General features: G+C 43.3%; 1 protein-coding gene across 1 annotated transcript; it reads left to right on the forward strand.

Annotated features, from left to right (window-relative positions):
* Nucleotides 1-5,427: 5,427 nt before the first annotated feature.
* Nucleotides 5,428-38,423, forward strand: c25h12orf75 (chromosome 25 C12orf75 homolog; the record flags this gene model as incomplete). Its single annotated transcript, XM_079501813.1, has 6 exons — nucleotides 5,428-5,470; nucleotides 30,813-30,837; nucleotides 32,944-32,979; nucleotides 36,435-36,514; nucleotides 37,733-37,767; nucleotides 38,404-38,423. The coding sequence occupies 5 exons, from the start codon at nucleotides 5,428-5,430 to the stop codon at nucleotides 37,735-37,737; spliced, it is 189 nt and encodes a 62-aa protein (XP_079357939.1). The 3' UTR covers nucleotides 37,738-37,767; nucleotides 38,404-38,423.
* Between the last annotated feature and the right edge of the window lie 33,666 nt (nucleotides 38,424-72,089).

Below are 72,089 nucleotides of genomic sequence, written 5' to 3' on the forward strand. Positions count from 1 at the left end.
TCTCATGCGAACACACGATGAGAAGAACTCGAATCCCCGTTGCCGTGACCAATCTAAGTAGTGAATCCAAAATACCGGATCCACGGGGGGGACTGTTGTCACGGAAACTGTCGACAGCGTGACGTCAGGCCATGACGTCACGTCAACCTATAAAATATGGCGTTAGTACATCATTAAAGGACCACTTCACCACTTTTCAACATCTCTTCATATAATTGGTCCTCACTAATGTTCATGATAAAACACCACCATTTTTTCCTACTCAGTCTGAGGGCTTTGGGCAGTTCGGACACCCGTCCACCAGTGACATCATCATTAGGCATTTTTTTTAAACAAGATTTGTTTTAAAATATATTTAGATTTTTATCATCGTGAGAACGATGGCTTCAACTTTTGCATTGCAACTTTTCAGGAAAATAAAGCCTGCCGTTTCTATTAGCTTGGATTCACCATTGAATGATGTCACTGGTGGACGGGTTTCTGAACTGCCCACAGCCTTCCTATGAGACACAGACTGAGTAGGAAAAAAGGGTGGCATTTTATCATGAACATTAGTTAGGACCAATTATAGGAAGAGAAGTTGAAAAGTGGTGAAGTGGTCCTTTAAGAATATAAGAAAGCATAAGAAAGGAGGTATCTAGAGACAGGCTTTAGACTCAGACGTGATCAGCTCCGCTCCCTCTCCAGCTCCTAAGAAGAAATACAGATCCTTAGGCTATAAGGCTTCCCCGAATACGAGCCCTTATAGACTCCTCTGACGGTTTGATATGGTTTGACCTTGACCAACAGTCGTAATTGAAAAAAGCTGCTTTTCACTACGGAACTAATGTGTGTGTAGGTACTGTCGAAGGTGAAGCCATGGTTTTTGACGGAGGGGCAAATGTTTGAACTGAGGGTGAATGGAATGGTGTTATTTTTGTATGGTGCAGTGTCAAGGCCAAAGAATATGACTTCTGTTTTATTTGATTTGTCCTTTTCAATGTCACATACCTGACATCTCAATATACAACCCATAATGTACTATAATATACTCCATCAGAGATTCAAAAGTGCTAGCATTGTAAATATCAAGTTAAAGTGGTCGCACGGCATATACATCACAGCCCTTGACGTTTTCAATACCCAGATATATTTGTTGTGTTTCGTTTTATAGGCTATGTATTTGTGGAAAATTATCTAAACAGCATCTTGCAAGACTAAGTATTAATACTCATCTGGAGAATTCACTAGGTAGTTGAAAATGTCAGGATATGCCACTAATTATACAACAAGTTGACAACGGAAAAACACACCGTCGGAGCTCCGATGTAGGTAGAACATATTAGTAAGCCTGTGACATGTTCAAAATATAGACATGAATGAACAAAGTCACTAGGGATCGGGATGTATTATTGAGAATTCCACTCTTCAGTCTTGTTTGTTAGCCTCGTAAAGGCAGTGATGTCCCTTAAAGGCGACAGGTTCTCGGTCTGCCGTCTGCCCTCTGCTCTGTTAACATTATGGGTAACTCATTCAAGTGGTAAGTGAAATGTGAAATACATCCTTTATTGAGAAAACAACAATATATGTTGACAAAGACACTTCATACATTTGGAAACATATTTTTATTCAAATCAATATAGTCTTCAGTTCATTTTGTTACATTTTAAAAGTAGGCTAACTACAGTTGAATTTCAATGGACTTACTGTATGGGCTGGTCTGCAGTACACCGTTGTAACGGACCAGAAGTGGGGCCGCGGTCTCATTTGGGGCCGTGAAATTTGTAGTCTCCGTGTGTCTCTATAGACAAATTCAGAAACGGGTCTCATGGTCGCAGCATACGTATTTCCTGTAGGCTTGTGTTTTATGAACACAAGGCTGCCGTACTTTATACCTCATACTTTAAATGCTTAGTATGAGGTATAAAGTACAGCAGCCTTGTGTTCATAAAACAGAAAGATTGGGTATTGGGTAAGACTGACGTTATGTATCTTTCAGGACCTTTCACTGCTTCGTCTCAACCATTATTCAATGGCTCTGGTCTCAGCTACCGCGGTGGATATTTTGACATTCCATTTTTTTTTTTTTTGGAATGTTGCCACTACTGTTGGAGCAGCCATAAACTACACAGGTTAATCTCGATGTTCTGGGCATCTTTGTAATGTTAGTGTTAGTAAAAAGCAGGTAAAAGAGTAACGTTTGAGGCAGACTAACATCAGTCACTCTACCATTCACTGTAGTAGAAGAGATGCCCCTGGTGAGGGTTTAAACCCCGCAGCTACAGTACGTCGAGTCCGCCTACAGGAAATACGTAAGCTGCGACCATGAGACCCGTTTTTGAATTAGTCTATAGAGAAGCGATTGAGAACGGGGCGTGGCCTGAACCTACGTTGAACACAACTATATTTATTGTAGAAGTAGTGTCATAGTGTTAAGTCAACAAGGGTTATCAACATCTAGTCAGACAGTCCTACACAACAGGTCAAAGTGTTACTCAGAATGCTCACTGATAAGAATGAAAAGAACAGAGGTTCTTTTCAGTGGTGGAAAAAGTACTCTAATTTTTTTACTTAAGTAGGCCTACAAGTATCAATACTGAAATATAGATATACTCTGTCACAAGTAAAAGTCCGGAATTCAATATTTACTATAGTAAAAGTACAAAAGTATTGACTGTCCTGATGAAGGTCTAATCGACCCAATAAAGAGCAACATTTTGGCGTGTCTGACTGTGTGCGGGACCCTCTTTGTTTTTCAAAGATAACCCTTTTACGTTTTCAAATGTATAATAATCTTTTGAAAAAAGCAAATCTACAAGCTCACAAGTACAATACAGTATGCCTCTGAAATGTAATGGAGTAAAATACTGAAAATTGGAAATATCTCAAAATCTTACTAAGTACAATTGAGTAAATGTACTTATAGTAACTTTACACCACTGGCTATTTTTAAATAAAAGCACACTGAAAATCGGCTTATTTTTAAATAAAGCATAAATGTAATGAGAACAATTGAGTTATTCAGCCCCTGGAATGTAATCTAATAAAGACTGCCACTGTAGTTCAGACAGATAACTTGAGTGGTCAGGTGGTGATGTGTTACCTAACATCTAAATCCCTCCATTTCACTGATGTCCTCAATTAGAGCCCTTTGATTTTGATCACGCACTGACTGCTCTCGTGTTTATCGTAACACTTAGGGAATAATAACAGCCATTAAAGTGAAATAAACCACATTCACAAGGTCATTAGAATAATCAACTTTACTGGAATGAATGCAGTAATGCACACAGGACGGCGATGTGTGTGAGCACTACGTGCCGTGGGATGACTGAGTGTGTGCGTGCGTGCGTGCGTGCGTGCGTGCGTGCGTGCGTGCGTGCGTGCGTGCGTGCGAGCCAAGCCTCCTGGCTTGGCTCTGTCAGGGGGTAGAGGCTAGGGTGACTTACAAAGTGCAATATCAGAGTAAAATGCATGAACCAAAGTCAACAAAAACAACATGGTATATTAAATGGTCAAATAAATAACAATTGCTAGAGAGAGAGAAGGATGAGGTTGGCAGAGCACCATGTGTCAGGCCTTAAGTTATAACATCATTCCACCTGTCCTGTACTGATAATTTGTATGTTTATCTCCTCTCATTTTGAAATTAATACAAATAGGCTAAATAAATCACAACTTAAACTTTCACTACTTCACGAGGCGAGCGACAGTCATGTTTCAGGGCTGTGTATGTGTGTGTGTGTGTGTGTGTGTGTGTGTGTGTGTGTGTGTGTGTAGGCCTCAAATCAGCAACTCTGAAATGCCTAATTAATTATGTACTCATTAGGCTTACGACAAAGTGTAGGCTTGGGCGTGTGTCGCCTGGCTTCAAACCAAGACATCCACCGCTCATCCGAAGGGGATGGCTAAGAGAGATATTAGGCTTTTGGACTGGTCTGATATAATCCATCTTCCCACTGCCTCCAGCATGGGAACCCAAACACTGAGGAGTAGCACGAAGGCTCTACGTCCTCCCTGTAATTTTAAACATTTCTGACAGACACTTTATGAGTTCATTCCAAACTATTTGCATCTTAGGACACTATACCTTTCTCAATTAAACATTTTGCATTTAGTACAGACATCTGGGAGACTAGCAGAGATGATGGAATTTGATACGATTTTAAATTATCTGCTGCCCAGCCCTGTCTTCAATTTCAAGCTGGCACCACGATACACCAAAATGAAACACATCCTACAATGGTGGTAACCATAACCAGAGAGCTCGCCCCAAAAAACACTCATACCCCCAGTGATTCATGTATGTTTTACTGAGGTTTAGGTTAGGAATACGTTTAGGGTTAGGCATAGTTTAGCTGAGGTTAAGTTTCAGAATAATGCTACTGAGGTTTTGTTTGGGAATGACTGGTGGCGACCGCTCGTGCGTGTTTTGGGGGAGCGTTCTTGTATTCCTACAATCAATGTTGTTGCCATGCTGCTACCCTTCAAAGTGGGAAAACAAGCGTTTGTTTCACTTTATCAGAGTGTTTAGTGTAACACAGCTCCAAACGCAACTCACATGACTATGTATTGGAAAGGGGGCTCGAGATTTATTGGAAGGTCTGAAAGCTGACCTAAGCCTGACCCTGCAAGGTCTAATGAAAAGACTGTTTGTTCAACATTCGGTGGCTTCTCCCTGTAAGGGCTGTCAAGAGAGAGAGAGCTTCCGAACCCGAGCTCACATGAGCCCGGCTGTGTCTCCCTCCCCATGTGCATGCACATCGTAACAGGGGATGATTAGCATGTAAAGCCCATTCCGTGATCTCCTTTCCCCACGGCATGTCACACACGCACACGCACGCACGCACACGCACACATTGATGAATAATGCATTATGAAAAAAATTATATGCCTAAATTCATATAATTTTTTCCTGTCTACCCCCCTCCACCCGTGTAAAAACAAAGTGGAGGCGCCCCATTGGCTATGTTCCACCCCACCCTCCTCCTTTCCCCCGGTTTCCCAGGCAACCATGTCAGGGTGGAGGAAAAGAGCAAATCATGTGAGGGCAGAGCATCTCTTTCGCTCTCCCTCTCTCTCTCTCTCGCAGTGTGTATACCTCTCTCTCTCTCTCTCCATGCTTTCACTTCACTCTCAACTGCAGAGGGGACAGACAGACAGCTGAGGAGGACGCAGACAAGGGAGATCTCAGTGTAAAAGAAAAAAAAACACATTCCTCTCTGACCTTCCTTCGTTTCTTCTTTCCCACCCTCCTCCCTCCTTTCCATTTCTCTCTCTCTTTTACTGTGTTATCAGCTCCCCCCTGTAGTCTCTCTCCCTCTGTCCCTCTTTACGTGATTAATGTTTAGGCATTCCTTCTCCTTCCTGCTGTCTTCTTGTTCTTCCCGCTAAGCGTGGGCGTTGTGCCTGGACCGACGGTGGCTTGGCTGACTGTGTCCATGCAACATGGGTTGTGGGAATTCCTCAGCCGCCAGCACCTCCGGAGGGGGTGAGTGCTGCCCAACATCTGTGTGTGTGTGTGTGTGTGTGTGTGTGTGTGTGTGTGTTTGTGTGTGTGTGTGTGTGTGTGTGTGTGTTTGAATTTGAATGTGAATGTAAATGATGTGCTGGAGCAGAGCCTTCAGTTTGTACGTGTTTGTACTGTACATGTGAAGTGTGCATGCGTGTGCATGCGTGTGCATGCGTGTGCGTGTGTGTGTGCACGTGCACGTGTGTGTCAGTTATGTTATGTATATTTGATCTGTCTCATGTACAGTATAGTATGTGATCGGGTGTGTGTGGCTCGAGGAAGATCAGTGCATTTTCTGCACTCAGCAGTTCCCTGGCCTGTGGCTTGTTCTCCATACTGTACGTGTTTGTACCGTGCATGTGAAGTGTGCGTGCGTGCGTGCGTGCGTGCGTGCGTGCGTGCGTGCGTGCGTGCGTGCGTGCGTGCGTGCGTGCATGCGTACTAATGCACGAGTACTGTAATAAAGACTTGAGTCTTGATTACGAAGCCGAGATACTGTGGGCTGAGGTATCTTGAAAGTTGGATGGAGGTAGTAGGGTTATTAGTTATATCGATTATAAATTACCTTTACTATCTTCTGATCTGATTTCTGCCCTCTCCAACTCAGGCTTTATAGTCGTGGCGATGTCACTCCCCTGTTGTCGTGGCAACACTCCCCCCAGTGAACGCTTGAGTTCACTAACTGTGCTACTCACGGCAACGACTTTTGCGGCGTGGTTTATCCTCCCCAGTCTTCTTGATCTCTTCTCTCGCGACAGCGGCCTCGGCAGGCAATGCTGGGAGTTTATTTAGTCGTGCTACGGATTGCGTGTAGGTGCGGTTGTCTATCTGCACCATGGCTGTTTGGCCATCTTTCCCTGGCAGGACAATTTAGGCATTTAGCAGACGCTCTTAATCCAGAGCGACTTACATTAAGCAAGAACAAAAAGCATGGCAATACATCACACACATAAAAAGTAGTTATCATGAAACATGCGTAAGCTAAGAACGTAACAGTGGGATATCTATTTAATGAAACTATATAAACTATACATACTATACTATATTATTACTATTCATATATACTATAAAGTGCTATGACTACATAAAATGCAATTCTAGTGCCGTCTACGTAACATGCTATAAGTCTGTATAAAATGCTATCTAAGTACGTAAAGTGCTATCTAAGGGGCTAGGGGAAGTGTTACGGGCCGGGGGGTTTTCAGACTACGGCGGAAGATTGGGAGTGAGGCTGCAGTTCTCATTGTAATGGGAAGTGCATTCCATAGCTTTGGAGCCAGAAGGGAGAAGAGTTTGGGACGTGTGGAGCATTGTCCCTGCGTTTTTAGTGAAGGTACTTCCAGCTTCCCTGTGTTGGCTGATCTGAGTGCGCTGGAGGGTTTGTAGGGTTCGATCATACTTGCAAGATATGGGGGCCATACCTTTGGTTGCTTTGAATGCCAGCATCAGAGTTTTGTATTCTGTGCGAGCAGCGACCGGGAGCCAATGGAGGGGGGGGGGAGAAGGGGGGAGACGTGTGAGAATTTTGGCTGGTTGAAGACCAAGCGAGCTACGGCATTTTGGATCAGTTGGAGAGGCTTAAGTGCACATGCCGGTAGGCCAGTAAGGAGGGAGTTACAATAGTCAAGTTTTGACAAGACTGTTATCTAGATTAGGAGCTGGGCTGACTCCTGGGTGAGGAACGGTCTAATTCGTCATATGTTATAGAGTGTAAACCGACAGGATCGAGTGACAGCTGTGATGTGTGTTTTGAACGAGAGCTGACTGTCCAGGACTACACCAAGGTTCCTGGCCGTTTGGCACAGACGTTACCAGGGCGTTGTCTACGTAAATAGTTAGCTCCCGCATAGGGCAGGACTTAGCTGGGAAGAAGAGAAGCTCAGTCTTGTCTGGGTTCAGCTTGAGGTGGTTGGAAGACATCCACTGTGAGATGTCAGCCAGGCATGCAGCGATGCGCTCTTCCACCTGGGTGGCAGAGGGGGGGAAGGATAGAAACAGTTGTGTGTCAGTGATATAGCAGTGATAGGATATATTGTGAACAGAGATGATAGTGCCAAGGTATTTAGTGTACAGTGAGAAAAGGAGGGTACCAAGTACAGATCCCTGTGGGACCCCAGTTTGGAAGGTACGGGGGTGATAGCAAACCTTTCCAAGAAACCTGGTAGGTCCGCTCAGTGAGGTAGGAGGAGAACCACTTCAGCACCATCCCACCGATGCCTAGATCAGCTAGAGTGTCTAGGAGCAGCCGGTGGTTCACTGTGTCAAATGCCGCCGATAGGTCTAGAAGAATCAGGACTGCAGAGTGGGAAGCAGCCTGGGCAGCATGTAGTGCTTCTGTGACTGCGAGGAGTGGGCCTTTTTGAATCCTGGGATCCAGCAGGTTGTTCTGTGAGAGATGGAGACAGAGCTGGTTAGAGACAACACGTTCAAGAGTTTTGGAAAGAAAGGAAAGTAGTGATACCGTAGTCTGTAGTTCTTGACATCTGAGGGGTCAAGAGTTGGTTTATTGAGGAGTGGCGTTACCCTGGCTGACTTGAAGGCAGATGGGACCCAGCCTGAGGTTACTGAGGTGTTTATGATGGAGGTGATGAAGAGGAGGAGATCAGGTGCGATGGTCTGGAAGATTGGAGACGGGACGGGAAGATACTTCTCTGCAGTAGGTAGGTTGAAGTCACCCAGTAGAATCAGGGTGGTGCCATCCTCCGGAAACAAGCTGATCAGAGAATCTAGTTCTTCCAGGAAGTTTTCAAGGGTCCCTGGGGGGCGATAGAGCACAATGAGGGTGAGGGGGACTGGTTGTGATATTGAGAGAGAAAGGTGAGAGAGATTTAAGACACCGAAATTCCATTTGGGGGACATGAGTAGCCCTGTACCACCCCCCATACCTGTTGAGCGAGGGGTGTGTGTGAACTTGTGTGAAACAGAGAGGGCGACGGGGGTAGCAGTGTTATCTGGGGTAATCCAGGTTTCAGTTGCAGGAAATGCAGAGACTTGAGGGTGTCGTGGGCTGAGATGAATTCAGGTATTTCCTTTTTGGTAGCTGTGTGGCAGTTCCAAAGGCCTCCCTCCACCACAATGTGGTGACTGGGTGAGCGAGCTAGATGAGATTTGAGGGGTTTCTGTGACGGGGGAAGTGGTGTCTAGGGCGACATGAAGAGGACAGGATAGGGATGGTGGGAAAACACATAGTAGACAGATATAGAAATAATAATAAGGTAATAATAAGAAGATTGATACAAAACCCTGGGAGGCAGCCTCCAACGTTGGATGTGTCTGGATGTCCGGGTCTTTGGGATGGGCACCAGGCTAAAGTGGTCAGCCGGTGTGAGCTACGGATCAAGGTTCATTCACACGTGTGCTCACAGTCTAGTGTGGGCAGTAGGGCAGGGTAGAAGAAAAAGAACCAAGAGCAGAGATGGTTGTAGAGTAGAGCAAAGAGGGAGGGGGGAAGGGGGTAGCTTTAAAGGATAGTTTATAGAGGTTTAAAGAGTATAAGTACAAAAAGGAACAGAGTGTCTCTCTCTACCTGTGTGTATCCAGAGTTGAAAAATCAAACAGCTGTGGAGCTGTTTTCTCTTTGGCTCTGCGACCGCGAGTGAGTGAGTCAGTGATCTGAGGGCAGTTATATACTGATTGAGGTTTTAATTAAAGCCTCTATCTAGCCAGTAGGTGGAGTCTAATAGGCCACTCAAGATGTGGTCTCTTTGGTCCGCCTGATGGCTGATTAAAAGATCAGATCAAAATAATCACTCCCACAAGCGGTCTGGAAGTACCCACAAAGTTTGAAAGACAGACAGAGAATATAAGAAAGAGGACAGAATATTAGCAGAAGGGTAAGAAATGCAGACAGAGGGGTTAAGTAGAACAGAAACAAGCTATAACAAATAGGAGGGAAGAAACACAGAAAGACAGAGTGGTAAAAAGGAGTGAGCAGTTCGGCTTCAGGATGGATGACTTGTAGCATGGAGGCATCAGGCTGGCCCATGAGAAGGTGATGTTTGAAGAGAGGTAGCATCGAGGCATCAGGCTGGCCCATGAGAAGGTGATGTTTGAAGAGAGGTAGCCCATGAGAAGGTGATGTTTGAAGAGAGGTAGCCCATGAGAAGGTGATGTTTGAAGAGAGGTAGCCCATGAGAAGGTGATGTTTGAAGAGAGGTAGCCCAGAGATCTGGAGAAGGTGATGTTTGAAGAGAGGTAGCCCAGAGACCTGGAGAAGGTGATGTTTGAAGAGAGGTAGCCCAGAGACCATGAGAAGGTGATGTTTGAAGAGAGGTAGCCCAGAGACCATGAGAAGGTGATGTTTGAAGAGAGGTAGCCCAGAGACCATGAGAAGGTGATGTTTGAAGAGAGGTAGCCCAGAGACCTGGCCCATGAGAAGGTGATGTTTGAAGAGAGGTAGCCCAGAGACCTGGCCCATGAGAAGGTGATGTTTGAAGAGAGGTAGCCCAGAGACCTGGAATTCATCTCCATCAGCGCCGTGGCCAGTACTTCCTCGGGACGGTTTGCGTCCCTAGAGCCGCTCGGATGTGGAGATGCTGGCTGGCAGGTTGCACACAAAAAAATTGATTTGTAAGGGTGCCATCTTCGCCCTGAGTTCTGGCCTCAGATGCTTCTTTCAGCCCTCTGCTCCTTGCTTTTAAGGCTTCTAAGGTGTAGGTGCGGTTGTCTATCTGCAGTACGGTGGTCTCCTGGGGGGGGGTTCTGATTGATTGCTTAAATACTTTAACAGTTTGCAAATAGTACAATTATTTAATGCTAAAAGGATGACACAAAAAAGCCCTGAGGGCTTGTTTCCATATGGTTCTCTGTATTCAATAACATTCATTAACAAATATAAAGACATACTGTACAAGAAATCATCAAATCATATAAAAGCATATTCACAAAAACACATTGGGGGTCAGGTAGACTCCATAGTAGCTATAGACGAATCCACGGAGGGGTGCCCTGCGCACAGCCATTACTGAGGTGTAATCAGCACTCATTATCTACACCTGGCTAGGTGTAGCTAATGATGCAGTGCTGATTAGCTACACTAATGGCTGCACCCAGGGCACCCCTGCGCGGATTCGTCTATAGGAGACAACATGGTGGACCACAGGTTGACTCTGTGGCTATAGCTTTACTCTATAGTAGCTTTGTATTTGTGTTTGTTTTTACATGAACCCTATTCTGCGGGGAACATTTGCCGAAAATTGCAGATCTACAGGCTCACAACGCGCCTGTGACCCGTTGTGACCTGTAGATCGGCTGTTTTCGCCGAACATGTTTGTGTACAGGGTAAAAACAGCAGACCAAGTACAGAGCCAAAGGTCTAGTTTAGCAGTTCTACAAGAGAGCTCTGCTATGACCTACAAGTTTAGCAGCTTGCATGATTGGCTATTTTCGGAGGTTTGGTGTACAGGGAAAAAAGCAGACCAAGTACTGAGCTAAAGGTTCAAGTTTACAAAGTATTGAGAGTTTTAAGTTAAATGTCTGAAAATACACATTAACATGAATCCATGTCCCTGCTTCATCTCTCTCAGCTAAGGGTCCTTAGACCTGCTCTAGTAGCTAGGAGACAACATGGTGGACCGCAGGAATGACTGATTTTCTCAAAACCATGTACAAACGGGGAACATTTATTGGCCTGCTTTGTCCGTTGTGCCGTATCCGCACAGCTATGGTGGCAGTGTGCAACTAAGTATAAATCAGGCTTTAAGTGGACCTGTTGCGGTTTCCATGGTTTCCATGGGCCCCCCTCCATAGCCTTCAATGTATTGCGGAAACAGCGAAAATAACCGATCCTTTCGCCATTTTCAAAATGTTCTTCAATAATCTTCCGATCTTTGAATATAATCAAATATACTGTAAAAATCACACCCGTGTGAACTGAGTGGTGCAAATCCTCTCTCTCTCTCTCTCTCGCAGGCAACTCGCAGGCAACATGCAGCACTATCTCTCTCTCTGTTTCTGGCACAACAGCGCCACTTTTGGTACTCATTGGTACTGGTCACACACAAACGGACATTGCTGTTCGTTGGAGTGGTTGCACCACTCAAAAAGGATGGATCTTCCATAAGGAAGGGACTATACAGAGAACAGTCTAGAGAGGGACAACTTACTACTGCATCATGTGATTCATGCCGTGAGCTATATTTTACACACACACACACACACACACACACACACACGTGTATGTATAGTGTATGTGTATATACATATATGTGTATGCACACACACACACACACACACACACACACACACACACACACACACACACACACACACACACACACACACACACACACACACACACACACACACACTGGGTTCAAACAGTCAAATAGGACTTTCATTGATGTTGGTCTGTCTTGGTCTTTGCTGGCTGTAGTGTTAGTAGTATAAGTGGCTGTAGTTCTATAGTATTATACTGTAAGTGGGCTGGGAACTGCCCATAGATCCGAAGTCCCGTTAGTCCGAACATGCACTGCTCCCATGTGGTGGTTTCATCCATAAAGCCTAGAACAGGGGGTCTTCAACAGGCGGTCCGGGACTCATAGGGGTCCTCAGAGTTACTACAGAGTCCATCAAATCTTTGTGATAGGAACTTTATTTGCATTAACCACTTAAACCCTAGCAACCCTATTCTGAAGAGATCTAGCAGATCGACAAGCCCGCAATGTGCATTTAGATCTGCTATTTTCGGCAAAAAGAGTGGTTAAATGTCTGGAAATACACATCAACATGAATACACCATACTGTACACTGATGACAGTGCTGTCCATCAAGTGTATGAATATTTCTATGAAATCTATGAAAAAGACTATCCAATATGTGCACAGGGGGTCCCCGCTTCATCTCTCGCTCAGTCAAGATCACCTTGCTTTTCCTTCTGCCGTTTCTTCTGTATACTACAGTACTTTTTGTATCTGTCTTATCCTTACTTGTATGTTGTAACCCTAACTCTTAAGAGTATATATGAATAGAGACGGCACCCGAGTTCTCCTCCCATCCACTTGCATTAAGTTGCTCTAAAGCGCATGAGGCGATTTCACTCCTCCTTCCGGGTAGGCACAGAGTGCATTCTGGGATGGATTTGCCCCAAACACATGAACGCGCTGCCATTGACTATCATTGCACGCGTTCACGTGCGTTCACGTGTCATCGTGAACGTGCACAATGATAGTCAACGGACCAGCGCGTTCATGTGTTTGGGCCCACACTGAAATACCAAATTCGGCCACTATGTCCATTTCTCCTCGGGGTTTCCTCCGGGTGCAGTCTCTATTCATGTATACTCTAAGCCTTAACTGCTGTGCAGTCTCTGGGCGACTGATTTTCCCCCGTGGGATAATAAAGGTATCTATCTATCTAACTCTGAGTGTATTGAGGTCCATTCCATTCCATTTGGAATACTCTGAGTTATAGACCTGGTCCATTTTTGGAACCCCATCAAGGAACCCTGAGGGTCCCTGGACCCCACTTTGAGAAACACTGATGCAGCGCTTCTATCCAAAGCGCTTTACAATGTAATCAACAACAGCTGTTCACACAGGTGGAAAAAGTATTCTTATTTTTACTTATATTAATACTGCAATGTAATACTGTAAAAGTCTGGTACGGCAGCAGCCATGACCTATATAGGTTATTGCTACTGTGCTAGAGCAAAATGAAGAACGTCTCCGTCACTATATTGTACATTAAAGCAACAGTGTGTAGGCCTACTATAGCCTGACCTCTATAGAACTTGTGGATTTCGTAGCTTGTAGAAATTGGTTTTGTGGCAGCAGCAATGCCATGACCTGTAAGTTATTGCTACTAGCAAAATTAAGATATGATAGTACTTTGTCAGTTTGCACTGGAATTTGTTTTGCGACCCAGCAGCCTTGTATGCAACACATACAGTACACACATTTGACATAACACAGGACAAAACAAGAAAATACAGTTACATATATAGAAACATAAGGGCACAGATCAATGTCCACAGCTCAGTCTAGTCCAGCTGGCCAAAATCCTGATCAAGCCTCAGAGTCGACTGATGGACAAAAGACCTCTTCAGTCTGACCTTATTGTATGCTGGAACACGATATCTCCTTCCTGAAGGCAGCACCCTATACTCTCCATGCAAAACATGGCTAGTATTAGGTGATATTCCTTGCTAACCTTAGGATGCTGTTATCATACGTCACGTGGATGTAGCCTCTGAAGTGGTTGTCCAACAATCTTTGAACAAATGTTTAGTTGTTGCAGCAGTTGTGACTTTAAGGCTACAGACAAACATCCATACCAGGTGGTACTTCAGTACTGAAGAACACTCATAATAACAGAAGTGAAAAACAAAAGAAGAATCCGTCTACTAGCACCAAAGGATCTTAAACAGCGAAGGAAAGAGATTCTTTGCTTTGTTTTCTTACACACTGATTCAATCTGATCTTTCCACGACAGATCAGTGTGTAAGAAAACAAAGCAAGATGAAATTGTTGTCTCCATCACTATACATTAAAGCAGACAGTGTTTAACACAGCGAACGCTAACCACGTATCCGTACGTTATTAATTAATCAAACGTCCGGTGCTAACCACGTATCCATACGTTTGAATCACTTTTTTATAGCATACTTTCATTCATCTTTTTACCCACCCGGACAATGAAGAACCATCCCCCTATCATTGCTGCTTAGTCCCGCTCACGTGATCAGAAAAAAAAACAAAAAAAACAAAAAACCCCTCCCCTCCTGAAAACAGGAGGGCGGGCCGCTTTACGTGTAGAAGCCAGTGTAAAATGGACGCGCCCATGCCGATCTAGTCGGTGTGTGAAAATAATCAAATTTCACCTAACCTCGCCTCACCAGGCTTTCCCCCACCTCGGACATTTCACCCAACACTATAATACTCGATTCCCCCCTCCCCTCCTGTTTCTCCAGGAGGAGGATCTTGCGAGATGGGGGCTCTGTCTCTCGGAAAAAAACATGATGAACGGAACGCTGCCTAAACACATATGCACCGGATCGGCATTGCATAACGTCTGCAACACACATGGACAGATGCATGTTTCCTTCTTCATACTGTAGCAACCAAACGATCCCGAGCCTACAATACTACGAACTAACCACAGTATCGAGGGGCCGCCACGACAACAGACAGTGTTCCGTTGGTGGATCACGTATCGCCATGCAGAGCCGTCATAATCGGAGATCGCTCGGACGTGTGATTGTAACGCTTTTTTATTCATTATATAAGACCGCAATGAACGCGTCGGGGACGTAATCGACCCGGGTGTAATGTATAACGAACTTTTCCGCGTCCTAAACCGTGGTGTTGTGATCTGTGGAAGTCATTTTTTCCTTGTCGTCGACATCACAGCCGGGCTTAGCACCTCTCTGGACACTCCCGGTGAAGCTTTTTTTTTTCTCCATCGCCCCCAAGCTGCATGCCCAGGCATGTTCCCCTATACTAGCTTGAAAAACAAAATCAGCTGATGATGACAACGTGTCTCACCGTTATACTATAGTTCTGAACCGAACGGTGGAATGGGACTTTTTATAGCCGTACGGATCAAGACTTTTTCTGCCCAATGTGCCCATGACCCCCCCCCCCCCCATGTTACTGCGATCAAGACAATGAAAGCAGTGAGATAGATTAGGTGAGGCGAGGCAATCATCATCATCATCATCCTCATCTAAAGAAAGCAGAGTTATGAAGGTTTATAGTCAGACATTGACAGGCAGATATAACAATAAACACAATAAATATGCTATACATCCTATACACCGAATGAAAGCCCTGAATGTGTACTTGTACGAGGAAAAGAGTAAACATTGATCTCATGTACAGTTTGTCATAAATTGGTTACTGGATGCACATTGCGCCCACCAGATATAACTGCAGAGAAGACATGGACCCGAACTCAAGATTCACAAAATAAGGCCTATTGCGACATATAAATACTATATACCGTATGAAACAGAAGACTCTCTGCTTTCATAAGAAAACAACTTCTACTGTAGTAATAATAAAAATCACACCCATGTGAAGTGAGTGGTGCAACTCTGTCCCATATTCTGTTCTCTGCTTATTCAATACAGCTCGCTATATACGGACTGAGTCCAGTGGTGCCTTTGAATACTTTGATCATATTTGGAATTGAGCAACATCACTTCAGTTTAATCACTTAGACCCGCTAGACTTAGTAAGACGGACACTGTATAGTTATTTTCCCTCTACACCAACTGTCTTCACCAAAAAAAGCAGATCTAGACGCATTGTGACACAAATTGTGAGCTTGTAGGTCGGCTATGTTTTGGCGAATGTATTCAAGTATAAAGTAATTTTCAGTCTGTCCTAAAATGCAAAATGATATTCTCCTCTGTGACATACCGTCTTAGGGGGAACGATTTGCAAGTGCCAGCCAGGTACTCGCTCGTTTAACATAATCACAGACAGCCAGTGGGACACGTACGCGACCCTGTGTTTCCTCCACTGTCCACTGGTTTCATCGTCCTGCAAATCACATCCAGCCCATTTTGCATCCATAGCGTTGAGCATGGCTGGGCAGCATTAAAGTCGTCTCCCTACTGGTCAAAACCTGGTACTGCAGGCAGGCTGGGCCCAGGTTAAATTTGTGACGTAGGAAGTGGCGCAGAGGTACCACAAGAACAGTGCGAGGGGTACTATGATAGGAGCCAACCAATCATATCAACGCTCGAGGGGTACTACCCGGAAGACTTTGTCGTTCTTCCGGGTCCTTCAAAACGCCACTGAGCAACTTCCATTGAAGTGAATAGCGGGGGGTGGGGCTGTCGCTCCTCAATCCGTTCTCTAGATATATTATAGCTCTATGGCTTAACCGCTCCAATGACCGGCCGCATGTGTATACATGTACAAAATGTCTGTACCAGCTTCCGGTGCGCCGGTAAAAGTGGTCCGTGCGCTACAAATGATGGGCACCCTGGATGAAATGGATTAAATAGTTCCGGGCTTCTAAGGTGTTAACACAGGTGTGGTTTTCTTTCTAAGAGAGGGATGGGAGCTGTGCTCATTTCTGGGTGACAGACCCCTATACACAAAAGAAAAGAAAGTAAGGTCCGCACACTGGACTGAGTTCCAAAAGCTTAAGGTTTTATTCTCTCACCACAGGGGACATGACGTTTCAAGCCTCACGGCTCTTCATCAGTCCAGTGTGCGGACCTTACTTTCTTTTCTATTATTTACCTCAGCCCAGCACCTGGCGTTTAGTTAGTGCATGTGCGTGCTCTATTGTTTCTATTTGAGACCCCCATACACACTCACATTTTCCAATGGTTTTCAGAGAAATCAGCATGTTCTCATGACCGTCTGTCAGTCAATGAGTCACGACTCTCGTATATCATCAGTGGTGTCACCTGAGGCTTGACAAGAAAGGACACCCGCTGCCCTTTACGTCACACACATTTTCCTATACGTACGTCACTGTGAATGCATGATCCATAAACAGCATTACAGTATGTCCCAGCTGCCTAGCACTTAGTGTCTGCACATCTTACTATAAATGCACCAATAGGCCTATCTCACAGCCCGCTTTCCACGCCCACTTCCGGTAAATAGTGGTGTCTTTAACATGAGCATTTACACGTTTTTTTCTCTGGAGAATCTAAGTACATTTTCTAATGTAAAAATGTGACAGACCAATATTATTATGAAGCAAACAAGATGGTAAATCAGGTCGAACAGATAGAACAAACCTTACCTTGAGAAAACAAAAGTTGTAGACTTCTTAAATTACCTCTGTTAACGTGTAGCGTCTATGGAGTGACGTCACGCTATCACCACTAACCCCGAAAGGGGGCGTATTTAGGGGGGCGGGGAAATTCTGTGAGATAGGCTTATTGAGTCTGTGTGTGTGTGTACGTCTGTCATCCACGTAGCTCGAGAACCAGTCGCCCCACTGACTTCAAATTAAACACACGTTCCACACCACCACAGGGAGTGCAGTGCCCGGCCTTGAGTTGGCCCGATACACGGTTGTCCAGAAACGCCAGAAAAGGCTCTGGTCAGGCTCTGCCAGTGGACCTAATGAGCCTACTGTAAGTCCTCTCACCTACAGAATTCCCAGCCTCTGCCTCAGCCAATTGATTGTCATGGCAACCCCACAGCTGCCATTTGATTACTTAACCAGTCCACTTTTCACAGTAATTTTGCACTCTTCAGACACAGGCAGGCAGATACTGAGATCTCCATATATGGGCACAAAATGGACACGGACAGACGGTCACAATGGGTATTGCATACTAGGTTCCCAACTTGTATCGTTCCCAAGTCGGACGGTGGCCGACAGGCACAGTTCCTAGTTCTATAACAGGCCAATGTGAAAAGGGTGGGATATTCCTCAGCCCACAGTGTGCAGACGTATTTTTCTATTTTATCATTGATGTGATCTACTCTAGGTGTGCGAATCTACGGTTGCATATTGTTACCTTGCCTTGAACTTTAAGCTCATTCTTGGCTAGGCTACAAGCTCACAGCTATTATTTTCAACCAATTTAGTACTTTTGGTACTTGTATATTTTGGTACTATATGTAGCATTTACTTGGTGATAAAGAATATGTTTGGACCAGTACTGCTGTCAGAAGTAGGCGTATGGTGGAAGGAGTTTGCATTGAAAACATAAAGAACCCGAGACTGAAAATGATGCTTAAGATATTATTATTGAAGAAACAAAAGTAAAATAAACAATCAATCGGATATAAAACAAAGTAAATTCAACCCAAAAGTAGACTCAGTCAATTGTTCATAGTTTGTCCAAAGTCAAAGTAATTTCCAAGTCAGAGGGGTAATGTGAGGCAGTGTATGGAGTAGTTATGGTTCAAGGTTGTCTTTATTTGTCTCCCTTGGGAGAAAGCTGCATACAAATAACAGACACGTTCATACAAAAAGGAAAAACACCATGAAACACCCAACATACACAAAACAGGGATATTGCACACATTCCCTTGATAAAGTGCAACTAGTCAATAAAGTGCTTTTGGCAATCCCTGAATCTCTGAGTCAGTAAAGTGCATTCGGCAATCTCTGAGCATTTTGATTTACAGGGGAACAAAATAGTGTTTAAATCTATTATACACATACCGTGGAGTTCTATACCTCCTACCGGATGGCATTAGCTCGTACTCTCGGTACAACACATGCAAGGGGTCAGATACAATATTCCGAGCTTGTCTCAACACTGCTTGTTCAAAGATGCCCTGGGGAGTGGGGGGGACATGCCCATGATCTTCCCAGCCATGTTTGCTAGCCTACTTATTTGAGATTTGTACTTCAGTTAGATTGCCAAACCAGCTGGACACACCATATTTTAGGATTGACTCTATACTAGCTCTGTAAAAGGTCAACATGATATTTACACTGACTCCAAATAGCCTAAGTCTTCTGAGAAAGTGTAGACACTGGTGTATCTTAGAACACAGTATTGTAACATGCGTGTGCCAGCTCAACAGGTTGTCGTTCATGGACTTAGCTCGCCATTGTGTTCATCATCATTCATGGGGTTTCATGGTATAAAAGGGAAACCTGGCCTGAACACAAAAAGGCCAAATTAAATATCTTGTAAAAATAATCAAAACAGCTGATCTACAAACAAATTAAACAATCATTTACAAATGTCAAATCAAATAATCCTTTAAGTTTCAAACTGCCATCAAATGAAAATAACCAAAATCAAACAAAACAGTTCACAACTCACCAATTCAGTTCAAGTTCTACAGCTCATCCAGCTCATCAGTGTAGTATTTGGAGGTCTAAAACCAATCATCAGTATCAGTGTTAATATAATGCTTTGTAATTAAGAGTAAAAATTGTAAAATGTTTTAAGAAGACGGGATACAGACCTGCCACAGCCAGTGATGTGCTGGATGTGCACCTCACTGACTGAGACGAAAGTGCTGTGCTTTATACTAGGGTGTGGTGATGATTGCTGATTCCAAACTGGTGAGTGAGTGAGGCTGCGTACACACCTAAAGAACAAATGTTCGGTCCGTGTGCGATGCCTGATTGCTATTTGATTGCTGCTCCAATTCATTTTCAATGGGAGTCACGTCGTTTGATCGGACAAACCTGTCCGATGTGGGGGCGGAGGGCACAACAAACACACCGGACACCTTGTAGTCAAAACAGCCAACGAACAGGGTGGGACTTCAGATCGGACAGAAGGGTGTTTTTTAACCGCCAACTAATAGGAGAGAACTTCCGTTCTTGACAGCACTGGGTGGGGTTTAGGCTGTAGTCTTCTGAGTTACGTGACACAGACTATTATATCGCTTGTTTGTATGTCTTCTTTTGGCTACGGCCGTGCGTAACTTGGAGAGTCCAAGTTGCGCACGGCTGTCTCCAGTGATGAGTCCAGTCTGGTACTAAGTTCTATTCTATATACAGAAATACAGGACGATAGCCAAAATATCCGTCGGTTCACATGCGCAAATATAACAGATGTACAAGTTATCGACACGAATGGTACTTAAAGTATGGTACACGGTGTAAGCTTGTAGATCTGTTTATTTTAAGCATGCGCCACCGCCACCACGCAAAGTTATGACGCGCGCACATGTGGGGGGAGAGACCCGATATATTTTATAGCTCTATGGGAGAGACGCAGACAGAGAAATATTTAAAATCATCCTGTCTCGCTCTAGCGCACGGCCGCACGCATAAAGAGCCAATGGAGCAAATGTTAAATAAGCTACACAGGTGGTCCTAAATGATTCATTGATTACATCACTATAGCAAAAGACGTGATATAGGTCAACTGCAGCGGAGCTGTTCTGACTTGAAGCTTAACTGACCAGTGCGGCTTCAAGTTTAAACCATAAGATGACATGGAAATGCCCGTCGATTTGATGCGCAGAAATAACATAGGCCTATATTGAATCAGGTTAAGGTGTACACATAGAAGAAAAGTCATTTTTATCGGGATTCGGGGATACTTTGTTGTAGGCTATGCACCAGCAGCAAGCACATTATTGTTCAAACACCTGCTCCTCTGTTCATCTGTTGTCTTATTTGGCTAATAAAATAATTATTAAGAATGAATGCAATTTCAAGTTGTTGCTGCAATCATGATTCATGTTGCTGTTCTCTTCTCTCTGTGTGACTGAAGGTTGCGCCCAAAAATTGTAGACAGTGATTTCCCGCACCCCCTCATGTTATTTTTCCCTCCGTCGTAAAATGACCTCTTTTCTTTTTTTCACTATTTGGTTCGCTTAACATGTCCACGTGTCATTTGTTTACATATTTGGTACGCTTTACAAAGTCCAGTGTGAACACCAAACGGACCAAAATCAAAATGCAAATATTTGGTCCTTGGTCCTTGATCCGGACCTTCTAAGTGAACTTTGAGTGTGAAAAACGGCCTCGACAAACTACCGCTAGCTGCTGCTGCAGTCAAGAAAACTACACTGAACATATGTGCATCTATTTCCGCGTATAGTAGCACCGCCCAAATCGCGCAAAGCATTGCGGGACATGGAGGCATCAAATCATAAAAATGTAATCAGTGGTCGGTCGGACAGATCAATGTGTCCGACAGGTGTGTACGAAGCCTGAGTGATCGGTTTGATGAGCTGCGAACTGATGTAGATGGTACCGTGACCATACAAATGCATGCAAACTGATGCAGATGGTACCGTGACCATACAAATACAGACATACAATTATAAACCTGGGTTACATATATATATTTTGATGCCAATACTTTTGGACTTTAACTCAAGTAACATTAAATTGAACACAGGTATTTTACTTGTAACAGGATAATTTATATATTGTGGTATTGTTAATTTTACTTAAGTCAAATATCTCTATATTCCACCACCTCTACTAAAGTGTATCTTTGTATGTCACAAAAATGTACCATGCTTTTGTCTCTGTTCATTCAACTTGCTGTGTCCTTGCATTTTATAGACTAATGGACATTCCATATCGATACTGTTGTGCCCCCACATGTGCACCCTTGGATATGAATGTAAGCTTTTGTGAGGCTTTTCTAAGGCTTTCTGAATATCAGGCCCCAGTGTGCTAAGGCTTCCTGAATAGGCCCCGTGTCATGTCAGCAGACGCACAACTATTTCTTGTGCAAAGTTCATTCTTGTGTGTAATCATTCTTTCACCGTATCATCTTCCAGAGACAATCACATATTATTAAATCTAGTTCTTCTCTATGCATACACTTTACTACGCTATAGCACTACTGGGCATAGTATGTAGGACAGGGTTCATTGCCATGCCAGCTTGTGGTGGACATTTTTGTCAAAATTCTATTTTTGAGAAACAGAGTATACTACTAGTGCTGCGGTCCAGTGTCTTGTAATGGTTGTAAATGGGTTGAAATGGACCTATAATGGTCACACACAGCCCACAACACAGCTATTTTTTCCTGTGTGACAGCACAGAAAAAGAAAAGAAGTGATACACAGTGTAAAGGTAGAAAAACAGCATGTCCTTTGCTGTCACCGTGGGTACAAAGTGTCACTGTGTTGTTCTGTTCTATTCCTTTTGTTTGTGCATTCAAACGGTGAAGAGCGCTGCGTAGTTTCATAAAATGGGCTATTTTATGAAACTACGCTTGCCAACTATACCTGTGTGTGTGTGTGTGTGTGTGTGTGTGTGTGTGTGTGTGTGTGTGTGTGTGTGTGTGTGTGCTACTACTAGCCCAAGATTTAGACACTTGTAGCGTATTTTTCACTCTCTACGAGAGTCTAATCACTCTCTACGAGAGTCTAAGCGACCATATGGCTTATTTCTGGTCGCGAGCAAAAATCCCTGCCTCAAAGTAACTCTTAACTTGTACAAATGCAAAATCTGAGCCGCTTTCCCTGCTGCGTCCCATTTGTCCGGTTTGTGTGCGCCCAGCAATTACACCCCGTACGCCTGTAGTTTTCAATAAAAAAGGTGGCATCCATCTTGGATTTCCATCCATTGTAAATGCGCAACAGCGCCAGAGGTGGACAGAGTACTCGACCTCGACCCCAGTACTTGAGTAAGAGTACAAGTAAAAGTAGCTCAGTCAAAATGTTACTTAAGTAAGAGTAAAAATACTTTCTTTTAAATGTACTTAAGTACAATGAATAAAAGTAAATGTCTTATTTTTCACATCAATGAATTGCTGTTATTTTTATTTAATGTATAAGACCTTGTAACTATTGTTTCAGAAAAGTCACTCTAAAACCACCTGCACTGCATGCACTGATTGCACTGCTTTCTTGTAGAACTACATACATATTAGTATAACAAGGGAGTATGGATTGGAAAGTATGGAAAAGTATGGAATTGGATTTGATCTATTTCCAGGTCTGGATAAGTATAGAAAAAGGAGTGTAGAAAAAGTATTGTTTCCAGACTATTGACTTGTATTAACTTTTAACTTTAACCAAATCCACACATCCCCCACCAACACCAAATCAGTTGAAAGCATATTGACAATACCTGAATTGCATATAACCTACTGTACATATAGCATCACATCACAGCATAACATTATGACAAATACTTGTCTGAACATGTATTAGTTACGCAGTGTAGTTAGTTAGAAAAGCACACGTATCTTTTCTTAAAGGAAACCATAATTTCTTGTCTGAACATGTATTAGTTACGCAGTGTAGTTAGTTAGAAAAGCACACGTATCTTTTCTTAAAATAAACCATAATTTCTTGGCTGAATTCATCATCATGTCCATGGACACAGTTAAAGGAGGCTTCACAGACGGCGCAAACATGTCATATTGTTTAACTCATTTCTGGTTCTTATTTAGAAAAGACATTTATGGAGATGGAGAACGACGTATTGTTTTTCCAATCAATTAAAGGTAAATGATTGTAACAGAGTGGTCCTCTGTTACCTATTTTGCACAGCATATTGGCATTTTATTAACTTGCACAGTTGTATTTTGCAGTCATGATTTTATTGTTGAATAGGTACTGTTTCCTGTTTAGCTGAGATGGCCACTCAGCCAAAGAGTTCCACCTGGGGAAATGCTTGGTGACATTTAACAAACATGAGGGGCAGGTGCAATGTGGGTTATAGATGGAATATTATGTTTGGGAAGTGCAATAATGTGGAGTTCTATTGTTGAGGTTGGTTAAGATGTGCTGTTGTGATTGCTTATTTATGTTGTAGTGTGAAGGACTTATAACTTGTGTAGTTCACGTAGTTCACATAAACTTGTAACATTTGTATGGTTTAAGGTTGCTTATTTATATGTATGTATTGTATGCTTATGTATGTATTCATAGTATGCTCTCATTTGAAGACACCCCTGTAAATGGTATAGTCCATTCTCATTATCTCCAGCTGGGTATATACGGCTGCCATACCAGTGAACTAAAGTCTGTGCTGGGAGTAGAGAGCTTCTCGTTTTTATGCCAGTTGGTAGTGCTCGTTTGGTGAATAAACATGCCATTGGTGAACCTTTACCAATGCCTCTGTACTGTTTCTCCAGCCACTAACACGGCCATTCTTACAATGATGAGTATAGGTACAGGACCGTTTCAGTTCATTTTCAACATGCCGTCCCTATTTTGAGCATGACAATGTAAGCAATGAGCTTGCACATTGGCTATTTTCTATGAGCTACAGTACATAGCTACAGTCTCCTTGAAATGATTTGCCAACATATTAGAATAACCTATACTGTACAGAAAATGTGTAGGAACCCTGCATGATTATTATATACTTTCCTTTTTTGCTACAATACAGAAAAAGGTAAGAATTGATTGCGCCGATCATCCCCTCACAACACATTTTGTGCCCAAGACGTCTGTGGACGTCTTTGGTATTACCGCACGGGCAGAGCCCAAGACGTCTGTGGACGTCTTTGGAAAAAAAGAAATTTATATATATATATATATTTATTTAAAAAAAAAATCAAAACAATGATTTTTTTTTTTTATACGTGGTGCCAAACTTTGTGTTTTCGCCATTGAGAATGCATTTGGCGTTTAAATTAAATAACTCAAACTATAAAACATTTCAAAGTAAAAAGTTCCAGCATGTGTCTCCACAGTCAGCTGAATTACCAAAAATGTGAATGGATTTTCTAGGTGAAAGTGATTTTTGGGCAGTTTTGCGTGGGCTCTCAACAACAACAGTTTGAACACTGAGTGAGAGTAGCCCTGCTGCCAGAGAGGGGGAAGCCACAGACACGGTAGTGTGAGAGAGGAGGGGGAAGCCACAGACACGGCAAGTGTGAGAGCAGAAGTAGGGAAGAAACAAAAATCACACTTGTGTGAAGTGGGGGGCACCCAGTGTGGCTTTCACATGATGTCACAGGGGGCATGCTGATTTTTGGGGGGCCTGTTTTTTTTTTTTGGGGGGGGGTGTTCCTTAAATAAGACAAACATTGAAAGTCCATAGACTTAGCTGCCACATGACATCTGAAAGCCAGACATGGAGGGGTAGTGCCCCTTAAAAAACGGCCAACCTAAAAGTAGGCCTACTCGGTACTCTACACAGCATTCGTAGTACAAGTACAAATCCTCAGAATCTGTACTTAAGTACAGTACTTAAGTACATTTACTCAGTTACTGTCCACCTCTGAACAGCGCCCCTAGCGTCCAGGGTTCTGTTGCAGAGTGTTACAGAGTGGATCAAAACACCTTTTCTATTGAAAAATACGGGGGCGCACACAAACCGGACAAGTGGCGCAGCAGGGAAAGCAGCTTAGATTTTGCATTTGTACAAGTTAAGAGTTACTTTGAGGCAGGGATTTTCGCTCGCAACCAGAAATAAGCCATATGGTCGCTTAGACTCTCGTAGAGAGTGATGACGTCAGAATCGAAAAATACACTACGAGTGTCTAAATCTTGGGCTAGGCTACTACTAAAATAATAACCACATTAACATACCTGCAATAGTGGCAGCATAGTGGCAGCGGTGGCCGAACGGATTGCGGAGCGGTCTTGATACCGGAAGGTCGCCAGTTCAAATCAGCGGTCCGACACGTTAAAATTACCACCGTTGAAGTGCCCTTGAGCAAGGCATTGAACCACTACCATGAAATGTTCTATGAGCAGGGCCTGGCTGGAAACAAGTTCTTGAGCTTAGCCCAGATACCCTGGGTAAATATAGTAACTTTGCTTTGCTTTTGCTTTTGCAAGTAATCCAAGTGAGCCTCTAAATGTAATTTATTTTCCTTTGTGCTTGCCCCCACGAGTCTGTTTCCTTCATTTAACACGTTAGTTTTACTTTTTGTTGTCGAAATCAATCAATCCACCATCGCCTGCCCTCCTCCTCCTCCTCCTACACAGTAAACAGAGACCACGCTGCTGTGTTATTCTGTGAGTGAATGGGCGGGCCAGAAGCCATTAAGCCAAACCAACCAATCTCGTCAGAAAGAAGAGTTCATTGTCTCTCATTTTGACCAATCCCAGGACTGCTGGCTGCGTGCGGCAGGAATAGCACAGTTGCTTCCTGTTGGGAGAAGCGACAGAGGGGTGTGTCCCAGGCCAGCTGGGAGCCGCACAAGTCACTCTGTGAAGAGACTGTATCAGAATCAGTCAGTCTGACTGTGTGTGAATTGAAAATGGACAGTGGCTTCTGGCTGGCCTGGTTTAGGAGAGATTTTTTTGTAGAATAGAAACGCTGCGCTGGTTTGCCTGGGCCTGGCCTGCCCTGGACTTCTTTTTTAAAAAAAAACTTTTTCTTTTTTTGACAGGCAGGCAGGACACGGGGCGGAAGGCCATCGGGAAATGTCCCGGTGGTCCCGACGGCCAGTCCGGGGCTGCACAGGCCGCTTTTCCAATGGGAACCGGTTCAGTTATTTTTGGTTCTTAGTCCATGAGCCAGAGCTCCAAAATTGGAACGTATAAAACCATAAAAACCATACCTATATTAGATTGTTATCACCATGAAACTTCCCCAATTGAGTACTTACACGAAGACAATGATTTATTGTATTACAAATTTTACATTTTTAAATATGCAAATGAGGCATTATGTATAGGAAAATATGCAAAATAATCGAAAATATGAAAAAGCTACTACTGTGGAAGGGTTATCATGTATTAATTTACTTGTATTGATCCTATAAACAATGTAATATAGGTCTAGTTTTTCCCACCAATTTTGGAGCTTTGGCTCATGGACTAAGAACCAAGAAGAACTGAACCGGTTCCCATTGGGAACCAACCGGTGGAAAGGGGGTCACATAGCTCTGTAATGGAGTGGTTGCACCACTCAAAAAAAACCCTCACTGTATATATTTTGAATATTTTATGGACAACCTGTATTCTATTATTATGAATGAGCAGTTTGAACATGTGTGTCATTGATTGATTCCCCAAGGATACGGGACAAAGTATGTCTCTTTATCAGTTCAATGAGTCATGTAGTCTTTTAGTTTCCAAATAAGGGATGATTCCATATTTCAAGGGATGGTTGCCGGTTGGAAACCCTAGAAGCGCCAGTCATGAATAATGAACACTGCTCAGGTAGATTAACACTGTTAAGCCTACACTATTTTATTCATTTTGGTTTACAATTTAACATTAAGACATTCATGTTTGAAGGATGAATATACGTATGCACATCACATTAAACTGCTTTCCACATAAAACAGGAATTCATGTAACTAACTGCTTAGACAAATTGAGACAGAATCAATTGCAATCAACAGATGAATCATAATCGAATTGTGAGGCCAGTGAAGATTCACATCTCTAGTCCTAGGCTAGGCCTGTCACAATTATCACTGCATAACTGCCTAGTGCCTATACTGTAATCATCTTTCTCATGGTGGAAACCTCCAAAACTGGTATTTTTCAGGATTCAAATTCAATGACTATTGTACGTTCAAGTATCGACGGGTTTCGAGCTTGTAATGAAGATCTGCTACTTTTGATGGTTTTGTGTGCCGCTGTCGTATACTAGGGCATTAATTTATGAAAAAAGACAAAAAAGGCAACAATATGTTTTTTTCTTCAAATAGCCTAAGTCGCAATCGAGGCAAAAGTTTGAAATAATGGGGTTATTGATTTAAACCCAGCCTTACACTGCAGACTCAGTGATATTAGGGACCAGATCACTAGAAGGAAGGAGCCCATTGAAATCTCTCAGACATGGATCGACATGGGTCTTATAGAGTGCTCTAGATAAGACCCTCCCCACGCACGCACGCACGCACGTACACGCACACGTACACGCACACGCACGCACACACACACACACACACACACACACACACACTCACACACACACCTCATCCAAATCACTGGCAGCTGCAAAGCCAGCAGACTTATTCTGCTTCTTTGCAGTCGCCTCGCCGCAATTAAAGGAGCACTTACAGTGGTGCTTTAATGGCAGCCATTACGGTTTGCTTCATTGATTTCTGTCCGCGGCGGGTTCTGAAAGAGCAGACAGGGAGCTGTTAGAAGAGGTTGTGTTAACCCATTTTTACTCAAATCTTTGCTTCTGGGGGGGTTCCTGGAATAACATATTTTCAGATGGGGGTTGGGGGCCAATTACATATCATTTTTGGGGTCCTTGGCATGAAATATTGAGCACCACTGATACAGAAACATAGGTATTTCAGAAAACTGTCAGGATTTGAAGACATTTTTTAAATTTTGACTAAATGGGTTAAAGGTGCAATGCGTCTCACGCCGTTTTTGACAGTGTGCATTACATGCTATTGTGACCAGTATGAGTCACATATAAACTTTTATCATTTGCTGACCAACTCTTGAGAACACATTTCATTCATATATATTTAAAGTGCACTGTGTAAAAGTGCGAGGTGCATATTTCAGTGAACCCAATAAAAGTTGTCTTGATAAACCTAGACTACGCCACTTTTGTTAACGAGGGAAAGTCCCCGATCAATACTCTTAAAGGGAAACTTCACCCTTTTTGCAACAAAAAAAAGGCCCGTTGGGCCATGACAAATTGAGGAGGACGCAGTAGCAGTGTTCAAAATAATTTACAAAAGGTAACTAATATTAACTTAATATATAAATAATGCTTACAGAATGTATGAGATGTGGAAGTCAGTACAATCAGTGGTGTCAGTGTGGATGTGTGGTTAGTATGGTGCATGGGTGTTGTAGTGTGCAACTCAAACAGTAAAGGGAGACAAACAGAAGGGTGCTGTCATCTGGAGAGGGACACAGATAATGGCTGGCAAGCCCTGTTTTATAGTAGCCTCGGTCCCAGGCTTACTTTTCTGCGAAAAGAAGAGCCTGGTCACAACGTAAGGCAGAGAAGCTATCGGGCGGATGTATCCTCCGGAACATCAGTCAGATGTATTTCCCCCGGATACGATATTTTCCCGACCAATCACAACACTTGTTTCATTCGCGGAGAATGTAAACATCAACGTCATTTCCTTGGGCAATACTTCCGCTAAAATCCCGCAACTTCCGCTGATAGTCTTTTCAGCGTAGGTCTTGCCCAGGGTGGTTTTATAGAGGTTCCAGGAGCACTGGCCAGGTGCTCCTAATACACCTAATTAGGAGTCTGAAGTGGGCCGACGCCCACATGATCTGTGGGAGAAACACACACAGGGCAGTACCATATACACAGCATAGGCCCTGTAGGCCAGGCCAAGGGGCAGTGACAATGACGTTTAGAAGATTTACAACACTTTCCTGGGGGTCTTTATGTGTGTAATATGTGGTTTTAGATATTTTAGATTTTAGCAGTGAGCCCATGCAGTGTCTCTGATGTCATGGACACTGGGCTCTATTTCTTCCTGGACTACATGTTGTCTCAGTAAGACAGCCCCCCACCCCCACCCCTGTCCACAAGGAGGAGCACCAAAGCATTATGGGAATTATAGTCCAGGAAGGAAGTGAGGCCAGTGTCGATGACATCAGAGACACTGGGCTCACTGCTACAATCTAAAATATCTAAAACCACATATTGCACACATAAAGACCCCCAGGAAAGTGTTCTAAATCTTCTAAACCTCATTAACACCTTGGATGTCCAAGCCGGAGTTCTCCGTCCAAGTTCAAGGTCACGGTCAAGTGCCCAAGCCGGAGATTGATAAACAAGACGGAGATTAATGAAAACAAAACCGTTCGCATCGCTCTAGAGCCTTGGAGCGCTTGTGTCAAAAAGTGACACGTCATCGAAAATCTCCCCTGCCTGTTTAGCTGACGAAAACGAAAATCTTAAAACGATCATAACTCCCGATCTAAATCATCCCGTCTAATTCTGAAAAAAGATCCTGTGTTGGACGGCGCTCAGCGGTCCAGTCGCTAGTCGCGATAGATTTATTATTACCTCCCGTTGTTGTCGATCGACTCTAGAGTGGTGTGGCTATTGTTAGCTGCTACACAGACATGCACACCAGCTTCCGGTGCGCCGGTAAAAGTGGTTCGTGCGCTACAAATGATGGGCACCCTGGATGAAATGGATTAAATAGTTCCGGGCTTCTAAGGTGTTAACATATATCTTTTTGCAAAAAGGGTGAAGTGTCCTTTTAATTCTGATACAAGATACACACAGGTTTGTGAGTTTACCCAGGTAAAAGAGCATAAAAGCGTTTAAAACTCAGGAAAAGGGACTGAGGCGGAAACAGTTAAAGGGGAGTACAAAAGCTGAATTTTTTATTGCTTAATACAAAGGGCACTCTAAAAAGGCCAAGAAAATACAATGTTTATTATTAAATTCTAAAAGTATGTCAATTAACAAAAAGAAACAATAACTTCCTTAAAATCTCTTATGTAACTGCAATCACTGTTCAATGGGAATTAGCTCAGAGGCGTCCGTGTACTTTATGATGGTGCACGTTGGAGTCATGTGTGGCTGTGCAGTCATACTGTATGTGTACAGGGAGTAGAGGAGAGGGCTCAGCACGCATCCCTGGGGTGTTCCAGTGTTGAGGGTCAGGGGGTCAGATATGATGCTGCCCAGCCTGCCCATTCTCACGACCTATAGTGTCATGGAAGTTTTGTATTTATTTGCACAAGTTTTGTGTCAAGCTTTGTGTCAAGTTTCGCTGGGACAATGGTGTTGAATGCTGAGCTGTAGTCCACAAACAGCATACATGTATATTTGTCCTTCAGCTGCTTGTTGTCCATGTGCGAGAGGACGGACGTTATGGGACCCTGCCCCGGCCCAGGCAACGCTGTAAAAACGGGTGCCCCCCGGTTCAGTTTTTCTCGATTTGACTGGTTTCTCGATTTCACTGTAACATATAATCAACATAATTACACAACAAAATGCTTGTTAACAAGAAAGAGCCTTGAAATGTCTCCCCAGAATGCATTACCTAACTTTATGTTTAGAATCTCGCCAATACTATAAATAAATAAATACGTTTGGGTTAAATATTGATCCTTTTTCTCATCCATTTTTATTGCATCTGCAGGACCAGCGGAGGCCTCCAAAGAAGTGTAAGTGTTACATGTCAGTCTGCCACTCTTGTGACTGTGTGGTGTGAGAATTGTGAACAACAGGAGAAGGTCTGCACATGCACTGTCTTAATGCTGCCACAATAATGTACTATCAGAGTGGTCAGAAAAACATTTTCGGCCACTGTGGCCTCTGGCATGTATAATCTGATGGAATCAAATTGTCCATGATTGATGGTGACGCTCTCACTGTCTCTGTGGTCATTAACATAACGTTGCTGTCGAGCAGAAGCCTCTTAACTCCATATTTTATTTATTTATATAAATAATATTTGTATTATATATATATATATATATATATATATATACGTTTGTTTTTTTATTTTTTATTTTTTCATACTACAGCGTCACACAAACGCATCAAAAGTACCAGATCCGCACGCTTTGAACGCGGCACAAAGAAACATGTTTCAAGCTTGTAGATCAGGGCTGGGCAACTGGCGGCCCGGGGGCCACATGCGGCCCCCACCTTCACTTAATGTGGCCCTCAGGTTAATGTCAGAATACTGATATATTATTGGTTTCAGCTGTTTACAATTCTACGACATGCAAAACATGACCCGCTGTGTCTAAATTAGTAGCTCAATGCTCAACACAAGTATAATTAAAGGCATTTGAAATGACATAAACATGTTAATTCTCAGGATTCCAATTCAAAAATAGCAAAAATTCATGATTTCAATTCGAATATAGCAAAAATAGCCGATCTACAAGCTCAAAACGCGTCGCGCTGCGACACGTTTTGAGCTTGTAGATCGGCTATTTTTGCTACGATAGTAATATATGGCCCTAGGGAGTGAGTGTGGAAATATAGTGGCCCTCTCCATCGTCAAAGTTGCCCACCCCTGTTGTAGATCTTCTACTTTTGATGCTTTTGAATTTGAATCCTGGAAAAGCAACGGTTTTGGACATATGAGGTTTCCACCCGACAGAGACGATAAATGTTCTTGTCAGAAGAACGACAGATGAAATGGACGGTTCACATTAGACTGGTTATCCTTCAACATTCATAAGGTGTTGGGTGAAATCAGCCCTCAGCTATTCCTTCAAGAAATACTGGGCATGGCTTTTCTTACCCCTCCCCTACTGGGCAGGGTTTTTCCTTTTCTTTTACATGAGTTGGGCGTGTTAGCATCTAGTAGACTCTGGAAATGCATTCCAGCAGCCAGCTCGTAGCATGGCTCGTTAGGCAATAGACTTTCATCCTGCTCATGCCATCATTTTTGTGTCCACTGCAAAAAATAAATAAAAAAGGTTTCCGACATACATTGCGTCGTGCTTGCGGTTAGGGTTAGGTTTGGGGTACGGTTAGTAATAGTAATGTCCAACATACAGTACATTTCACCCGTGGCTTTGTGTGGTGTTACTCAAAGTGACTACTGGGTTGGGCTTGCTGGTATATGGCCCAACCCCTTGTATTTCTTTTTTTTTTAATATTTTTTTTTGTGGCTTTCGCCTTTATTTTATATTTTTTATGGAGGGACAGACAGTAGGTTGACAGGAAATGGGGAGAGAGATGGGGAGAAGACATGCAGTGAAGGCCGTCGGGATCGGGAGTTGAACCCGCGGCACACTGCCAGACTGGATTACCAGCCAAGGTGCCTGGACCACTGAGCCATGGCCCAGGCCTCCCCCCTTGTATTTCTTACAGATATACAGCTGAGGGCTGAAAACAACCGCGTGTGTGTTTAACTCTGGTAGAGACATCCAACAGTCAGTAGGAGGACTCACGCGCGTGCTTAGCCTCCTTGTTTACTGCTTGCCATGTCTCTTTCTCACTGCAATTAGAAACAAATAATAATCTTTGTAAAACCTTGTAAGTCCCTCTATTCACAAATGTTGCAATGCAATTACCAGTCACAGCAGTAATACTTCTTTCATAATTTGCTCCACTTTCATTCAGAAAAAGCATTTGATGATGAAACAACACAATAGGTTTATTGATTCCACTGCTTGCAGACAAGAACAGATTTTCAAGATAGCTTGGCTTGAAATTGAGTTCTTTGGAGTTGTTCTAAATGTGTGTAGCCTACAGCATGGTTTGTGGTCATTAAAGGCTAATCTGACCTGTGATTTTGTCTCAATCAGGACAGAAGAGCCCTCGCCAGACGATGAAAAAAGAAGGTATATGACACTTTATTACATGGCTTGGTTGAATGCTTGATTCTGATTGGTCAATCGCTGGTTCATCAGTCTGTTATTTCTGGATAATGACCGCTCTGCTCTATAACAGACCGCTGCCTAATCAAACCCTCGGAGCACCTGGCTGCAGACGCTTGATTTACTGCTGTTTCCAACATGACAGCCATGTAAACACACACACAATGTCATTTACAACTAAACATTACTCTCAAAATCGTTTTTGAAAACATTTGAGCGAGTACCGCAGTACCGAAAATAGATTCTATTTGATCAACTCAGTTCCTTGTTTTACGACAGTGCTCCAGCCCTGCAGCTGGGCAGACGCAGCCAGCGCGAGTGTGCGACACTTAAGGAATACTTATGTTTGTTGTGTTTTGGGTCAATGTATTAATTTATGTTAGGGAGCCATGTAATAAGCGGGATAATATATGGCTAGGTGGTCATTGCCGGGAGATAATTCACCGACAGGGAGTTTAACGAATGAATGAATGAATGAATGAATGAATGGATGAATGGATGAATGAATGTCTTTATTCTTATCAATGTAAAAAATATACAATTACATACAAGAAACATCAATAAAAACAGTCCAATGGGACGTCTTAGACAGGTCATTTGGGGCAGTTATAAATCCAGGCTGTGTCCTGACGCTAGAGGACTATTTAGTGCAGCTCTTAGAGTAACTTATACTGTGACAATAATGCTATTCACAGATTCATTCAAACAACACATGCATCAATGCATTAGATCCCAAGGACAGCTTTAAAAGTAACTCGCCCACACACTTCACTCGCACTGCACCATCTAGGCGTTTTGTGTACAATTCTCATTATAGGCTACCTGAAGTGTTTACGGTATAGTGTACTGTATGTATTATGGTGATTTTGAACACAATGTAGTGTACATAAAACTGGGCGTTATTGTTGGATGCATCAACAGATCTTAAATTAAATTGTTAATTAATTAAGTCAACATTACAATAAATCTTGTAAGGCTCCTAAACAAAATCACACCAATGTGTGAACTGAGTGGTGCGACGGTGCCACTTTAGGTCACCCAGTGGTATTGCAGCTTTCTGTTCTCAAGTAGACATACGATAGCTGTTTATTGGAGCGGTTAGGCACCACTCAAAAACAAAACAAAACAAAACAAAAGAATATGGTTTTTGGATCGTAATACACTGCTTACTGGAATAAGACCCTTATTGTGAGATCACTGATGCTATTGGCTCTTTGGCTACATGATTCTGATTGGTCAATCACTGAATTCAGTGGTGTGTTTATTTCTGAATAAAGACTGCTGAGCTCAATAGAGCGTCGCAGTCCCGCCTCCTACCATGGACCAGGAAATTATTCTCCGTTCATTTTCCTCATAGACATTTCAGAAAGTATTTATTTAAAGACGTTTACGCCGCGGACAAAGCCAACTCGAGTCGTGATAAATCATGACAACAAACACAATTTTTGGGGCCGAAAAAATAATTAGAAAGAAGAAAAAAACGGCAGGTTACAACACTTTTTTTGTTGTTTTTCTTCTTTGTAATTATTTGTTTGGTCCAAAATATTGTTTGTGTTGTCATGAGTTGTCACGACTCGAGTTGGCTTTGTCCGTGGCGTAACCGTCTTTAAATAAATACTTTTTGAAATGTCTATGGGAAAAATGCATTGGGATTAATTTCCTGGTCCATGGTAGGGGGCGGGACTGCGACGCTCTATAACAGACCGCTGTCTAATCAAATGCTCAGGGCACCTGCTGCGCTGCTTGATGTTTGCCTTATCTTGGCAGACTTACATCAGTAGTTAAATTAATATATATTTGGCCGTGCACACCCCATCTGAAAATGTATTGTGTTATTGTGGGATGCTGTATTAACTACCGAAGACGCCTGGGGGTCCCCAGACCCCACTTTGAGAACCACTGCCTTATATTCTGAGATCAGTTGTATGCCATCTATTCTCGTTAACGCTGTTGTGGTGGCATACTTGTCTCAAGGCACCAATGTTCAGCAGCTACCTAATGGAATGCTGAGATGCTGCAGAGGACATTAATGGCGAATAAAGGTCCCTAGACCGATGCCAGTACAACTTCAGACTTAATAGACTAATTAAGTAGACTACAGTAATAAATAACTAATTAAGTTGATATAAAATATTTATTTGTCATTCATTTTAATCTATCTCGTCAAAATCTGTCTGGCTGAACTTGGAGTTCACTGGTACTACTCAATGTGATGGTCCGGGGACCCCCAGGAGAGGGGGGGTTCCAACTAAGGCATTCACAGCTGAACGATTGACACTGTAGTTGGGAACTAAATTGTTTTTTTACTGCGAGAGAGTACAAAACGGAAACAAATGGACCCACAGTGGAAAACATTGTGTTGTTTTGTACACTCTCACAGGGCCCTATCTGGAGGATATATGGTGCATGGTAGTACCTTGCTGGCTTAAAGCTGCACCTCGGTTACCATGTCCAACTGCGATTTTGATAAACTGTTAGGGGTTATCTTTAATCTCCAAATGATGGCTGTGTTTTGGCATAACATAAGTGAGCAGGTCGGAGAGGCTTTGTTGTCGAATTGAAAAATACATGAGTAGCATTAATAATGTGATATTAATGATGCAGGGGGAATAGGTGGAGGGCTTTGCTACATGTACACTTAAAGCTCACTGCATGTCACAAATGTGTGCCTCACTGCGAGCTTTTACATCTGCTTATATTTTCTCTACTTTGGGTCCCTGGCACAAAACATTTTCAGATTGTGGGGGATGGCTAAATACCTATCAATTTGGGGGTCCTTAAAAGGAAACATTTGAGAACCACTGGTTTAGACCCGGTCAGAGCTATAGTCTAAAGTGCAAGGACTTTTTGACCTTTCTCCCTCCATCTAAGATGGCTACATGCCAAACCACAACTGATTTTAAGACCCATAGATGGGTGAAAGTACTACATGCTGGGTGTGAAAATGACCACTGCAGTGGTTAGAAACCACCAAAGCAATGATAATTGTGCTGTGTTTTTGCGCCAATTTGCACTGAGTGCAGGATATAATGCATATAATTCCATGCTAGAAGGCTTTCTTACCTTTATTTGTAGTTGTTACGTCCTCAACAAAGAGGTCCAGATGCTATTTTGTGCAAAAGTGCATTATTGGCTATTTCCCCTAATATAGGCCATCAATGGGGGCAATTCAATTAAATTCATTGAGGGCTTATATTAGTGGAAATAGCCAATAATGCGCTTTTGCACAAAATAACACCTGGACCTCTTTGGTGGGGATGTAACAACTACAAATAAAGGTAAGAAAGCCTTCTAGCATGGAATTCTGTTACAGTGTAGATTGGGGTTCCACAGATAAAATGGTAAGTATCAACTGGTTTAAGGCACACTTTTGTTGTTTTTAGGGAATCTTATAATATTCTATTCTAATCTCTTCTCAGGAACTATGGCGGGGTGTATGTGGGTCTCCCAGTAGACATGTCCACAGTGGCTACTAGTCAGTCCAAATCCACACTTAAAGGTCTGTAATTCATCGTATAGCTACTCAACATTGATGTCATATCATGATGTAGGCATTACCTGGCAGAGATCTGTGCTCCGAGGAGTGCACCTTTCTAGTCTGTTCGTGTAATTGTTATAATGACAGCACTATTCTGAGTTGGAGCTTGCAGAGTTTGCAGAGTTAGTTCAGTCAGGTATACTCAAGGGGCTTCAGGTTCACACTAACATGGACGCATTAGGAAGCGTATTACAAGGTACTACTCATGATTCATACACCATACGCTGACGTGGCAGTCAGCTAACCAATTGCCGGGTTATTTAAGCTCACATCAGTCTCTGTTCTTCCTGCTTTCCTCCTCCTGCTGTCATTATTTTGTCCCTGGACTGTTGGTATACACATGTTTGCTCCCACCGCCTCCCCAGCACCACTAGTTGGATCTGCTATTTGTTTGTAATTGTTCCCCATGGCCATGGGGGGTGTAATTGTGCTCTTAATGTTTAATGATGGTGTTTAATTGTGCCGAGCAGGGACAAAAATGCAGCAGAGCCGAACACCAAGATAAAATATATGAACACTTGTATTCTCATTCTATAATAAATATTTGTTAAATCTATTTGTGAGTTGTCTGACTGAACTTTTTAATTTACTCATATTACCTACTAGAGAGGTGCCCGTTGGTCCTCTGCGGCGGTGCCCGTTGGGCACTGGCCTACTTGGAATGATGCAAGTTGGAATTGCATGCCCCACCCAGATATTATGTCTGTGTCCCTTTTATGTCAGAATAATGTCAGATTTCTGTATGTGTCCCTTTATTCCTATATATGGAGTTCAGTGTCAGCCATGCCCAAATATGGAGTGTTGTGAGGTCAGAACAGGCTAGCTCCATATATAGGAGGTGTGGAACGTGTATGTCGAATTTGAAGTCGGTGGGGCTAACGGTTCTCGAGTTACATGGATTACAGACGTACAGATGTACAGACGTGCACATACACACAGAGACTTGGTGCATTTATAGTTAGATTAGAGGACATGTTTGCTATTATCAAGAAGTGTTTTATAATCTGCCAGCACAACTAACTGCATGCCGTTATGTATACCACTGGAGACATTTCATGGCAGTTCGCAGTTGAGAACAAAATATATTATATATTATAATTCTGAGATCACAACAAATAATTAACTAATTAACTAAATATTCTGTAACTGCAACCACATTCCCTTTTCCTCCTTTTGCAGATTAGCAGACATGGAAAGGCAAAAATGAACAATGGGTAAGTGTCCCTGAATTTACAATCAATACAGATTGATCTAAATTGTCTCTGCCTGGCTGGACACGATTTTCATCCATTTTGCGTTTTCTTCAAAACACGCTTATTTTGTTTAAACTACTGCTACTAAAAATGTTTGGGTAAAGGTAAAACAATGTATAGGTTACACCAGGTATAAATGGGTTGGCTGCTGAACAAGAGCTAAGTCTGGTGACACAGACTGAACCGAAATGTGTATAACCTTACATTGTTAACACTTCCTCGTAGTAAGAAATACCATGACTACTGGTGGTGTTCAACTCTTTGCATGCTCCTGCAGGAGCAACCTCTCCACAGGTCTATGGAGCATTGTGAGCTTGTACATTTTGGAGCGTGAGCGTGACACTAGCATAAAATGACTTGTCTTGATCTTTTCTCCATTAGTCCCTCCCTAACATTTCCGTCTAGGTTTTTAGTTGTTGTAGTAGTAATAGTAGTTGTAAGTATACTGTATGTCAGTCATAGTTTTTATCATCATCATAGCTTCGTTTTTATGTCATTTTCATCAGTGAAAAAAGTAGTTGACGAACATTTTTCGCTATAGTTTTAGCAGACGAAATTAACACTGCATGACATGTCTCACTGTCTTTTTCTTGGCAGGATTCCGGCATCTTCACTCATCTCGAGCCACGCTCACTCAGATCAGAGGGGATGTGCTCACCGCGATCCACAGCCACACAGGATATTAAAGGTCTCAGGCTTTTCTCCACCATCTGTCATCGATGTGTGCAGTTACAGGATGGGGGACATAACAGCTAGCTGGGGCTCTGAAGACTGCGCCCCGGGGCTCGGGGTGACGTGGGTGGCACAGCCACACATTTCGCAGCAACCTGGTGGGATGAAATAGTGGCACACAGCAGGGAGTATACATGAATCCATCATCACTATTCACATTGCAAAGAGGGGTATATATCAGAGTGTACACGCTCTCACCCTGCACCGTGGGACTACAGTGGTGACTGTGGGAGTTGTGACGACGGCCATCAGAGTTGTTGGGTCGAAGAAGCACCAGAGATTTTTTCTCATTTTCTCTCTCAGGTGGAGGAGACACGGGAAGGCTGTTTGGGACATGGCCTCCAAACCAACAGCCCCTGCAGTGCAATAAGTGAGCAGTTGTCGAGACAAACAACAGTCCACACTATATATTTTTTCTTTATGTTTTTTTTGTGGCTTTCGCCTTTATTTTTATATATGAGTCCACACTATTATCCGTAATGTATAAATTATGGATAAAGGGTCAGGACACCTAGGCCCTTTCAGGGAGGAGTCAGAATAAATTATGGACTTAGACTGTTATTCGTCTCAACTGCTCAATTGTTATTAGTCACACAAGTTTAATGAGAGAGAGAGAGAGACAGAGAGAGACACAGACAGACAGACAGACAGACAGACAGACAGACAGACAGACAGACAGACAGACAGACAGACAGACAGACAGACAGTCTCAGGGACTCTGTGCTTCGAAAACATCTGAAAAGAACATTGCAAGCTGTCGTTGTTGCTTAAGTCTGACCATCACCCCCCCCCCCCCCCTCCTGCCGCTCTCCCTCACTCCCCCCTAGACGCCCTGTCTGTCTGCGCACCAGTCAAAGCAAGGTGTTGTCAGACAAGATGTGCATGACTCATGACACTTGAGTTGAAAGACCTCTGTCTGTCTGTCTGTCTGTCTGTCTGTCTGTCTGTCTGTCTGTCTGTCTGTCTGTCTGTCTGTCTGTCTGTCTTTCTGTCTGTCTGTCTGTCTGTCTGTCTGTCTCTTTCTCTCAGTGGGGGATTTTATTTAATTATTTTCATGAAGACGCTCAGATACAAACAAATATTATTGTAGCCATGGCTCTGTGCACTCCAGAACTGTATTAACATAATTACGAACCCTTCAACATGATGTCCGTTAATCTTGTTTAATATTATTGTGTTACATTAATGTCACGCATCATGAGAGCTGCTATGGTCTAAATTCTGTAATCAGTGAGTACAGTCACAGTGAGTACAGTCACAGTGAGTACAGTCACAGGTACGTTCTGTAATCAGTGAGTACAGTCACAGGTACGTTATAAGCATTCTGTAATCAGTGAGTACAGTCACAGGTACGTTATAAGCATTCTGTAATCAGTGAGTACAGTCACAGGTACGTTCTGTAATCAGTGAGTACAGTCACAGGTACGTTCTGTAATCAGTGAGTACAGTCACAGGTACGTTCTGTAATCAGTGAGTACAGTACAGTACAGTACAGTACAGTACAGTACAGTACAGTACAGTACAGTACAGTACAGTACAGTACAGTACAGTACAGTACAGTACAGTACAGTACAGTCACAGGTACGTTATAATGCTGTAATCAGTGAGTACAGTCACAGGTACGTTCTGTAATCAGTGAGTACAGTCACAGGTACGTTCTGTAATCAGTGAGTACAGTCACAGGTACGTTCTGTAATCAGTGAGTACAGTCACAGGTACGTTCTGTAATCAGTGAGTACAGTCACAGGTACGTTATAATTCTGTAATCAGTGAGTACAGTCACAGGTACGTTCTGTAATCAGTGAGTACAGTCACAGGTACGTTCTGTAATCAGTGAGTACAGTCACAGGTACGTTCTGTAATCAGTGAGTACAGTCACAGGTACGTTATAAGCTAAATGAGAAGCAAAATGACCTCTTGCACACCAAAATTGATGCCCCAACGAGTGGCGGTAACTGACTGTATCAAACCCATTGATTCCTACAGGACCGGACGGACGGACAGACGGGGGGTGGGGGGTTGGGTTGACCCAGAGCTCCGTTCACTTCATGGGGACAGTCCAATGGCGGCTCTTCTACATTGTCCCTATTTGAAGGCTTCAAATAGGGACAACCGGAAGTTTACGGAATGCATTGCAGTCTATGGGCTCGCACGAGTACATGAACCATGTGGCCGGGCTGTTTTCTGCCCCCCCAATATCGCAACTCTTATATTAGATGGCTCTGGGTTGACCCAAAGGGCTCCTTGAATGGATCCCAGGGTTTCCACAACGAAATTAGTTATTACAGCATCACAACCAGTTTAACTACTTTTACCCTATTTTAAATTTGTACTACTTTGCAAAATCTTGAAAAAGAAAAACTAATAACAAAACACATGTATGTGCGTGCGTGTGGGCGTGTCCTTGACACTTGGATGTTGGAGAACCAGTGCTTTTAATGTGGTTTAGTGGAGGAGGGGGGGTGGGGGCGCATTAGAGGCCAAGGTCATTCGTCAGCCAGGGCACTTGACAGGTTTCTCCTCTAATGAATGTACAGCATCCCACTGCCCTCCCTGGCCAGACTCCCAGAGGACGGTGGAAGTAGGCCAACTCACTTGAGATTCACTGGATGCTCTTCGGTCAGCTTCACAGTGACAAGACAACACTACCGCTGTGTGCCATTAGCTCACATGCAGGTCACATTCTTACAGGTCATTGTCTCCACCAGGCTGAAGGCATGGGGAGAGAGTATGTTTTGCACTCCGTCCGTCCGTCCGTCCGTCCGTGTGTGTGTGTGTGTGTGTGTGTGTGTGTCCGTCCGTCCGTCCGTCCGTCCGTACCAGCTAACCCGGTCGATGCCAAACTTGAGGTTTACGGGCAAATCTAGTGCCCATAATTGCCGCTAACTCCTCTTTTCACGTAGTGTATTATAGTGCCACCAGGAGGCCACAACCTGACCTGGCCTGGTGGGGCACTTTTTCTAGTTATATATAAATTCAGAGGCAATGTCTATCTATTCTCATGTGGATATAATGTCAATATATTGCCCAATTCCCGACCCTTGTGTAATTATTAAAGATGGAGTACCACAATTTTTTCCCACCCTAAAACATGATTATCAGGTATTATTAGAATATAAGGAGGAAGAACTTTTTCCAAAAAGTGTACAGTATTTGTTAAAATCATGCTTTTATGTGGACACGCCCACCAGTTAATTAAGTATGCCTGGTTTGCCTGGTGGGTGGTACCTGAACTGGGGAGGGGTTAGGGGAGGGGCTGATAGTGTGATGTCACTATATTACTGTTTATTTCATTGGCCCGTTTGACAGTCAAGGGTTCAGCCTCCAGGAAGAAATCCTAAATACAAAGTTAATACACCGGTCATTGCACATAAAAACGACTCCAGGGTGTCTAATGAAGTACTGTCACCTCATAGACACATGAATTTACACAATTAATTTTCAGTACTAAAAACTAACACTTTTTTGGTTTAATATTTTTACGTCTGTCTGTGACAGACGCTAAGGGTGTTCAATAGCAACAATTTATAAAAAATAAAATAAAATAAATAAAAAATAGATGTCTAAATGGGTGGAGTTAGCTATATATAAATTATCTCATGATTCACCTAAGCTGTAATCATGGGCTCTACTCTCCCTCTGCCAACCTGGGGAGAGCCCCGAACTGAGCTCATGCTTCCTTCCTTATCATCTGACAGGTGTAGCGGTGCGTGTGGAATTGCAACCAGTTCCTTTCTCCTCCATCAGGAGCCCCAGGTGACCAGGGGGAGGCAGTATAGAGGCCAGGATTACTGCATGTTTTTTGTGAGCGTACCTACCCTATAGGGGACACGGGGAGAACATGCAAACTCCAACACAGAAAGGCCCTTTCGCCAACCCCACCTAGGGTATGAGGAGAGAACACGCCCCCATCGCCACCTGCGGGAATCAAACCCGGGACCTTCTAGCTGTGAGCAGACAGAGCTACCAACTGCACCACCATGTCCCTCATAATTTTACTTTTGTGTTGTTTTGCTTTATCATACTACAGCGTCACACAAAAGCATCACAAGTAGCAGATCTACAAGCTCGAAATGCAGCGTGAAGTGACCTGAAAGGACATATGAGGTTTCCACCCGACAGAGAGGATTATGTATTCACTATTCAGATCTGTCGTCAACCTACTGTATACTGCTTTGGTAACCACATAGGCGCGATGAGTCATGCTCAGAGTCAAACGTGTGTGACTGTGAGCAGTATACCCATCTCAGTTTCCCCTCGTCGAAAATAGACAATTTACACGCGCTGGACTACACGTCTCACTGTGTAGGAGCTTGTAGTAGTATAGGCTTGTGTGATCTTGTGAGCTTGTAGCAGCATAAAATTGGTTTCAGAAGCGTCCGAGTGTCTAGACCGAGGCGTGTCTTTAGAAATCACATTTGAGGTGGTTCAATCCAATTCGCAAAATCCAATTCACTTTCCATGGGTTTTATTTTTTATGCTGTTCAGACTTGAGAATGAGATGAATCCTTTCTCATTCCAATCTGGACAGGCTAAAAATCAGATTTGTGTGACAGACTGGACATATAAGACCCAGAGCAGAGGTCTTCAACAGGGGGTCGGGGACCCAAGGGGGTCCTCATTTGAACTCTATAGCATCCCTATTCTGAGAACATTCACCAAAAATTAGCAGATCTAATGTGTACAATGTACAATTTGAACTTGATCGGCTATTTCCGGGGGAAGAGGTTGTACAGGGAAAAAAAGTACCGAGCTAAAGGACCAAGTACCGAGCTAAAGGTCAAGTTTACAAAGTACTGGGGGTTTCGGTCGTTAAATGTCTGAAAAACATATTTAACATGAATCCAATATGTACAGTATATGAGTCTATACTTCATCTCTCTCAGCTAAGGGGTCCTTGACCTGAGAAACGCTGAAGGCCCCTGCCCTCTACAGTTTAGGACATTCTGGGCTAGGAATGATTGAAGGTTGAAGTGATTTAGAGTAGTTTTATTTCCTTTATTGTCTCCACCAGGCCGAAGGCATGGGGAGAGAGTATGTTTTGCACTCCGTCCGTGTGTCCGTGTGTTTGTCCGTCTGTGTACAGCTAATCTCTGGCACCGTTAACCCAGTCGATGCCAAACTTTGCACACACACTCCCTAGATAGGAGCCCGACTTTTGTAAAACACATTTTTTGATATTACTCCTCCATATTTTGTCCAAAATTCCGCAAATCGTTACACACTATCTCTATAGTCATGTGTTCAAGCTGGATCGTTCCGATATTTCATATTCCATCCTAATTGGCTAACATTGGCTTTAAAATTTTGCAGGATTGGCCCGTTTTGAACAAAAAGCCTCAAATCATGAACGCAGCGTGCAATTTATGTGAAATCTTTCACAGACTTTGCTACTAGGCTGAGGAATATATCCCACCCTTTTCACATTGGCCTGTTATAGCACCACCAACAGGTGGATTTTTGCAAAATACATTTTTGGAACAAAATGCCTCAAATCATCCAATTGCCATCCAAGGCATAAGAAGAAATGGCACCCTTTTCACATTGGCTTATTATAGCGCCACCAGGAGGCCACAACCTGACCTGCCCTAGTGAAGACCTGTGCCCCGAGGGGCATTTTTTCTAGTTTACTATATGTAGCTACTTCTACTCACTGGAAAGAGAGAAAGCAGACAAGGGTTCATAATGGTACACACTGAAGATATGTCTTTTTTATGCTGTTGATTGTTGTACATGATTGCTCCCACCAGCTATGATGTTGTGATTGTTTTAGTAATTACTTTTTATATTACCATGTTTCACCTTTTTATAGTCTCTCTCTCTCTCTCTCTCTCTCTCTCTCTCTCTGTCACTGTCAGGCATCAACCTCTTATCTTGCCCAGTACTTCGTCATGTTACAATGTCACACAAAAGTAGCAAAAATAGCCGATCTAAGCTCAAAACCCGTCCATTGCGGCATGCTTTGAGCTTGTAGATATTTTTATACTTGATACTTATTGTTGTGATATTAGCCATATCACAACACTTATTACTTGAATTCTGAACAGTAACAGTTGTGGCAGGGCCGGATCTACCATATGGGCACTTTGGGCACGTGTCCAGGGGGCCCTAAAAAAGGATTTGTTTATTATTGTTATTATTTTTTAGCTCCACAAAAAATTTCCCCATCACTAATCAGAATGAAATCAATGGTGTCTAAAACAACCACCCACTAATAAAGAAATAGTGTTTTATTGTTGCTGAGAAGGCAGCTGAAAATTGTGCAATTGTGTGTAAAGAAGCAACAATGCGCTAGATTGGTTCAAGGTGGGTGGGCCCACTGGGCTGTGTGAGGTTAGGTGGAGAGGTGATAAAAGATGTCCACCATCCAGCATTTATTTGTTTTCATTCTGCACGCATAGCGTCAGGAGCTCGACAAAAAAAGGTAAAAACACCCATTTGCTGGGGATGCCCATTTGCTTACTATGTGGGTCAAATGAAAATAATGTGCTTGTTACTGCCTGTCACTCTGGGGGCGGAATATGCGGCCGGGAATAGGCCAATAAACAGCATAAAACACTGCGCAAAAAGCTTGGAATACGGATGTGTATATTACAGGAAACACCCGTTAATCTTTCCAAAAAACTCCCGTAAACTCCCGAATTGTACCATCACACCTGTATATTACCGTATATTACATGTATATGCCCGCTAAACTTGAGGTTTACGGGCAAAATACAGTTCCCGTAATTGCCCGTTAACTCCTCTTTTCACGCAGTGAAACTGCCCCAGAATGGCCCAAATTTTGCACGTGCGCACAAAGATTTGCACGTGCAGATTCAGTGCCCAGGGACCCTCAGAGGTGTTAATCCGGCCCTGAGTTGTGGGACATATGAGGTATCAACCCGACTGCAACGATGTACAGTAGATATCATGCACGGGGAGTGCATGATATCGACTGTACATCGTCGTCACCTATCTGTGGATCCGACCAACATCTCTGTGCCACATGTTTCACCATGTTCATATTATTTATGATTAAAGACTTTTATATTGTCAGTCAGTAGTGCACATTTTTTATTGATTGTCGTCTTTTCTTGAATGTATCTCTGCCCCTGCTCGCCCGCTCAATAGGTTGAGAATTACAGTACAAGGTCGGACAAAGATCAAGTGAGGGGCGGCTAGCGGAGAACATCCGTCATTATTGAACCGAATCGGATCCCTTGTGCCATTCGCTCCAAAACACGATCAATCACGGCTATCTGTAGTTAATTGACAGCTTTGGGAGTCAGTGGAGGGGGGTGGGGGGGGGGGAGGCTTGGAGTTTACTGTAATGCATTGGTTCTCAAAGTGGGACACCCAGAGATCCTTGGGGCGGGTTCCAGGGGGTCCCCAGCAAAAGTTAAAATCACAATAATTTTAACCACTTTATCAAGAAAACAAGTGCTCCTTTCTCAATCAGGTTGGTTTTCCAATCATGCTGTACGCGTGCGTGCTGCACACACACACACACACACACACACACACACACACACACAGATATAGAAAGTAGATAGCCTACAGAACCTAGAGGCCACTGCGTCTCCACGGCCACCATATTGGGAAGGGAGTTGCGTTTATGTCCCTCTCTCCAGGGCTCCATCTTGCGCCACCCTTATCCCTTATCCCTAAACGTATTTGCCATTTTGAAGAACATTTTAAAATAGTTCAACTAGCTGATCTACATCGAGACATTGTGAGCTTGTAGATCGGATATTTTAAAAGGTTTTTAAAATAGTAAAAAATGGCAAATTAGTTTAGGGATAAGGGTTAAGGGGTGGCGCAAGATATAGGGCCCAGTCTCCACTATTCAAATCACATCTCCCTCCCTGGCAACAAATGCCAGACATGGAGTTATGGATCCAGTATACCTGGTTAAACATACATATAATATATGTATAATAAATATGCATTAGCTAAAATACTTTCAACTTATCCAGTAATATAGTCACAAAACATTTCTGTCTCCAGTCCCTGAAATAAACTGAAATATGCAGGCCACATTGCAGAATGCAATGGCCTTTTCTGTCATGAACGTCACCGAACAGTAGCCGGCTAGTAAATAAATAAATAAAGTAAAATAACAAAATGCCCTGGAAGATAACCATTTTGCACCACTTTTCCCATGTTGTCACTGTAATTTTAGTTTTGCGACATAGTGAAGCCTCAATTTGTAAAATCGATACAAAATTGGGTATCCTCAGTGTACTCCCTGAGCATAAACACATCTTCATTCTGAACCAATCTCATCCTAAACTGCACACAAACTAACCATGGGTCTTCCACCTAGTGGAGTTGTGCAAGTGCCAAGTTGCTGCACAGCTGCCTCTTAACCCAAACTGGCCAAATGACCCCAGGATCCGACGCGATCACACAGCGTCTACCTTTTTATATCATACCAATTGTTACGACTGTACACCCGTGTGAAGTGAGTGGTGCAACTCAGTGTGGGGGTCCCCAGGGGGTCCCTGGAAGTTCCAGACCAACAGGATCGCGGCCAGGGTCGAAAAATGAGAGAGTTACAGTGTGTGTGTGTGTGTGTGTGTGTGTGTGTGTGTGTGTGTGTGTGTGTGTGTGTGTGGGTGGGTGTGTGTGTGTGTGTGTGTGTGTGTGTGTGTGTGTGTGTGTGAGTGATGCGTGTGGAGGCTGAAAACATTTTTATTTACCGGATGAAATCACATTAAAGAAAGACGGAATTTCACATTCTGGCACAGGCGGGGGGGGTGGAGAAATTAACGTAATTCCGCGTTCCTGGCATTAATACGGTTAAGACAGAAATCCTATGCTTAATTTTAACACAAATACAACTAGAAAAAGAGCCCTGCAGGGCACAGGTTTCCACCAGGCCAGGTCAGGTTATTGTGGCCTCCTGGTGGCGCTATAACAGGCTAATGTGAATAGGGTGCCATTACTTCTTACGCCTTTGCTGGCAATTGGATGATTTGAGGCATTTTGTTCCAAAAATGTGTTTTGCAAAGATCCACCTGTTGGTGGCGCTATAACAGGCCAATGTGAAAAGGGTGGGATTTATTCCTCAGCCTAGTAGGAAAGTGCGTGAAAAGTTCACGTAAATTGCAGGCTTCGTTCATGATTTGAGGCTTTTTATTCAAAACGGGCCAATCCTGCAAACGTTGGAAGCCAATATTAGTCAATTAGGATGGAATATTAAATATTATTATATATGGGACAGATCCGTCTTGAGCACATGACTATTGATGATGCCATCTTGCCAGCAAGGAGCTACCTAGGTGCAACTTCCCATATAGACAGCCCATTCATCCAAACAGAAAAGTCCTATTTAATTGTATTAAATAACGTCAAACTCACCAACATTGCAGCTGTGTGAAAAGCTTGAATTATCGTCTTACTATCTGCTGTGTTTGTTTCATAAAAATCCACCGTATATGTTATGAGCTACTTCCTGTCAAGAAATTCCTTGCAGATGATTATTTTTCTAAGTGTCAGAGTTTGAAAACCATGACCCGAGGGGCAAAACACCAATACATATATTTCCATCCTTTTCAAGTGGGCCATGGTCCAAAAGTCACATCTGAGGGTTTCCACCCGTACAGCAGGTCTTTAAAGTGTCTAAAAAGGACCAAAGCGAACCCCCTGCAACCATGTGCTCTCTCTCCCATTAATTAGCCATACATCAATCTTCTGTACGAAACACTATTAGCCTACTGTATCACCAGATATAATTATGTAAACGTAATTTATTATTTTCCTGCCTTTGGAGACCATATTGACACTGGGGACAGTGAGTGGACTGTGGAATGTCCTGTATTGCTTTATCTCCCACAGTCAGAAACACACAAACAACAACTTGGACACTCAGGCATGAAGGAAGCATGAGTTCAAGTCCTTTGCTCTCCCCATGTCCCCCATATATGGGGACTAGGTTGGCGGAGGGTGTGTAGAGCCCAGGATCACAGATAGATAATTGACACAGGGGTGAAAAATGGGTTACAAAATCGTGGGATACAAAATTATTAAAAAAAAAAAAAAAAAGGAAACACACAAACAGGCACATACTATACTCAATGACGTCCAGCATATAATAACTGCTCTGTCTCAGACCTTTTTTCCCATGGCTCACTTACACTGTGTGTTAATTTGAGTTGACAAATGCGATAGTGTACAAATGGAACCAATGGACCCGTAGAACCGTCATATGACTTGGCCCCTTCAATTAGACGAAGAAACTAACCCAATTGAACTATTGCTTGCTACTATTCCAGTCAGGACAACTCACATACTAATATAAAAGGTTTCATTGATGGTTCAGATGTGGGAATGGATTTTGTTCTGGACTGGTGGATTAAACTCCCTGTGCACGCATGCATGCTGCACAGCCACTGCACGCAACTCCAATATCACCATCAAGTATGCAGATGGTGACAGACTGACAGTGTGTTTAATGTACCTGCAGAAACACCCTGCCTCCTCACTGTATTGTGGTGTTATCACTGTTTGTTTTGGTAGCCCAAGAAACATCCCTGTCTAACAAAACAAACATACAGCGAGAAAGTCAGTGTGTATTTGCAGGTAAACAGATAACTGCTGTTATATACAGTAGATGCTGTAAACACAGGGCAAAGCTACATATCTCATGGTGGTCCACACAAAGAAAACGTGTCCTAAATTAACCTACAGGCGGATATAATCCATTTTCCAGAGATTTCAAATGAACTCACTCAGCAAACCCAATCATTCATCATGAAAACAGAAAAACGTTTCCATGACAGAAATGCACCTCTGAGATTGCAGTGCAGCAATGGACTACGGTAAGAGCAGCAATGGTTTCTTTACTTATGTAAAAGTACCAATACCACAATGTAGAAATACTCTGTTACTGGTATTCAAAATGTAATCGAATGAAAAGTATTGACGTCAAAACGTAGGCCTACTCAAAGTACCAAAAGTTCAAATTACGCAGAATGTCCCATTCTCTGTGTGTGTGTGTGTGTGTGTGTGTGTGTGTGTGTGTGTGTGTGTAGGGCTAAATTTGTTAATGTATGTTTTATAATACAAACTAGATAAAGTGGGTGCGTGCACATGCAGGTCTCCACCAGGGCAGGTCAGGTTGTGGCCTCCTGGTGGCGCTATAATAGGACAATGTGAAAAGGGTGGCATTTCTTCTTACGCCTTGGATGGCAATTGTATGATTTGAGGCATTTTGTTCCAAAAATGTGTTTTGCAAAAATCCACCTGTTGGTGGCACTATAACAGGCCAATGTGAAAAGGGTGGGATATCATATGTTCCTCAGCCTAGTAGGAAAGTCTGTGAAAGATTTCACGTAAATTGCACGCTGCGTTCATGATTTGAGGCTTTTTGTTAAAAACTGGCCATAAAGCCAACGTTAGCCAATTAGGATGGAATATGACATATCAGACAAATCCGTCTTGAACACATGACTATAGAGATACTGTGTAACGATTTGCGGGATTTTTGGACAGAATCTGGAGGAGTAATATAAAAAAAAGGTTTTACAAAAGTCGGCCTCCTAGTGGCCGTTCTGGGAAGTTTGGGGCACAGGTTCATCGTTGGCATCCAGGGAGTGTGTGTGCCAAATTTGGCATCGACCGGGTTCATGGTGCCGGAGATTAGCTGGTAACGCACCACGCACGCACGCACCACGCACGCACGCACGCACGCACGCACGCACGCACGCACGCACGCACGCACGCACGCACACACACACACACACACACACACACACACTGACTCACACACGGACGGAGTGCAAAACATACTCTCTCCCCATGCCTTCGGCCTGGTGGAGACAATAATAAAAATCTACAAACTAAATAATTGTATATTTGCCACTGAGATGCAGTGGAGTAGAAGTAAAGGTACAGACTGGGAGAGAGAGAGATCAACTAGGTGCTCAGTGGAGATAAAGGTTGAGTTAAAAACGTAGATTTATATATATATATATATATATATATTTATATATATTAGGGCTGTCAAAAGATTACACATTTTAAAGATTTTTTTTTTCGGGATCGGGAGTCTAACCCGCAGCACGCAGTTAGGCTGGGTGCCCAGACGGTTGAGCTAACTGTCCGGGCCAAACGATTACACATTTATCAGATTAATTATGCCATCCAGATAGGGTGAGTCAATGGGATTATGGGATGTATGGGGCGGGTCTTCCAAGCATTGATTAATTGCGTTAAAATATTTATCTAATTAATTGCACAAATGAATTAACTCTGGTAACTCAATTAATTTGACAGCCCATATTAGTCTTTGTCATTCAAATGTCTTTCATTTTACTTATTTTGTGGAGTGCTTGGATCTTTCCGCTTTTTAAAAGTATACAGAAAATTGGAAATACTCCAGTAAAGCTTACTGTGCAGCACTGAAGAGCAGCCAGGGCCTTTGTAGCAGATAAGGATCTGGGCTGTGGGCGTTCAGCACAGCACACAGCGGGCTCTACGTGATGAAGCACACATCCTTAATCACATCATCAGTGCGCCTGGCCCTGCACCGCATCACAGCTGCTCTTTCTCCCCGCTGTAATCAACAGTGATGTGCGCGCGCACGCGCGCACGCGTGCACACACACACACACACACACACACACACACACACACACACACACACACACACACACACACACACACACACACAGACACACACACACACACACACACACACACACACACACACAGCTATGGTGGAGCGGTTGCAGGGACAGTGAATGCTGCAATTCATACAATCACACTTGGGAGCTGACAGCCTGTCCAATCTAGGCTCTGTGCATAAAATCATATAGGCTCTGTGCATAAAATCATATAGGCTCTGTGCATAAAATCATATAGGCTCTGTGCATAAAATCATATAGGCTCTGTGCATAAAATCATATAGGCTCTGTGCATAAAATCATATAGGCTCTGTGCATAAAATCATATAGACTCTGTGCATAAGGAAGTCCTAGCAGAGCTACAGTATGGGAAAGTGAACAGAAAGCGGAAACAGGTATGCCACCTTCGGGGAAACCAGTATACACGTAACACTGTTATGCACAGACTCGTTCAGCTTAAAAAAAACACCAACATTTTCCATTCAGGCTCGTCAAAGTACCAACCAAGCTTGCTTAATTTTCACATTAGCTTGCCAAAAACATACAGTAGGCTATAGTTAACAATTAACATCCCCTCACAACATCTTACTGGTAATTCCATTTACTGCCAGTAGATGCCACTGTAGCACTACCCAGCACAGCAGCCATGCTGTGAGTATATATCTCTGGCAGGATACAAAAAACATCACATATTTGGTTGATCTCTACATTCCATCCCTGTTATGCATGAAAAGTGAGAAGCATGGCCTTATTCTTCCCCCAAGGCCTCTGTGTCGAGGTCCACATACCCAGTGACAGCGTGGTAAAAGCCAGCCAGAATTGCTCTCTCTCCATCATCCCTTATAGTGAAACTTGCGGTAGCTCTAATCTTTGGCACCAGAGTTGCTAATCTACAGCAATGGCTCCAACAGGGGTGCTAATCACTGTTTTGGTGGAGCAACTTGCCAGCTTTTTCCATGGCTATCAGGCCACTTAAGAGGCCCCCGTATGGTAGCGCTGATGAGTTAAATAGCAGTGTGTCAGACTCAATTGAGGACGCCATTTTATGGTTTTCACAATAATGAGGCAGAAAGCTGAAAATAGAAGTGTTTGCGTGCTCCAAGACGTCTGAGTGTAATGCCTCCCATCCTACGACGATGTCGCTCACCGAAGAGGCGATCTACAAGCTCACAACACGTCACGGATGCGACGTGTTGTGACCTTGTAGATTGTCTATTTTTGGCACGTGACGCCACCATACAACAAAACTGAACAAAGTAGTATGAATTGGGTTTTAATAGCTGTGTTCTGGGCTCTCGCCCATGTGCTCAGCGACTGGAGAAACGAGGAGGGCAGGTCTTGATTAGCAAATAAAAACCGAATGTCAACATTTACAGAAAATGTACTTGCCATCTGAAAGCGGTTACTTGTGTGCTTTCATTTATAACCTGATTAGTTGGTAGCAGCTTCACATTTTGCTGGGTGAGGAGGGGACAGGAAACCCCAGACAACTTTTCTGTGATCAAATTCATCATATATATAATTTAATCGAGGTTAATGGGAGGTCTACTAGCATTGTAAATTGTAATATTTAACCCCACGTGTCATGGCACTGTCGAAAAAGGCGGGATCTGGAGGTGGCAGAATTGAGGACGCTACGATTCTCATTTAGGATCAGAAAGAAATGATCAGGTTAGAGATGGTTTGGGGATGAAACAAGAGAGGCGAGGTTGGGATGGTTTGGACATGTGCAGAGGCGGGCTGAGGGGTAAGCGAATATTGTGTCCGTAGTAGACGATTTCCTAGAGAGCGCTCCTTTTACCCCTACTACTACTACTACAAGTAAGACGCGCGAACGCGGGAAGCGAACGCAGCTCGTAAATTGCAAAAAGTTTTCTTTTAAGTTAAGTTTTTTTTAAGTTAAGTTTTGTGTGTGTGTGTGTGTGTGTGCGTGCGTGCGTGTGTGTGTGTGTGTGTGCGTGCATGTGTGTGTGTGTGTGTGTTTTTGTGTGTGATACAGCTGCGCCCTCTGGTGGTGGGCGGGTGGTGTTACAGCGTGACACACACAGACACACAGACAGACATGATCTGCTGGGTCTCATAGTAAATGCTCACTGCGTTCGCAACTACTACTACTACTACTACTACTACTACTACTACTTTTTTGGACAATAAAGTAGTTTTTGTGAAGTTAGGGTTAGGTTATGGTTAGGTTTAGGCATAGTTTTGTGAGGTTAGGTTTAGGGTTAGGTTTATTCATATAACCACTTGTGTGCGGTTCCAATGAACACAGCACAGCGTTCCCTACGCCACTGACAACCAATCACAAGCCGATTTTTTTAATCGTCTCCTACAAACACAATATTCGCGAGGGGCATGTTGGGAGAAGAAGGATGCTGGAGATAGAGCTGGCTGCTGGCAGGCAAGAGGAGAAGAGGAATGCCAAAGAGGAGATGGGTTTATGGATGCGGTGAGAGAGGACATGCAGGTGGCTGGCGTGACCGAGGAAGATGCACAGAACAGAAACAGATGGAAACAGATGATCTGCTGTGCCACAGTGTTGATTTTGTCGACTAAAACTACGACGACCATGTAACCAAGTGTAAAATCAGGCATCCATCAAGGCCTTCCAAAATACATTTTAGTCGACAAAATCAACTGTATTTAGTCGACTAAAATCTTATACAGTATATAGATATAGTCAACTAAAACTATAGACTAAAGGTAAAACATTTCAGATGACAAAAACATGACTAAAACTAAATACATTTTACTCAAAAGACTATGACTAAAACTAAATCAAAATTTGCTGTCAAAATCTGCAAAATGCAGAGCGTAAGTGTAACAGTAGTGAACATGGCTCGAGCCTGATGATGACTAAGAAATCCTAATATCTCCCATGGCCATGGGGGAATTCCCCTTTAGGCTAATGGTTAAGAGGTTCGCTTTCCAGGCGGGAGACCAAGGTTCGAATCGCGGGTGTTACATACACAAGTGTGCCGCCCTCCTGTACATCCTTGAGGGACCTGTTAAAATGAACGTGACCAATAAGGTTAACCACATTAACCCCTGTGCCTATTTGGGGGCACGTATAGGCCTATAGGCAACATTTTATTTTCCTCTATTTGTCGTACGTACAGCGAATTATATAAGATTTTAAGTGGTTAATAAATAGCAAGCATTCTATTACGCAACCTCTCCCCGCTGATGCAAACCGATGGAAGGAAAGAAGGTGTGTGTGATGTAAGATTCACCCTGACCCCATGCGCCCCAAGGACCCGGCAGGCTGTCCCGTAGACAGCACAAGAGCATGGCGAGGGAACAGCGGTCCCATAGCTGTTACGGTCTCGTGTTCTCACGGCATGTCAGACAGAATGTCAAGGCCCTCTTCCTCCCCGCTGCTGTCCAAATCAAGACTGAGGGGTTTGGGAGGGAGCTGGCGACACTCGATACCGTCGTCACGTTGAACTGAACTTGACACATAATGCCGGGGTCAGTTAGTTCAGTGGAGTCAACTCTTCCTCCTCCTCCTCCTCTTCTACCTCCGATCCAATCCGGCCTACCACTTGGCCTGCACCAAAATGTGGCACCTCAGATCCTGATATTTTATATATATATATATATATATATATTACCTTTTTGTAAACTACAGTGTCACGGAAAAGCATCAAAAGTAGCAGATCTACAAGCTCAAAGCGAACTTTAATCCTGAAAAGTAACAGTTTTGGATATATGAGGAATACACCCGACAGAGACGATATATAAGGCTTACACCCGACAAAGACTAATATATATATATATATATATATATATATATATATATATATACATTCTCATGCATGTGCTTTCAATTACAGACAAAGGAGAGGCGGTTTCTGTGCAGCATGTGGTTCCATTTAGAGCAGGTGAAACAATGTAGGAAAATAGATCCGTCATCCGTCGCATTCCAGAGGCCGGTGAGAAACGGCGCTAGATCAGACATGAGGGTGAGGGACCGTCCTGACTGTCGACTTTTAAAGCCTGGTTTATAATTCGTCGTAAGACCATCACGCCCGTCGCTTGCCGAAAACAACTTGATTTTTGGAGCACATTTGCACGTAACTTTGGGAAAGTGTCATAGTAGCTTGCTATACAACTGAAACGGACTTCCTGTGCACTCAAAATAAGAGCCACATGTAATGATTATAGTCAACACTAGTTTTATTTCTAAGTCTACTTACAGGACATTAACATCACATTTGAGTTCCTTTTGAATGCCTGTCAGATTTCTCTACATAACTGTCTCAGCTGTTGGTGTGCAAATGCGCCTTGCATGCCTTTGATCTACGCGCAGAAAACATTTTGACGACGTATACGCACTGGCGCATCGGTTGTGTGCCCCCCTGATCATTAATAACATCTAAACATGTAACATGTAAACACAACATGAACATAGTACTCTTATTATGCATATCGCATTCTCGCAGAGAAATATCTTCGAGTTAAAAAAAGAAAAAAGATTCGAGTGCCAACCCTAACGAGCGAAGGTTCGAACCCCGAATGTTCGGGGACAGCCTTGGTACATTGTTCCACCCCTTCTTTGACACACATGTCTCCAATGAACTGCAGTGGTCAATGAGGCATCTATTTTTTTAATATCTATGGATGCGTGATTGAATTGCATTGGCAAGCTTTCCTGAGATTCCTTGCGAAGCATAGCGGAAGCAAAACGGAAGAACGGAAGGGGACGTTCGGTAGGCCAATCAGAGGCGCGACTCCCTCTTTCCCAGTAGCACTTGCCTTCCGAGATTCCGCTTGACTTCCTCCTCCCGTTGGAGTCAGGTCTCTCCAACGAACTGCAGCGACCAATGAGGCATCTATGTTTTATCTATGGTCCCAGGACCCCAGCAAAAGTAGTTAAAGGAGTAGTTAACACAAAATAATTACTTACCATATTTTCAATCAATCTATCAATTTTCTATCACCACATTAAGCTTTGAATTCATTGTGGCATTCCTAAGCCAATAATTTGATGACTGGTCAATAGGAGACTCAATGTGTCTCTTTGTGTCAACTCTGCCGGTCATCAAAATATTGGCTCAGGAATGCGACAAAAATCATATCGTACGGTATGTAATTGATAGAAAATACGTAATTTTTGTGAGAACTACTCCTTTAATGTGGCATCACAAATATTTTAACCACTTTATCCATGAATATAGCCTGGCTCCAGCCCTGAATCGCTAGCCACGCCCATTAAGAAAATATGTTCTGGCGAATAATGAAGTGAAACTAAATGAAAATTCAGAGTGTCAGGCTATACCATGAATACATTGGCTGTTCAAAAATAGCAGATCTACAAGCTCGCAGTGCGTCACTTCTCTCTCTCTCTCTCTCTCTCTCTCTCTCTCTCTCTCTCTCTCTCTCTCTCTCTCTCTCCCCCTGTCATCTCAGATTGTTATTGTTCCCCTGATCTACTAAACTCTCTGAAGTCCTATGTTGTGGTTCTGACCAGGGATTCCAGGGGCTACTCTCTCCATCTCTGACCCCAACCCCCACCCCACCACCCTCCTGGTTCCTGTATGCTCCCAAAATATCTGAGAAACGATCTAATTGTCTCCACCAGGCCGAAGGCATGGGGGGAATAGTATGTTTTGCACTCTGTGTGTGTGTGTGTGTGTGTGTGTGTGTGTGTGTGTGTGTGTGTGTGTGTGTGTGCGTGCGTGTATGAGACCCAGCATCTTTCACGGACTTTCCTACTAGGTTGAGGAATATATCCCACCCTTTTCACATTGGCCTGTTATTGCGCCACCAACAGGTGGATTTTTGCAAAGCCCATTTTTGGAACAAAATGCCTCAAATCATCCAATCCAAGGCGTAAGAAGAAATGGCACCCTTTTCACATTGGCCTATTATAGCGCCACCAGGAGGCCACAACCTGACCTGCCCTGGTGGAGACCTGTGCCCCGAGGGGCACTTTATCTAGTTAGATTTCAGACCAGGCCAATTCTGTACGGTTGCTGATTTGGGTGTGTGTGTGTGTGTGTGTGTGTGTGTGTGTGTGTGTGTGTGTGTGTGTGTGTGTGTGTGTGTGTGTGTGTGTGTGTGTGTGTGTGTGCGGCGTCTGGGTTTGTTGGGGTGTGTGTGTGTGTGGGGGGGGGGGGGGGGGGACTGGGATGCTTGGTTGTGAGGCTAAGGAATGTTATTGACCCCTCTGTGTATCCAACAGCAGCACCGGGCTGATTTTTATCAGACCACTAACTCACCCCTCTCTGACTGCATCTAGCCCTTCACGTGAGCCCTCTCTGGTCGGCCCTGGAAGGGTTCCACCGCTTTTCAGCATGTGGTTGTAGTCAGTCCATGCGGCTCACGCTCTCTCTACTCTATTGGAAAGAATGTAGGTTAATATAGCACGCGGTATCCGGACATCTCACTCTCATTTGCCTTTTATGGCCCAGAGGAGCCGTGCATGGCGTGGCTTTTCCAAAACTGTAAATCACTCGGATGTTCTCCGGACGTCCCGCTACTTTATGGATAGGAGCTATGTAGGCTTCAGCCCCAGAGCGTGCACCAAGTGAGCAAGCTCTCACGTGCAGAAGAGTGAAAGCAATTAGGGGTCGAGATGAAAGGCAGAGGGACACACACCCAGTGATGGCAGTGAATGATGCTGGTGGTGTGAGTGAGGGACTGAGGGTGTGGGCCGGAGAATACTGCACCGCTGAACATGGTTTTCCATGACATGGACCATGTGCTTTATTCTATGTCAGCCTGGTATAGTAGCCACTATCAGTGGTTCCTAATATCTTCCCGATTAGGGTTTTGAAAGGGTTTGCAATTTTCAGACTATGTTTATTTTAATAAATCAGTAAGATCGATTGTGTTCATGTCACAAATAAAAAAAACACTTGATCTGATGAAGCCTCTGATGAAAAATCACCACAGAGAGCGGAAGTCAAACTTAGAAAAACTCAGTTCAACTCAAAAACAGGAACTTGAGCAGGAACACAGAACAAGGCGGCAAACGAACACAAAACAATAATCCAGCAACCTAACCCAGTAACAGAACACTCCATATGCTTCCAAGTCCAATTAAGCTTCAGCTGGGTTCCCCAGGTGGAACCATATGGTCTCTCAATCAAGTCCACAGAAAAGAGGGGAGGGAGTGAGGAACTGAAGATGCCACACAGGACAGGGGCACTCACAAATAGGGCAAACCACCTGTCTTTCTTTAAACTGTCCTTTCTTTATGAGCATTTGTGCCTGTCGTAGACATGCGCAGAGCAAGTTCAGTCAGGGAACCTCTGTGCAGTTGCTGCCGGCCGTTAATTGGGCCACCTCAGCATCACGCTCTCATTCACATGATTCACTCAGCCAATCACACTCTCACTCCATCTTCATACCGGCTACTTTAACCGGAGGTTTGCATTCCTCCTCCTGCTTGCTTGCTCGCTGCTGCTACCGTATACCTGCACGCTGCAGTATACAACCTTGCTTGCTGCTGCTGTATCAGCGTGCCGCTGTATACAAACCTGCTGCGCACCCACCTCCACCCCAGCTACCACCTGTCGTTTTGGATCTACTGTTTAGGTACGGGGGATTCGGAGTCCCATGGTCGGGACTGATGCGCTTGATCTGAGTACCTAAAAAGCAGATCCAATACATCGCCAAACCATAATAAATATACTGTATTGCTCATCTATATTCAATAAATATATATTACATCCTTCTTGAGTTGTCTGACTGAACTACTATCGGAATATACAGCTTTAACCTTTGAATAAAATAAAAAAGAGACCCCCAGGCGTCCTCAGCTAAAGTGGCATTTTAAGTTTAAAGCACATTTTAACTAGCAATAATATCGTTAATCACAATTATTTTCACCACAATAATCGTGACGTATTAAATTTCACATCATCCCATGATCCCTAACATGTTCTGTGCACTAACTGAGCTGATCCACCAGGCACCACCCAAGAGAGACCTTCTTCCTTTCATTTAGAGTCTGGGGCCAGAGAACTCCAAAAAGTAGGAACAAGCAAGCATTAGTGACAGATGCACTGTTCCAAAATGTGTTTTTGCAAGCCGGGGAATTGCAGCACACTTTGATTGCTGATTGCAGTTAATATCAGGAAACAGTAGATTGCGGGTCCATTAGGCTTATGTCCCAAGACTGATTATACAAACTATGTGCCTCTCTCTTTTTCTATGCCGCCATTCCTCCACCCTTCACTTCTCCATCACTACCTTCTCTCTGTCTCTCCGTTTGGATCACCCAGGCTCTCTCTCCCTCTACCCTGTTTATTGTTTTTGTTAAACCATACCGTTGCGGGCAGGCAGTACGACTGCCACTCATGGATCGCAATCAGCGCATTCAGCGGTGTATTTTTTTTTCTTTCTTTTTTTTACTTAAGTAAAAGTATCACCTACTGTAATGTTGAAATACTCTCTGTTACAGGTAGCGGGGCAGATAACATGCAAATACAGGTGAATCGTTCACTTGCAGATACAAACACCAAAATTGGCATACATACTCCTTAGGGATTGCCCTTTTGATAAAAACCATCTGGCCAAATACAATTTCAAGATGGTGGCCAATTTTCAAGATGGCCGCCATTGAAGATACAGTAATATTGCATTTTGCAATATAATCCCATAGACTTGTCCTATTTGAATGATCTTGGTGTCAAATCATACATTTTTCACTATGTAGAATCCAAATTAGTACCCATGGACCTACTCACTGGCTTCCTTGTACCATATATCAGTCCCGGAATCCTAATATCCTGCTAAATTAGATGTTTGTGTTATGTCTGACTCGGGTAAAATGGATGGTATAGTCTATATATTAGTAGTTAGAGGTTCTGTATGTGTGTGTGTGTGGGGACACACACACACACACACACACATTATTAGACATTTAGACTAAATATGCGGTAATATTTTTTCGGTGCTAAAATAATTTTGAGAATATTCGGTGCATCCCTAAATAACACCATAAAACCGCCATTACCCTTTTCATGTCACGCACCCTCTACTGCCCCTAGAGGGTGCTCGCGCACCACAAGGGTTGGGCGCACCGGAGTTTAAGTTTGGGAACATAGACATTATACAAAATAGATGCCTCATTGGCCGCTGCAGTTCATTGGAGCGACGTGTATCCCAATGAAGGCAGGAAGTCAAGCGGAAGTGCAGTGCTGAAGGCTTCTTTTTTTAACAAATCTTTATAACGTAATTTACAAGTCATGACAATACATTATACAAAACAATACAAACAAACCAACACAAACAACAAAGTTATTAATACAACAATACAACATCAGAGCCAGGGGGGATTAGATTACTAACAGAAAACATTATAGAATGAACACAAAGCAACAGTTTTCCGCAGCTTTCTTATTTAGAAGTGCTGAAGGCATTTGCTCATTTTGCTGAAGACATGCGACTCCTCCATGTCTCTCGCTGTCACTCAAGTGACTACTGGTCAATCACAGCGCGTCTTTTCCGGGACTTATGTTACGCACGCGGAAGCTGCTCATTGAAGGCAAATGCAAGGAATCTCGGGAAAATTGTGCCTTCAATTGTGACACGCGCCTCAGAGCCAGAAAGGCTCTACGTTTATATGTCTATGTTTGGGAACCCCTGGTCAACAGGTCTCTTTGGCTTTAGTAAACAGGAAATACATTTTCAGGTCTGAATCAATTTTATCCAATTAAGAGAGAGAGAGAACTCTTGCAGGATACAGGATATAATAAAAGTGGTGATTCAGCAAAATATTGGAATAATTGGAACTGGAATACTGTAAAATTGATGCAGATAAATGTTTTTTGTGGGGTTCTTTAAGTTTAAGGGGTTCCCTCTCCTGCCTGAATTGGTATCCCAACCTGAAAAGTTATTTTCTGTTTACTGCAGAGCTGGGAAGTCGGGGAGACAATTTACAATTTAGGCATTTGGCAGACGCTCTTAATCCAGAGTGATTTACAGCAAGCAACAACAAAAACACGGTAATAAATCAAATACATAAAAATAGTCATAAAGACTCATACGTAAGCTACAGTGGAATATCTATAATGAAACAATGCATATACATTATAGAGTGCTATGTCTACATAAAATGCTATAAATTACATGAGTTGAGCCTTTGCATACGCCTGTAAGGTCGTCAAGGCTAGGGCAAGTGTTACAGGCTGAGATGGAGTCTGAAGAGGTGGGGTTTCAGACAACTGTGGAATATTGGGAGTGAGTCTGCAGTTCTGATTGCAATGGGAAGTGCATTCCTTCTTTCTACGGAATATACAAGCTTTTAACAACATATCACAACATATCACAAACCGCATATCACAAAAACATATCACTTGCACCACCTTTAACCCCCAAGAGTGGACATGATTTTCATCTATAATGAGGCACGGTGACACTGTAGCACAAGGTTGTTGATGCCGTTGGAAGGGATGGGATAGCATGTGTGTAGTCTTGATTGCAGGGTGGCCTCTAACCATCAGTTCACCTCCTTGCCCATAACCCCCCTCTCTCCCCAGTGGCTTATAGTGTGGGACAGACATCAGGCAGCTGGCCCGTCCTGAACCTACAGGAACAAACCCTCAAACCCTTCCTAAATTATCCCTAATCATCAATCCCTGATGGCCTCCTCTACTGCTGTCTTCACCAGGGGGGTCCGGGACCTCTAGGGGATCCTCAGAGTTCCCCAAAAATAGCAGATCTTGTGTTGTCAGCTTGTAGATCTGCAATGTTTTTATGAATGTTTGGTGTATAGATAAAACACTAAGTACAGTAGCCTGTCTTGGACATACTAATATCACACAATCCGCAGAGGGCAAATTTGTATTTGTATTTATTTTTGCACCGGCAGATTGACATCTGGCCACTGCGAGTATAAGAACCCACGGTCAAGTGTATTGAGTATTGAGTGTTTAAAGGAACACTTCAACAGTTTTTAACCTTTCTTCATATAATTGGTCCTCACTAATAATGATAAAATAGCACACATTTTTTCAACTCAGTCTGTGTCTCATAGGAGGGCTGTGGGCAGTTCAGAAATCCGTCCAGTGACATCATCAAGGGGGAAGCCAAGCTAATAGAAACTGTAGGCTTTCAGTTCCTGAAAAGTTGCAATGCAAAAATGGAAGCCATAGATAATAAAAATATAAATATTTTTGAGGGGCCTACTGTATACACTGTGTGCCTGTCTGTATGAGCACGGAATGTGTTCAGCTGATTGGCTGAGCACGAAATGTGTTCAGCTGATTGGCTGAGCACGGAATGTGTTCAGCTGATTGGCTGAGCACGGAATGTGATGTATGATGATGTTGATTATGTTTGATGTGAAGAGCGGCCCTCACTTCACACAAGTGTGATTAAAAGAAATCTGCCAAATGATGATGTCACTGTGGTGGACAGGTTTATGAACTGCCCACAGCCCTCCTATGACACACAGATCAAGTATAAAACAATTGTGGTATTTTATCATGAACATTAGTGAGGACCAATTATATGAAGATAGGTTGAAAAGTGACAAAGTGGTCCTTTAAGTGGTTAAATGTCTGAATGTAGGCTATACATAGGCCTACACAGCAACACGAATGCAACAGATTAATAGAAAAGATCATGTGTAAACAAAAAACAAACATCGGGAGAGAGAGAGAGAGAGAGAGAGAGAGAGAGAGATTGAAAGACCTAGGGCTCAATTAAAGTTGGTATTTTGGTTACCTGTCTAAATCCCTAAAACACCTCTGTTACCCGTTACATCGTGCATAGGTGTGGTTTGGGCGTTACAATAATTAAACCAATCACCGTGCCACATGCCATTGCCTTTAAGAGATCCCTTATCCGTTGCCCAGTGCTATAGCCATAGCCTTACGGTCTATAGCCCATGCCCATGGAAGAGTGATGTTTTGCTGCCTTGAAGTCTCAATTGTGCTGCAAATACCGGTGCCGGCATAATAGATAGGGAGTGACGCTGGACCAAAATACCATTATGGGACAGAGCAAGCTCCTATACTCGTAATATTCGGGCAGCGGCTGACTTGCGGGCCACGTCGCGGGTAACGGCGGCGTGTCGCTGGTAGCGGTGGCGTCCATGCTAAACCCCTTATCCCTAAACTACTTTGCTTTTTTTTACTATTTCAACTATTCAACTATACATTTTAACTATTCATATAGCCTACAACTATTAACTATTCAAAAATGTTGTTCAAATTAGTAAAAAAAAAAAAAAAAGGCAAAGTAGTTTAGGGATAAGGGACGAAAATAGAGCCCTAATGAACTGCACACTGCACCATCTTCTGATAGTAGGCAAACACCCATAATCAGAGCAGCACCAGCCACCTCTCTGGGTTCAGTTTCCTCTCACTAAACAATTTACCTAACGATAAATCATCCTGCATGCTTGCAGCTGCACCACCGCATGGGGTACAGTCACCCCACCACACCACAACAGACCCTCTCTCCTGGGGATACGGGTCGCTGACAGAGAGGGGATAGCAGCACCCAGAGGTTTTCGGGGGGGTTACAGATGTGGCAGACCCATGGAGCGTTTGATGTGTTAAGATGTTGTGGTTGGTTGGAACAGGAGGAGTGGGGTGTTTATGGTTTGGGATGACAGACATCTGGGCTGTGTTTCGGATTAAGGTTCTAATCCTCCCCTAATGAACAGTGGCGGAAGAAGTAGGCTACTCTTTTACTTTAGTAATAAAAAGTACCACAGTTATAAAAATAAATACTCCGCTAGAAGAAGTTAAAGGAGCATTCAGTGATTTGAGTGATTTGGAGAACCACCCAGTCCGCCCCGGTAACAAAATGTGCACATGCACGCTCTACAGTGGGGGGAAGTGCAACAGGCCAACAGCATGTGCACCCCACTCGATCATGATTGGAGGAAGGCCCCTCTCATCCTGATTGGATGAAGGCTTTGCCACCCGCCACCAAAACTGAAACTAGGGTTTTTTGACCCCAGGGGCTCACTGGGGACAGGGAGGAACTCCTTATATGGTCAGCACACTCTATAGTAGGGAGGATTATCCAGAAAAAAATAAAAAATAAGTGATATTTAGATTAAGTCAAATCACTGAATATACCTTTAAAGGTGTGTAATAAAAATACCACATTATGCCAAAAAAGTGTGTGTGGCCCCAAAACACCCGGGGTGCACGCGTTATCTTCCAACGTCCCATTAGTCCGACATACGTGGCCGGTTAAGACTCTCCCGTGGCTTTCACGTGCAGTTGTAGTATAGTTTTACTGAGGTTAGGTTTAGGATTAAGGCTATAGGTTTAGTCATCGTTTTACTGAGGTGTTTAGGAATAAGGTTATGTTTACACATAGTTTTACTGAGGTGACATACTGTACCTGGTGGTGACCATTCCGGGGTCGCCTGATCTGAAAAACCTTTATGTCTGGGACTGCAAATTTGTCAATGTTAATGTAACTCAGAGAGTGTACAAAATACAAATGGAACCAAATGGACCCAATTTCGTCTGTAACTCTCAAGAGCATGATGTGTGTCTGTGTTTGCACATGTGTGCACACACGTGTGTGACTGTGTGTGCATGCATTTCCCGGGCCCCTGAATGTTTACCGTGTGTTCTGGATGAATTTGCACACACTCATAGGACCTTTAATCTCTGCATTAGTTATTTAAACTTTTGCGGAAATGGGTAGCAGGACATTTTTGAAAAGGCCTGATTATGCTATTGTTAATAGAGCCAAATCAATTTGCCCATTATGATAGCCCCGCTCAGTGTTCACTTCCCATTTCCTGAAAGCGGCCTTGATGTGTGTTTAACCGCTATCAAAACCCCTTTTCTCCTGTTCGGATGTGGATGATTAGGGCTCTCCATCACTTTGATGTTTACTTAATTTACCCGTTTCAATCGGCGCCTGCCTGATTTGCCCTCGCAGAGTTGCTGATGGAGCGTTTCCTGCATTTGTGCAGACAGAAACATAACTGTATCTAAAGATCCCAAGATCATTTATTGAATTGAGATCGTTAACGGCCTAAAAAAATAAAGTACTGCACGAGTACAGCACTGACTAGGTCAGTGTGTTAAAACTGCAGTCCAGAAATTATTTTTAATCAATAACATTTTGTTTTGATTGACCAATCAGTATATTATGTTAATACAATATAACTACATCTGCAGTGGTTGGAGGTGCTCTCTCTACTCTTCCATTTAGACCTTGGTCACAATAAGCATCGCAGAGTTTTTAATTTATGGTGAAATTGTCCTCTGTCATACACTAGAGTGAATTAGCTTTTGTTGAGCTGCAAATTCAGCACCACCCTCTGCACTTGATGAAACGGGCCTGTAAGGAGCGCACTTGGTACGCTCTTATTTCATTGAATTCTACACAAATCAATTTGCTTTGTGAGCTTGTAGATTGCCTATTTTTGGCAAACGTTTCTCCCGCAGGGTAGGACATTACGATTATGATTGTGTCTGTGGGCCCGGTCCGGCCTAGCGGTCCAGGCACCTATGCTAGTGCTTCAAGTCCCGATTCTGACGAACTTTACTGTGTCACTCCCTGTCTCTCTCTACTCCGTTTGCTCGTCAAAGTCACTGAATGGCCCAGCGTACCACCTGTTTCGAATTTGCACATAATGCAGGAGGCAGAAAGCTACGCATTAATGAAAACGAGCGCTTCCAAATTCCAGCACTTAGAAAAATAATCACCTGCATGGAATTTCTTGACAGAAAGTAGCTGATAACATGTCTACGGTGGATTTTTAGGAAACAAATGCTTTGCAGATTGATAGAGGATAATTCAAGCTTGCCCTACAGCTGCAATGTTGGTGAGTTTAATGTCGTTTAATACAAACAGATCAGAAAATTCAATTTGATCAATGGGCTGTCAATGGAGGGTATTGCAACTCTAGATTCAACCCATTATAAAAAAGATCTAGTGTTGCAAATTGCGGCTAACACACAGTACACACACACACACACACACACACACACACACACACACACACACACACACACACACACACACGCATACACACGCGTACACACACACATACTAGAGATTTTTGCGCTTCTCTCTAATTATTCTATTCTAAGAGCCATAATGACCACTCTCTCTCTCTCTCTCTCTCCCTCACTTTTTGCTCCATAAAACCTTCCTCTTAATCTGTGGAGTGTAGCATGTTCTGGCCTCAGTCAGCTAACAAAAAGCACTGCTGCTAACCATCAGACGCTTGTGCCAAACCACAACCACCTCCCACATCCTACTCACCTTCACCCTTATCGCCCCCAGCAGGGAACCAACAGACACGACAAGCATGCCTGGAGCACAGACTTCCTGGTCCTGGTACAAATCAAAACACCATTGATACAAGTTTAGACAGAGACACCTCTTTTCATCTCAATACAACAGGGACGTCTTCCACATCAACAGTATCTTAGCCGGATAAACCGAGAAAGAAATGAATAAAATAGAGTAAAAATAAATAAATGAACAGTTTAATGAAAGTATAGAACTCTTTTCTAAATAATGCTGTATGTGCTTGTAGGTGGGAGGCGACAGCCTAGGTTAAGTATATCATCTCTGTCGGGTAGAAATATCATACTGTATGTCCAAAATGGTTCCTTTTCAGGATTCAAATTTAAAAATATCAAGAGTAGTAGTAGTAGATATATGTCAAACTCAAGGCCTGGGGGCCAAATCAGGCCCATAAGTGAATTATCTTTGGCCCGCGGGATGATATTTAATTAGTATTAGAACTGGCCCTCTGGTATATTGCACGGACCACCATAATACTACAAGTCCCACAATGCACTGCGAGTGCATTGGCACATATCACATACTATGAAATCAGTGCTTGGTGAGGATCATAGAACAGGAAACTGAGCTTAATAATAATGCATTTTCAGTTTTAAATGCATTTACTTTTTTGCTGTTTGCCTGGGACGTCCTCATGACCGCGGTGCCCGTGTGTTGAAACACAGTCCGGCCCTCGACCTCGACCGATTTCTTTATTTTGGCCCACTGTGTATTTGAGTTTGACATCCCTGTAGTAGTAGATGGACTGTCCAAATGCTCACCAGAACAACAAGTAGGCTAGTACATCCTACCAGATGGGGTATCCTCCAAGAATCGAAAGTACGGTAAGAAGCTAGGGTGCAGTAGAGGTCAAACACAAAACACAAATCTGCTGCTGATCCAATCAAACCAACTTTGGTAAACCCGGAAAACAGGAAACATCTTCTGGAAATATATCCACTGGTGACCCCTACTGGTTGGTTGGAGCACCTGTTCGGTAGCCCCCCTCAACTCCTACATTTTAAGTAGCTGGGGGCGAACTCGTAAGAAATCACCATGATTTGGCTTTTGGTGACTAGTTTTTGAATTTTGGCGTGGTGTTAGGTATGGGTATAAGTATTTCAAAAAGCTGTGAAAACGCGTTGGGCGCGCCCCCTAGTGGGCTGTTTGCACAGACTCAAATATTAGATACGTATAGCTATGGTTGTAAACCAAAATAATTGATAAAATAGATTTTGGATGGATTCTGTTACTATTGGGTTTGCTAAATAACATACTAAGATTTTAGGAAAAACGAACAACCAGAAAGGCATCGTTTTCAAGATGGCGTCCACGGTTGGTAAAATGAGCTAAAATGCCTATAAACTGGGATTGAATATGTAAAAGATCATAACAATTATGCACTTCGTAACTACTTTTTGAATTTTGGCATGGTGATAGGTATGGGTATAAGGTTTTCAAAAACCATTGCAAACAAATTTGGCTCGCCCCCTAGTGGTCGGTTTGTGTTGCCTGTCCCCTTGCACACATGCAGATCAGGTATTCAAATGCTAATCTGGTGGCTTTTGTTTTAGAGTATTAAAAGGATAGGGACTGAACCAGAGCGACAGCACCCGCCCCCCCGCTATTCATATCAGTGGAAGTTGCTCAGTGGCGTTTTGAAGCACCCGGAAGAACAGTCTACTTCCGTGTTTTTTCCCCGATTTGGACACCAAATGTGGTGTCCAAAATGTGGAAGTGCAAACGGGCGCTCAATGTTAAAGCCCAGCTGCACGGGGTTTCCTAGTCATAACTCCACGGGTCCGCCTGCAGTCCTACCTCTTACCACTAGGGCCCAGTGCTTCAACGTTGGAGAGCTGCACTGGGGGCTTGGCAAGAACACCCTGGCTGGCCTGCTGTTGAAACCTGCCGCAAAGGCGGACAGAACTAGTGTCTGTCTACATTCACTGCACTGCACAGCGCACATGTCCTGAATTTAGTTATGCAGGATGTTGTCCACAACATCAAAGAGTGTCAGGATTTCATGGTCATTGTTCGTGGAGGGGGGGTCTTAGTATAGTGTTAGTATAGTATAGTATAGTATAGGGTGTTAGTATAGTTTTAGTCAACTAAATGTCATGTGATTTTAGTCGACTAAATCTACAGTTGATTTGGTCGACTAAAATGTATTTTGGCGGGCCTTGATGCTGTCATAATGGCTGATTTTACACTTTCAGCATGCAACCAAGTGTAAAGTGACTTATACTGGATCTTTTGTCCACTAGTCCCTTCCTAACATTTGTTGACGAAATTGTTGACGAAATTGTCAATATATTTAGTCTTATTGTAGTCATCATAGCTTAGTTTTCATTTAGTTTCCATTTAGTTATTGTCAGTGAAAAAAGGTAGTCAACGAACATTTTTTGTGTTAGCTTTAGTCGACGAAATCAACACTACTGCAGTGGTTCTCAACACTGCAGTAGGGTGGGGAACTAGCACCCTATATACACTATCTCTGTGATGCTCCTGGCTGTCAGGTGACTTGACGGAGGCATCTTCTCCCTCCACAGGCCAACAGCACATTTTTGAGTGGTGCCGCCGCTCCATTACGCAGCTACAGTATGTGTGTCCCTATGTATGTCCCTTTACGTGTCTGTCCGAGCACGAAAAGCTGCAACACGGTAACTCTGTCACTTCTCGACCCTTGCGGACGCGGGAAGGCTCGTCGGAACAGGGCCAGCCCCCCTTGGGCGAGTTCCTGGGGGTCAGGATGTTCCGGGGACCCCCCGGGGACCCTCACACGGTAACTCTGTAATTTATTTTATTTTATTTTAGTACTTCGTTTATTTTTGTGTGATTGTAGTAGTGTATAAACATGTCAATACAAATATTATTGAAAAAACAAAAAAACAGAGCACAGTACACAGGACCGCATCGGGACCGATTGAAGTGTACTCGGGTACGGATCGCTGCAATGTGAAAGCATTGAATACAATTGAATGAAGTGTACTCGGATACGGAAGAATCAAGGCCAATGTGAATCATTGCCATGCAGCGGGGACCATGCAGGCAACCGTATTCGGGAACAGTTTGAATCAAACAGACTCAGTGTGAATCCCCTATAAGGGGTTAATACGTTTCTGCCCAGAATAGCAGATGGTTCCAGAATTGTAAATAACGTGTCGGGACAATATTATAACCAAACCATGTTCTTCCTTAAGTAGGCCTACATATATATCCATTCAGTCCAGTCTACAGTATAGTATATGTTCTAGTTATCCCTATATGTTATGTTATGTAAGTCAAGCCAGTGTCAAGGTATCTTTGACTCGCTAAGCATGTCCAATATGGTCAACTCATTATTTCCTCAACGCGGCTCCCCCAGGTTAAAGGGTCCTGTTTGCCTTGAAAGCCCAGGAAGACACGGAGGATTAGACCCGGTCTGTGTTTAAAGCTCTCTGGGTCACACAGGGCGGTCACTGCGGTCATATTTCCACATCCAGGTCTGCACAGTGTCCCCTTCAACCCCATGGACAAGAGATCATGTATACCATGCACCACCATCTCTACCACAGAATGAACTCTGACAGATCCTGTAATCACAGAGGCATAATATGAGATGTGTCTGAGAGATTCAGCGGCTTTCTTCCATTATAGACCACTGATTCTCAGTGTGTCAGGAGGAGTCGGGACCCATGTTTGGGTCACGGACCAATTTTTATGGGTCGTGACTTGAGTAAATATCCCCCTTTTTTGTGTCTTCCATAAAAGAAAACATTATTTCAAAAGATTTTAAAAACTACAATTAATAAATAAATAAAAATTACAACTTTATCAATTCCAACATGTTTCAAAAGTATTTAATGAATCAAATAAATCGAATAATTGCCATAAAAATAAATACAAGTAGTGAAAATAGCAGAACTACAAGCTCACAACACAGCACAAAGCAATGCGTTGTGAGCTCTATTTTCACTAGTTTAAATGGGAAGTTGGGAACCACTGCTCGAGTCGAGACAGTTGCCGCCCCAGATTCAACCAACCAGGACCCTGGTGGCACAGGCACATACACACATGCCCAGTGTCGACCACGCACGCACGCATGGACGGACGGACGGACGTACACAGTCCACTCACGCACATGCACACACCCTGGCTCGCTGGCTGACTGGCTGACTGTGACTGTGGTCAACAATTCCCTGGCCTAGGCGAGGTTTAAAAATAGCATGCGGTGACTCTAGTATCTTTTTAATGACATCCTGGATCGACCAGAGGCCGGTTATGTTAACTCGTACTTGCTTTCAGTCACTGCATGTCTAACAGCAGCGACACAGCAGGGGGAAATGTACAGGGGAGGGAATAACTGCATTGTGGCTGAGGTATTCGATGGCGCTAAGACAAGTAGAGATAGGGCGCAGGCACACTTAAGCGTCAAAAAAAGGCTAGTCCAGGCGTCTCTTCCGGGTTTTTAAACAGCTGGTGGATGGAAATGACGCTCGCACGTGGCTGCAACTTGTAGCGTCTGCAAAAAAACTAGCAGCTGCTCTTGTCCCCGTCACTGCATTTCTTCCTCTTTATATTTCTGGTTCATATAACGACCCTAACGCAGATTCTGCCAATATGTAAAAAAATAAATAAAATAAAAAACTCCCCTGAAGCAGCCATACTGACTCGTTGTTTTCGTTTGTTGTTGTGTAGACGGGGGTGTCCTTCGCGGCTAGGCTAGCTACGGCAAGCCTACCTGTCCATTGTCCCTGTAGTTTCTGAAAGCCTACCGAGTGTCCACCACCTACATCATTTTTGGACAAATACGTACATGGTGGACAGCTTTGGAAGTGCGCCCACGGAGCTACAGAACACCAATGATAATAAACGGCCGCATTTTAGCATGTATGCTAATGATTAAAAACACACAGACTAGGTTGAATAGTGGCGAAGTGGTCCTTTAATGTTTTGATGAATTGAACATGGTGGGCCCTATTGTAAACAAGTGTAATGCTTTATGGTGTCGTCCACTCACAGTTAACAGTTTTTGTATTGAGTTGTGCTTGAAATGTACTGAAATTCTGCAAACTGTTAATAAATCAAATCAATCAATCAATCAAAGACATAATCTCATTCATAAACATAACCTCAGTAAACCTATGCCTAAACCTAACCTTATTTCTAAACGTAACCTCAGTAAAACTATGCTTAGCCTTAGACATAACATTTATTCCTAAACTTAACCTCAGTAAAACTATACCTTAACCGTTTCCGTCCGTAGGACGTCGCCACACGTCCTAGGGGTCCCAATCGACGCGTACATATGACGTCCTCAGACGTCCTAGCGCATCCTCAATGATAATTTGTCATTTCGCCTTTCGGCTACCGTATGCTACACTCTAGGCAATTGTTAGCTTACCATTGACTTAGCTGTTAGTGCGGCGGAAAGAATGACTTGTCTCTCCTAATCCAGGGCGCTCTCCGTGGTGTTGAACGGATTGATATACTGGCGCTTCATTTCTGCTCCTCATCCGTCTCTCCCGCAAAATATGAACGCTTTTTGGATCATATATCGTATAAATTAAAACGATCGCAATGTAAGCTAGCAATGTAAAGTAAACTTTTTTTAGTGGATAGTGAATTTACCAAGGGTGCTTTGAATTTACCACGGGTGCTTTGGATTTACCAAAGGTGCTTTGGATTTACCAAAGGTGCTTTGGATTTACCAAAGGTGCGTTGAATT

This window comes from Electrona antarctica, assembly GCF_951216825.1.
Source record: "Electrona antarctica genome assembly, chromosome: 5".
Taxonomy (NCBI): Eukaryota; Metazoa; Chordata; class Actinopteri; order Myctophiformes; family Myctophidae; genus Electrona; species Electrona antarctica.